The sequence below is a fragment of the Mirounga angustirostris genome, unplaced genomic scaffold, assembly GCF_029215605.1.
Source record: "Mirounga angustirostris isolate CCGP_5_RB_7025 unplaced genomic scaffold, mMirAng1.0.hap1 SCAF_1, whole genome shotgun sequence".
Classification (NCBI taxonomy): Eukaryota; Metazoa; Chordata; class Mammalia; order Carnivora; family Phocidae; genus Mirounga; species Mirounga angustirostris.
Window position 1 is genome coordinate 181,945,454 of NW_026991709.1, and position 72,089 is coordinate 182,017,542.

The window sequence follows — 72,089 nt, forward strand, 5'->3', positions numbered from 1 at the left end:
CTTTTTATTTTGATGTAGTCCTAATAGTCTGTTTTTTATTTTGCTTCCCTTGTCTCAGGAGACATGTAGTCCTAATAGTTTATTTTTTATTTTGTTTCCCTTGTCTCAGGAGACAAACATCACTATGGCCATTGTCAAAGAAGTTACTGCCTATATTCTTTTCTAGGATTTTTATGGCCTCAGGTCTCACATTTAGGTCTTCAATCCATTTTTGAATTTATTTTTGTGTATGGTATATGGAAGCGGTCCAATTCATTCTTTTGCATGTTGCTGTCCAGTTTTCCCAGCACCATTTGTTGAAGAGACATTCTCTTTCCCATTAGATATTCTTTCCTGATTTACTGAAGATTGAATTACCATCTGTGTGTCTATTTTTGTGTCAGTACCATGCTGTCTTGATCATTACAGCTTGGTAACATAACTTGAAGTCCGGAATTGTGATGCCTCCAAATTTATGCTTTTTTTTCAAGGTTGCTTTGGCTATTCAGGTCTTTTGTGGTTCCATACAAACTTTAAGATTGCTTGTTCTAGCTCTGTGAAAAATGCTGTTGGTTTTTTTTATAAGGATTGCATTAAATGTGTAGATTTCTTGGATTCCCTGGGTGGCTCAGTCAATTGGGCATCTGACTTCATCTCAGGTTGTGATCTCAGGGTCCTGGGATCAGGCCACACATCAGGCTTACTGCTCAGTGGGGGAGCCTGCTTCTCCCTCTCTCTCTCTCTCCCAAATAAATAATATCTTTTTTTAAAAGTGTGTACATTTCTTTGTGTAATACAGACATTTTAACCATATTTCTTATTCCAATCCACGAGCATGGAATGTTTTTCCATTTCTTTGTGTTAGCTTCAGTTTCTCTCATCAGCTGTTTTATAGTTTGCAGAGTATAAGTCTTTCATCTCTTTGGTTGGGTTCATTCCTAGATATCTTATGGTTTTTGGTGCAATTGTAAATGGGATACATTCCTTGATTTCTCCTTCTTCTGCTTCATTATTGGTATGTAGAAATGCAACAGATTTCCGTATGTTGATTTTGCATCCTGTAACTTTGCTGAATTTGTGTGTCAGTTCTAGCAATTTTTTGGTGGAGGCTTTTGGGTTTTCTAAACAGAGTATCATGTCATCTGCAAATAGTGAAAGTTTGATTCCTCCTTGCTGATTTGGATGCCTTATATTTCTTTTTGTTATCTGACTACTGTGGCTAGGATTCCAATATTATGTTAATAACAATGGTGAGAGTGGACATCCCTGTCTTGTTCTAGACCATAGAGGAAAAGCTCTCAGTTTTTCCCTATTGAGGATGATGTTAGCTGTGGGTTTTTCATATATGGCCTTTCCTTTATTATGGTGAGGTATGTTACCTTTAACCCTACTTTGTTGAGGGTTTTTGTTATGAATGGATGCTGTATTTTGTCAGATACTTTTCCTGCATCTATTGAGAGGATCGTATGGTTCTTATCCTTTCTTTTATTAATGTGGTTTATCACACTAATTGATTTGCGAATACTGTCCACCTTGCAGCCCAGGAGTAAATCCCACTTGATCGTGGCGAATGATTCTTTTAATGTACTATTGGAATTGGTTTGCTAGTTTTTTGTTGAGAATTTTTACATCCATGTTCATCAGGGATATTGGCCTGTAGTTCTCTTTTTTAGTGGAGTCTTTTTCTGGTTTTGGTATCAGGGTAATGCTAGCCTCATAAAATGAATTTCAAAGTTTTCCTTCACTTTCTATTTTTTGGAATAGTTTAGGGAGAATAGGTACTAAGTTGTGTTTAAATGTTTGGTAAAATTTACCTGTGAAGCCATCTGGCCCTGGACTTTTGTTTGTTGGGAGATTTTTCATTACCGATTCAATCTCTTTGTTGGCTATCAGTCTGTTCAAGTTTTCTATTTCTTCCTGTTTCAATTTTGGTAGTTTATATGTTTTTAGGAATTTATCCATTTCTTCCAGGTTATCCAATTTGTTGGCATATAGTTTTTCATAATATTCTCTTACAGTTGCTTGTATTTCTGTGGTGTTGGTTGTTTTTTCTCCTCTCTCATTTGTGATTTTATTTATTTGGGTCCTTTTTCTTTTCTTTTTGATAAGTCTGATGAGGGGTTTATCGATTTTATTAATTTTTTCAAAGAACCAGCTCCTGGTTTCATTGATCTGTTCTATTGTTTTTATAGTTTATATATAATTTATTTCTGTTCTCACCTTTATCATTTCCCTTCTTCTGTTGGCTTTAGACTTTGTTTCTTGTTCTTTTTCTAGCTCCTTTAGGGGCAAGATTAGGTTTTTTATTTGAGACTTTTCTTGCTTCTTAATGTAGGCCTGTATTGCTATATACTTCCCTCTTAGGACCACTTTTGCTGTATCCCAAAGGTTTAGGACTGTCATGTTTTCATTTTCATTTGTTTCCATGTATTTTTTTTTAAAGATTTTATTTATTTGACAGAGAGAGCACAAGCAGAAGGAGAGAGAGGGAGAAGCAGGCTCCCTGCTGAGCAAGGAGCCTGATGTGGGACTCGATCCCAGGACCCTGGGATCATGACCCGGGCCGAAGGCAGCCGCTTAACCGACTGAGCCACCCAGGCGTCCCTCCATGTATTTTTTAAAAAAAGATTTTATTTATTCATTTGGGGGAGGGAGAGGCAGAGGAGAGTGCGAGCAGGGGAGGAGAAGAGGAAGAGGGACAAGCAGACTCTGCCCTGAGCATGGAGCCCAATGTAGGGCTCAATCCCACAATTTGGAGATCATGATCTGAGCTGAAATCAAGAATCAGATGCTCAGCCAACTGAGCCACTCAGGTGCCCCATATTTTTTTTTATTTCTTCCTTGCTTTCCTGGCTGACTCACTTATTATTTAAGATTTATTCATTTATTTATTTGACAGAGAGAGACATAGTGAGAGCAGGAACACAAGCAGGGGGAGTGGGAGAAGCAGGCTTCCTGCAGAGCAGGGAGCCTGATGTGGGGCTCGATCCCAGGACCCTGGGATCATGACCTGAGCCGAAGGCAGACGCTTAACGACTGAGCCACCCAGGCGCCCCTGACTCACTCATTATTAATAACATGTTGTTTAACCTGCCCCACTCACTGAATTGTATAATTACTTCTACTCTTTTCATTCTGATTCTAGGTTAGCAAACCAATCATTCACAGATAAATAAAATCTTGTCTGTGTTTTGCCTATAAACTGTATTATTGCTGCCTTTTCTAATTTTACACTGCTAAGGCAGGGATAAATAATAGCACCTCTTCTTCTGACTTCAGTAGGAATACCGGTATACTTACTCCAACACAAATGTTTCATGTGAGTTTCTACTAAGGTATTCTATACCAACCAAAGCAAATTTATTTCTATTCTAGCTTATTGAATATTTTTATTCACTATAGATATTGAATTTTACATATATCAGTGTGAGAGTATAGCTTTTCTCTGTGTGATTTTCAAATCTTTCCTCAGGCCCCTGGCAGCAGTCCTTTCTACTTTACATTTCTTCTGCTCTCTGCAATGATTTGACTAGCTCTCATTTCTTTTGTAAGTTCTCCTAGCATATTTTTCTTTCTTTTTTTTTTTTTCCTTCTCATCACCTCTTTGACCTCTTTTTTCTGTATAGTATATATTTTCTTCAACTGGTAGGAGAATATAGATTAGTATGTGTCTGAAATTTTCTTTTGTTTCCTGGAGTAATTCTTCTGTCATGTTTTCATTATCTCCAAATTGTTTGTTATGTTTTCTTCTTCTCCTCTTCCTCCTCCCCTCCCCCTCCTCCTCCTCCCTCCTCCTCCTCCATTGTTGTCGTCGTCGTCTTCTTCTTCTTCTTCTTCTTCTTCTTCTTCTTCTCTCCCTCTCCCTCGTTCTCTCTTTGCAGAATCAATACATAGATCCCAAGATTGTTCCTTTCTTCATGTTACTCTTCTTTGAATGTGGACAGTTTATTAATGTCCTCTATCAAGAGCAGAGTAGGGATGGTTTGAGGAAGCAGTTGTCTGCCAGTAGTTTTAATTTGGATATCTTGTTTTTAAATACTTTCTCATCAGATCAGTCAAGTCTTCTGCCCTAGTGGCAACACCATTCCCCACTTTCTAGCATTCTTCAAATTGGGGTCAGCAGGAGGTTAGGATGGCTTCCTATGCCACATATCCTGCAGTGAGTAACTCTTTCTTTCTTTCTTTCTTTCTTTCTTTCTTTCTTTCTTTCTTTCTTTCTTTCTTTCTTTCCTTCTTTCTTTCTTTCTTTCTGCAACTGACTTGGTTAGCACATGCAAAGCTGATCACTGCTTCTCTTCTCTCCCACTTACCCCTTGTGCTTTTAGGCATTTGGTTCAGAATAAGTATAGATGGCAAGGCTGTGCATTTCCTTCTCCATCCCTTCTTCCTATTCTACTCTTCAGTGAGGTCCCCATAGCTAAGTTTATAGCCTACCCATAAGAAAATCACCATTCATTTAGAGGATCTTTCAGGCTACTTTCACTTTCTTTAGGAAAACAATAAAGATATATCCAGCTAATTTTAGCATGAGGTATTACTTTGATTCCACATTTCCACATTTACCTGGGAACCCACTTGAAGCTTGCCCTTTAAGTCTGTGACAAAAGTTGGATATTAATGGTATATAGCATTTGTTCAGCCATTCAACTTCCGAGTATCCTGGGCTATGCACATCCACAGTCAGCAATTTTGGATACTCTATTTTCTCTTTCAATGTGTTGAATCCCTTCCTTTAAGGGTCAGCTCTGCTAGATTGGATACTGTTTATAAACACTGCCAGGGAGCTCCTCAAATCTGAGGTCAGCAGGCCATTTTTGTAGGAAGCTATATTAGAATGACAGCTAACAGTTTTTTGATAGATGGAATAACAACTTTATTTTATATATTTTTCCATGCACCTGTGTCCTGAAGTTAACACGCTGATAATCCCCCCTTTGGCCTCACCTTTTCTGGGAAGATGAGACCCAGAAGAACATACTCCCCAGTGCATGGTGGCAGCACATTTCTCTAGTCCTGACACTACTTCTGATTCATGCTAGAGTAATGGGGACCTGGTGTCTTCCCCATAGCCACTAGCCCCCTGGTAGCCTTTCCTGATGTTTTAAATTTCCAGAATAAAGTTAAAACCCTACCTGTGTTAGAATGAAGCAAGAACTGATTATTCACAAAGGACTAGGAATTAAACAAGCATCAGGCTTCTCCATGACACTAAATGCTAGAAGATAATGGAGAAAAACCTACAAAGTTCTAAGAGTAAAGGATTTTGAACTTTTACAATCAGGGGTTGAGGTAAAATAAAAATACAAAACATAAAAACCTTTTCTGATACACACAGATTCAAAAAGTATACTACCCATGAACCTTTATGAACATATCACTTGAAGATACTCTGATAAAACACAACATAATATAGAAAAAAGAAGAGAAAAGTACCTTTCTGATGAAAATTATGTGTAAGCCATGTGTACATTTATCCTCACCACCCTCAGCCTACACTAAATGATGGTTTAAAAAAATTGTATACATACATAATATATTATCACACACACATGCCACAAACACACAAGAACAAAGAAAATGGGACAGGGAACATAGGACATCAGACTTACCAATGATGGAACTGAATGCTAGAAAGCAATGCCTTCCATATAGTGGGGGAAATTATTCAATCTAGAATTCTGTCCTCAGAATTTATCCATCACATGTCAAGTAAAATGAGGACATCTGCTGATAAGCAAGGATTGATTTATTTTTTCAAAGATTTTTATTTATTTATTTGACAGAGAGAGTGAGTGAGTGAGAGAGAGAGCACAGCAGGGGGAGAGGGAGTGGGAGAAGCAGACTCTCCACTGAGCAGGGAGCCTGATGTGGGACTCGATCCCAGGACCCTGGGATCAGGACCTGAGCTGAAGGCAGACGTTTAACCGACTGAGCCACTCAGGCGCCCCTGATAAACAAGGATTTAATAAAATTTACCTCCAAATGTTCTTTCTTAGAAACTACTAGAAAATGGGTTTATATAATACTAAGTAGAGGTCAAGAAAGAAGAAAGAGTAAATCCAACACAGTAGAGTAGGAAAAATGTTATAAAATGACAATGTGAAGTGGGCTCTGGGGCCGAAGCGTGGAGAACGCTATGGTACTGGGTTGGGGGCTCCAGGAAAAGGGGGTGGGAGTGGGGGAAAGGTGATCTGAACGGCATTTAGGAAAAAGACAAGAATGTGTATTTGAAGTGTGGTGATATTCTTCCTTTTGTCATTCAAGAGTGTTTTCCTGGCCCCTAGGGGTTAACTATCTCCTACATGTGGTTGGGATTTTTTTAGTGAAAGATGACAGAGACAAAGACTAAAGCAATGTTGAGCATATGGCATGCAAAATAGGATTATGAGGCAAGAAAATAATCTTGTAAACCCAGCTTCTCCTTTGAGGCAGAGTCCCCCATTCCTGTACCATTCACTCTCACATTACCAAGTGCCGGGCTTATTCACTGGCATACGGGGGTTTCTGTAAGATGGGAGTCTAGGGGCAGAGAGAGAGCTGTGAGGAGTGCACAGAGGGACCAGAGCTGAATGGTCAGGATGACTACTGTGTCGTTGCTGCCCTCACATAGAGAAGAGAGGATGAGACAGATGTGGTAGCAACAGCAGGGGCAGAGCTCCTGCCTCATCTTAATTGAGAAATCTGGACAAGAGCATCCCCTGAGCTGCCCCCACACCCGGGACATGGCCATATTGATTTGGTATGACTGCCTGGTCAGGTGGGGGTAAAACTGGGTGTGTTTATCTGAAATACTGAGGACTCCTGTAAGGGAGTTATTAAGCTTACTGGATCTCACTTAGCTGTAAATAAAAGTGGACATTTTATTAATTTCCTCCCACTCCCCAGTGAGTAGGGAACCAGAAAGATGGCCTGCTTGGGGATATCCAAAATAGTGAAATTATTATTCCCCACATATCTGAGTTACAATATGTTTTTATTTATTTATTTGAGAGAGAGAGAGTGAGCGAGCGAGCGAGCGAGAGAGAGAGAGAACACAAGCAGGGGGAGGGGCAGAGGGAGAAGCAGGCTCGCCACTGAGCCAGGAGCACCATGTAGGACTCGATCCCAGGACCCTGGGATCATGACCTGAGCAGAAGGCAGACACTTAACCGACTGAGCCACCCAGGCACCCTCTGAGTTACAATATTAAAGTTTTGCAGTCTGCTTCATGATGCTCACAGATCCTTTAGTTTCCAAGATGGGCTCCCACATGTGATTAAAAAAATAGTAGTCCCCTTCTCCTTTTGCATCTCTGTTAATTTTAGTTTTTCTTCACCCTCCTTCACCACATACAGTGGTATAAAATAGATGGACTCGGTGCGATTGTCCATAGTTTGAACAAAAAGGAAATCTAAATTCTCCAAAGAGATTTGGTAAGCATTTGGGAAAAGCCTATGAAAACTCGACACCAATAAACATTCCACACCCAGCTCTCTTTTCAGTCAGGAGACAGTATTTCCACGAGAGCGCTCATGCTCCAAAACAAAAGACAATACTCTCCCTAAAATCTGGTAAAATAGAGTTCAAGTGTAGCACAACAAGCAATGATCTCATTATGTATATTGCACATGTGTAAGAAAAAGCACCAGATATTTCCATCTGTCCATCTTTATCTGCAGAAAATTGATTTCACAACTTCTCCGGATGTTTAAATGCCAAGCCCCATATAAAAATGTTTGCCAATCACCCCTAAGCCTGAAAAATGTATCTTTCCAAACAGTGGGGACATGTGGAGTCAGAGAGTCCCAGAGAGGAGAAATAAACCCGTGGTGGCGAGAAGAGGGACGGTCACCTGCATTGGCCACATAGGTGAGGGACTCCCCGCTGCAGGCTCCTCGCTCTGTGCTCAGTGAACACGGCGAGATTAAACGCACCCTGTCCGGCCCGCAGGAGTTGCAGATCCAGGCGGGAACCCAGGAGGACCAGAGCACCGAGGAAAGGCGCAGGGGTGTAAGAGGCCAGTGGGGCAGTCATTTAAAAAACGGAGCCAGGGGAGCCTGGGTGGCTCAGTTGGTTAAGCGACTGCCTTCGGCTCAGGTCATGATCCTGGAGTCCCTGGATCGAGTCCCACATCAGGCTCCCTGCTCGGCAGGGAGCCTGCTTCTCCCTCTGACCCTCCCCCCTCTCATGTGCTCTCTCTCATTCTCTCTCTCTCAAATAAATAAAATCTTTAAAAAAAAAAAAAAAAAAAACGGAGCCAAATTCCTCTGAGCCATACTGGTTAGGGAATGAGGTGTTCAGATCCATTCAAATGTCTGGTTATTCCATATGAATAAACAAGTTTTCCGAGTCCCCCTTGAAAACTTAACACCTAACCAGGCGCTCAGGAACAAGAGTTTTTGCCTGGTTTCATTTCAGGCGTCTTTGTGCTTCTAAACACCGGGCTCTCACTCCACCACGCGGCCCCTTTCCTTTCTCAGGGCTGCGTTCCTGGGTTTCTGGGGACCTCTCTGTACTTGGCTCCTTAGAAAGTCTCTCTTCCCTCTCCCGTGCCTCACGTGGGGCCTCCGAGGCTTGGCTTTTCCCCCAGCGCCCCTCTCTCAATCCAGGCTCCGTCCAGGAGCCCGAGCCCATCAGGGTTTGGACGGCTGCCAAATCCACATCTTCCCTTGACCTCTCACCTTCATCCCTTTTCCTGCCTCCACGCCCCTCCTGGCTGCTCGTCTGCACAGCGATCTATACATAGTTATCCCATGGCCACTTGCACCGCGGCTCATCCAAAAGTGAGCTCACCCTCCTCACATCCCACGCCCGCTTCCTTTCCAACTGTCTGCAGTCCTAACACCTCCAACATTCTGGTTGTGAATATAACCCTGTGGGCCATCTTCCTGGGTCCCCATTCCCTGGGGACTGGGAAGAACTTGACGTGTCCACTTTCACGTACAGCTACATTGGATCCCACAAATTTAACAATTTCCTTTCAGTTTGTTTCTTCAGCAGTAAAAACAGAGGCAGTGACAGATGGCTGCAGTACTGGGAGGGGGATCCAAAAAGATAACATATAAAAGCATTTGGAAAAATAGAAAGTGTTGTGCAGGAATAAGATGTTAGCTGGTGGCTCATAAACATTAAAATATTTTCCACATGGGAGGCTATTGTCATATACAAGTATGATAAATAGGATACGTGGGCTTAAAATATAGAGTTTGTCATGCTGAACGGCAAATCAAACTTGTACAGCTCAGGACCCAATAAAATGTGGGTAGTTTTTTATTTTTGAAACGGTGAGATGTAGGTTTAAGAGAAAATCATATCTCTTAGAAAACTTTGAGAAAGACATACACATATAGATGTACATATTTTGCTGTATATCACATTTATATATGACCATAAAAGTATATATTCACGTGCCAAATTGCCTTCCTCTTTTCCCCCGGCTATATAGTGTGGCTTTATAAACTGTGGACTACAGTTGTCCCAGGACTAAAGCCCCAGGCACATGCTGTACAGCCTGGTGTTGAGATCCAGAAACCATGAATGCAACCCATGAATCCGTGCGGGACTGGGGGCCGGGTCTACATGACGTACACCATCTCCCCAACCTCTCTGCTAAGACACTACTCCAAGAAAGGACTCAGGTCCTCCCCACCTTCACGTTATGACGTACTCTGATTAACTCATCCATTCTGCATCCAGTGACTCCTGCCATCACCACACCCACTGCATACTTTAGAAAACGCAGGATTGTCGAATACTTATCACAAACCAGATGTTCTGGTCAGAAGTGGGACCAGATTTGGCTCTCAGTTAAATTTCATCCCACCCGTGGGGCAAAGTAGCAAGAAGTTGCAAAAACTTCGTTTCACATTATGCTCTTGCGTAAATGTGAGAGGCCACAAAAAGTGTATCATTTTCTCTTTGTTGCCTTTCACTCTGCTTCTGTTTCTAGGGATTTGTTTTTTCATCATTCCAGACCCTACCTGTAGGTTTCTGCATGTCCCTTACCTCTGTAACTTGCATTACTTTAGGGAGAATGGGGATACTGCAGAACTCTCAACTGGGCACAGTCTAGAAATGGGATAGGTTATGACTTTTTGCACAGGTATTTCTCATATCCTATTTTTATTGGAAAGGTACTGAGTGCTCTGATTTTTTTTTTTTTTAACTTGGTGGCTCCAAGACCTGCCCATCTCAGAATCTCCCTGCCTCCAGGCTTTCTGGGCAGAGTGCCCGCGCCCTTGCCCACTCACACGCACTCGCACCTTCAGCTCGCACCTCAGTGCACAGCAGTGTGATTTCTCTCCCCAGCACCCTGCTGAGTCTGATCTGTCATTTTTCAGGCTTTAAACTGCCAGATCCAGAAGCCCCTTTTCAGCCTGCATTTCCCTTACTCTCCATGGATCTCATTCTTTGCCCAAGTTGACCTAACTCCTGAGCTTAGACCAATTGTCAGAGAGCATCCGGGGATTTCTCACCATCTCAGATGCTCCCTGATTACAAGGAAATTCTGTCCTGTGTTTGTACAAATTCCTCCCGGTGTGTGATTTTTAAAACTTCACTTTGGCCGCCTGACTTATGGATAGGTAGGTATCAAACATCCTAATCTAAGTGTTGGTTTGAGGTATTTTGACCTTATCTCTTTATCCTTAAAGGATCTTTGGAATCACAGGTTTCAAACACTGAACTATGTGACCTGAACGCTATTAGATCCTTATCTCTAAGTGACAACAGAGGATAAGATAAACCTGAGGGACAGGTCTTAAAAACAAACAACAAAAAACCCCTATTTTTATTTTGCAGACAGAGGTTACAAGCTTGCTTTAAATATCATTTAAGTTCAATCCTTCAGAAATGCACAGTGCAGAAAGGAAAGTGAGAACTGTGTGACCAGAAAACTGTGACAATTGCTTTCACATGGGGATTATGGGCACAATGTCATTAACAAGAGTGCAAATGGCTTCCCTTCTCTTTAGCATATATGTCCAATAAGCTGTTAAGAAAATCTTATTCTAAAAAAAAAAAAAGAAAGAAAATCTTGTTCTACTGAGGCTATGTTTTAAGTATATCCAAAAGACTAGAGTTATTAATAATACTAACAACAGTGAACATTATTTATACAGTGTTCATTATGTGCCAGGCACTGTGATAAGAGTTTGTCATGTTTATTTGAACCTCACAAAAGGTCTACAAGGTGGATTATATTATTAACCCTAGTTTATATACAAGAAAACTGAAACTCTGAGAGGTTAAGAAATCTGCTCATATTCACCAAAAATACTATAACTCCTGTTCATAAGAACAATAAAAAACACTTAGGAAATATATCAACATTTTCTATTTGTTAACATTTATTTGTAGTTTTTTTCCCACCAAATCATACAATTGTGCATATTTTTGTGGAAAAGGAAAGAAAGGAAGAAAAGGACCTGTTAAATCCCATTTATTTCTAACAAACTAATCAATAGAAAATGTTCTGTATATACATGATAAGGATAATTTAAAATAATTACATTGTAACATTCAATTAGTTTTCATAGTATGATAAAAAATCTCAAAATAAATTGATGATTTTAATTAAATTATATCACATAATTTTAATTTGGTCCTAGAAAACTGGGTTATTAGGTACTCGAGAGTCACCATTCACTGAACTATGTTAAATAATTCCATGATCATGTAAATTACAAACAAAAGATACCTAAATATGATTAAGTGTATGAGCATGTTTTACAAAGTAAGACTAACTTTTTTACTTATTTTTTATTGTGAAATATACATATAAAATATATACATACATATCACACACATAAATAATTTATGTAGGAAGTAAAGAATAACTCATTCAGTCAACAGATATACATTAGAAGTTTATTATAGGGACTTCCAGATTCAGCACTGGAATGTGCAGAGCTTGGAAGTTGTCATTTACAACCTTACAAGATAAAGCTGTTCAAGCTGAGAACCGGTGACTTTTCTTGGACCCAGCAGAGGAATTGTTTGCAGGGCAAATAGTCACCCTGAAATCTGGAGTACAGCTGAATCCAGACAGTTGTAGTCAACATTTGCTTACCTGGCCCAAAAGTCCCAAGAGCCATAAATTGTTAAGAACACTTAAATGGTAATTCAGATGAATTAGTGAAGGCTGAGCATGGACTAGCATGAAAGTGAAGAAGTCCTGAGAACTATAGTCTCAGAGGGGCCCCTACACTTTTGTGGGCTTTACCTATAATCACCCCACCAAAGTCTCATGGCAAGGATCTGAGAAATATCCCCTAGTGCTCCAGCAAGAGGGAAGGGATAATAATTGTGAAATATACCCAGAGCCTTTTCCATCGCAAAGGCCTCTCCAGGGAGAAATACTTTGACAGAGCTTGATAAAAGCTGGAGGAAGAGTGGGCATTCCTGTCTCACCTAAGGGAGAAAGGAATCTACACAGTCAGTAGGGGCCAGGGCTTTAAGGAAACAGATGGGGAATGCTACAGTGGGGATGGGTGGATGGTGCAAGGCCAAATAAAAAGCTAGACCACAGGAGAAACACCTGTGAAGGTCGCATCACTGTGACACAAGGCCACTCAAAGACTCAGATTTAATTGGAAGATTTTATACTGTTCTTTTTCTCCCATACCATACAACCACACCAACAAGCTTCCATGTAATAAGAGTGGATTCACGGGCGCCTGGGTGGCTCAGTCGGTTGAGCGGCTGCCTTCGGCTCAGGTCATGATCCTGGAGTCCCGGGATCGAGTCCCGCATCGGGCTCCCTGCTCGGCGGGGAGTCTGCTTCTCCCTCTGACCCTCCTCCCTCTCATGCTCTCATGCTCATTCTCTCTCTCTCAAATAAATAAATAAAATCTTTAAAAAAAAAAGAAAAAGAGTGGATTCATTATAGCTGAGAGAGCTGCAAGACACAGACTCTCCAAGTAGAAGTACTTAGAGAAGACCAAAGGTAAGCGGGGAGAGAAACAAGGGTGCTAGAGCACTTTGATGCCTCTAACCCCTACAAGTACAGCAATCATTCACAAAGCCCAGCTCCTAGCCACATGAACAAAAATCCTCACACTAAGGTTCTTTTTATCTTTGTTCTTATTCCCTGATTCATCATGTCTGACTTTCAGTTAATAATTATGACATGCTAAAATGCAAGAAAAAAATTCTGAGGAGAAAAATCATGCATCAGAACAGATCTTAGATATGTCAGAGATTTTGGAATTGTCTGAGTGGGAATTTAAAATAACTCTAATAGGTAAAAGCTCTACAGCTATTAAAGAAATTGAGTTAGTAATATATAACTTTTACAAAAATAAAGCATCAAGTCCAGATGGTTTTACCTGTAAATTCTACCATACATTTAAGGTAGAAATTATACCAAATTACCATGATCTCTTCCAGAAAATGGAATAAAAGGAAAAACTTCCTAATTCTTACTAAGACACCAGCATTACCCTAATCTCAAACCAACATTACAAGAAAGGAAAACTACTGACTGATATTTCTCATTAGCATAGACTCAAAAATTCTCAACAAATATAAGCAAAGCAAATCCAACAACGTATAAAAAAATGCTTCATAATCAAGTGGGATTTATTCGAGGTATACAAGGCTAGTTCAACATTTGAAAATCAATGAATATAATCCACCATTTCACAGGCTAAAGAAGAAAAATATTATCATATAAATTATTAAAAATGTATAAAGCAACCTCACTAAAGTAGATGGAAGGAAGAGGTACTGACCTGAATAGCTTGGGAAATGAGTGGAGTCTGTAAGTGTAAAGGCAAAGGGATTGTACATAAGCACTGTATTCTAACTGATAGAGTGGCTCCCCACAGGAGTGCAGGTTAACAATTCTGACAGCACTCTATGTGTATACTAAAATTTAACAATTAAGTAAGTGGATGATGGATGGTGGCAGCCAGGTTAAAGTACATACAAATACTTTCTTATCTGGTCAGCTGAGAGGGTCTAGAAACAATGACATCCCAGTACCAATAAGCACACCTAATGCCCAGATATCCAATAAAAACAACTAGAGGGGCGCCTGGGTGGCTCAGTCGTTAAGCGTCTGCCTTCGGCCCGGGTCATGATCCCAGGGTCCTGGGATCGAGTCCCACATCGGGCTCCCTGCTCAGCGGGAAGCCTGCTTCTCCCTCTCCCACTCCCCCTGCTTGTGTTCCTGTTCTCGCGGTCTCCCTCTGTCATATAAATAAATAAAATCTTTAAAAAAAAAAAAACAACAACTAGAGATCCTTGGGAAAATGGCTGATTCTAGGGCTGGAGAAGGAAATATACAAAGTGAGCCTGGAGCATCTTTTAGGGTCAGAAATGAAAACTGCCCATAAAAACTTTTGGGGCGCCTGGGTGGCTCAGTCATTAAGCATCTGCCTTCGGCTCAGGTCATGATCCCAGGGTCCTGGGATGGAGCCCCGCATCGGGCTCCCTGCTCGGTGGGAAGCCTGCTTCTCCCTCTCCCACTCCCCCTGCTTGTGTTCCTGCTCTTGCTATGTCTCTCTGTCAAATAAATAAATAAAATCTTAAAAAAAAAAAAAAAAGAAAGAAAGCTAATGCACAAACTGTATTTCCCTTTCTGTTTAATAAATAAATAAATAAGCCAACCCAAACCATTCACATTGATGGGAGTATGTCAGAGGTGCACAGGCACCAGCTGAGGAGCTCCCAGTGGCCAAAGCTGTAACAATTTGAGTCACAAAATAAAGTAGTAGTGGATTATAATCCAAAGCATAAAATAAATATTCATGAGTTCATACTGAGAGAAGTGGTTGGATAAAAAAATAGATTAGGGAGAAGAGACAAATCTGTGCAGAAAAATCCCAAATAATTTATGTAGATGCCCCACCCTCAGGTGATAGTTAACTCTTCACTCCTTACGTGTGGGCTACCCATCATGACTTCCTTCTAAAGGGTACAGTGTGGAATGGGAGGATAACTTCACAGTGGAGAAACCTGACAAACACTATCCCAGCCAGGAGATCAAGGTTAACATCAACAGCACTAAGTCATATGGAGAGTACATACCCTTGAGATGATGTGATAGAATGGTAATTTTCCTCTGTGGAAAATTCCTCCCCAAAATACATAACTCCAGTCTAAAAATAAGAAAAACATCAGACAAATGCCAATTGAGGGACATTCTACAAAACATCTGACTCAATAAGCACTCATCAAAACCGTCAAAGTCATCAAAAACAAGGAAGGTCTGAGAAACTGTCTCAGCCAAGAGGAGCCTATGGAGGATGACAACTAAATGCATCCTGGATGGGATCCTGAAACGTAAATAGGACATTACATAAAAACTAAAGATTTATGAAAGTATTCGGTTAATAATAATCAACACTGGCTCATTAATAGAAGATGTGAATAATAGGGTGTGTGTGAGGAATAGGGGAAGTCATTGCACTATCTCTGCAACTTTTCTATAAATTAAAACTATTTTGAAATTAAAAATTTATTTTTTTAAAAAGTCTGTTATGTGCTAGGCATGTTTCCAGGTACTGGGGACCCACTGCATAACAAATAGACCTGGCCCCTGCCCTCATGGAACTGACTATTTAGTGAGGACACAGAAACAAGAAGTTAAGGGAAGGAAACCACTTTGGCTGGTGTGAGCAAGCATGATCAGCCATTTATTTTAGCTAGGATTATCAGGGAAGATTTCTTTGAGAGCTGAAAAATGAGAATGAAATGGTCATGCAAAGAACAGATGAAGAGAAGAAATTTCCAAGTACAGGAAACAGCATGAACAAAGTTAATAATGTAGGGAGGAGCCTTGAGGAATTGAAAAAGTGGCCAGTGTCTCAGGTTGGGCTTTTGCAGAAACCATTCCTGAGCAAGGATCTGAGTGCCAGAAGTTCATTGAGGGGAGGCGGGATGTCCCAAGAGGCATTGGGAGGAGAGTAGGAGAGTGAATCAGGGAAGGTGTGGTTATCAAGCAGGTTACTATTACGGGCTACAAGGATTCATTTACACTGAGGAACTCTAAGAGATGGTGTAAGAACATGCCTCACGTATACCACCTTAGAAAGAAGCTAGGGTTTTATCAACTGAGTCCCATCAGGAATTGGCTGAAGTCTAGTCCTCAGGGGTGTTAATTCTCTGGCACTTCCAGCCTGCCTGACAGTGGACCAAGCAAGGTCCAGGAGCCAACAAGAATTGCAAGTAGTTGCAATTGGAAGCCATAAAGGTCAATATGCTTGGGAAGAGTGAGTGCCAGGGGTATATGGGAGGAACCCCCACAATGTCTGCCACAGGCAGTGTATCTACAGAATGGGTAGCAAGGGTGGAAAATGATACTGGGTAATGTTGGAGAAGTAAGCAAGGGGCCATTTATGTAGCACCTGATGGAAAGCAATTGCTATGTTCTACACTTGGCAGAAACTTATTACCATTTGTTAAGATCACTGTGACTCTTGTACTAGGGATGTATTACTGAGAATGTGGATATAAGTTGAAGTAGGAATTGTTATGGTGCTGTTGCTACAGTGGAAGACTGGCTTGTAGTGAAAATGGAGAGGAGTGGACAGATATAAATTGCATTTTGTGGGTAGAACTTTCCGGACCTGTTCAATGGCTTGAGTAGATGCAGGGAATGATGGAAATGGAGAATTCAAAGATGTTAAATTTGAGACTCTACCAACCCAAACAGGAGCTATCTAGTAGGCAGCTGGATATGAGTATGGAGCCAAGAATAGAAGTAGGTTTGAAAATACAAATTTGGAAGTCATCAGTATGCAAATGGCATTTAATACCATAGAAATACATGATGTCAGAAGGGAAGAGAAAATTCAGGTAGATGGCAGGGAGATGGGGGAACGCCTATATAGTGACTTCTGTCTTCTCAAAATATCACCGTTGCACTGTTGGTGAGAATGCAAACTGATGCAGCCACTCTGGAGAACAGTATGGAGGTTCCTCAAAATAACATTATTCTGAATGAATCATGGAACTGACCTTGGCTAAGTTCAGGAAAGTTCCCCAGTAGGGGCCGATGGATAGTGGAAAAAGTAGGGGGGAGCATGGATTGGCATCTCAATGATCCCAAAAACCTGATAGCAGGGTTCTTGAGCATGAGAGTTTGAATAATAAAGTGGGTGAGAAGTTTATTGCACATTTTGTACCATTTTAATCTTTTAAAATACAAGATTATGGGACACCTGGGTGGCTCAGTCAGTTGAAGGTCTGACTCTTGGTTTCAGCTCAGGTCATGATCTCAGGGTCATGGGATCGAGCCCTGCCATCAGGCTCCACACTCAGCATGGAGTCTGCTTATCCCTCTCCCTTCGCTCCTCCCCACCGCCCTTCCCCGCCCCCTGCTCTCACTCTCTCCCTCAAAAGTAAATAAAATCTTAAAAAAAAAAAAAAATACACGATTGAAAAGAAGTGGAAGTAAATATTGTGTCATGGTTACCTAGTCATACTGGACTGTGCCCCCCTCGGCAGTCATAATAGACTTCACACTTTCATGGATTAAATTTTGCCTTTATGGCATAGCAATTTAAATCTCTAAATGTTTACTTTGTGACTGTACTTTTCCCTTTCTCTGAAATGGCAGCCATATTAATTCACCTGTCCAAATGTGTAGAGTAGCTTCCTTATGTATTCAGTGTCTGGGCTAAAGCTGGTTACCAAAAGAGAAAGGAAAACCAGCAGACCCATGAGCCAGGTACCCAACTTTCTAGGTTCTGGAATCTTCTACCAGAGAGATACAGGTAGTCAAAATGAAGTGTGGAGAACAAGAATTAAGGACTCATCAACTTGATACTTACTAGAACTGGTAGTAGTTAATGCCACCTCTTCATGTTTACTATTGAAAAACACTTGAACTCTGTCTACCAAAGTTCCAAGTCAAGAAGTTTTAGTATATCTTAGAAGCATAAAATGAAAGGAAAATGTTCTTTTCCCCCCCACTTACATCCATTATATAAAATGCCAAATATCACTTTAAAAAGACAAGCAGATGTTATTTACAGCATTGCTCTGTAGAGTTAGAGATACTAGACCCCTTTTAGTTTTTGTATTTGCAAATAATTTGCAAATAAAAAACACAGGCATACAACCAAGATTTTAAAATGGCAAGTCATTTTAAGAACCAAAATAACAGTACTCTAAATCAGTATTTCCCAAGCCTTTTCTTCTTGTTTTTCTTCACCTTATTTGAGGGACAGAACTCATAACAGTAGTATACTAGCAGAATGATATAAAGATGGGGCATCCAGGTGGGGTGACAAAGAGAAGGTATTTTCCTACCTCATCTATTCCGTCACTGAGAATCAATCACAGTAAAAATTCCAGTAGATATTTTAAATAATAGTACTGGGGAGTAATCGTGTTGCCTTAGGAAAGCATCTACCTTTTTCTATCAGTTTTGTTTGGAACTAATGGAGCATATAGGAACTAGGCTAAGGTGAAAGTGGAAATCTTTGTTATAATCCCAGATGAGCCCCTTATTAGTGAGATGACCTTCAGCAATTGACTTCGTCTTTGTTTCCTGTCAGATAAAACAGTTGATTCTATGGGTTCTACCACGTCTCAGGGTTTTCTAAGATTTAACAGAAAATTCATTTCTTTTTACAAACATTTATTGAGTGCCTAGTATATGCTAGGCTCAGATCTGAACAGAACAAATCCCTTGCTTTCATGGAGCTTACATTTCAATAGGGGTAGATATGTGAAAAATAAAGCAGGAAAGGACAGGTGGTGGGTATACGAGCGGAGTTGGGAGTGTTCAGTTTTCCATAGGTGATTAGGGAAGTCCTGTCTGGAATTTTAATAGTGGCTCGAGTAAAGTGAGTTGTTAGGGCTTCCTTGGCAAAAGACACAGCAAAGACAAAGGCAGTGATGTTGGAAGGGCTTGGCGTGCTTCAGGAACAGCAGTCCGTGAGGCTGGAATAGAGTGAGCTGGGGGAATGGTAGATGAAGTGCAAGAGGTGGGGTTGTGAGGTGTAGATCATTTAAGGAAGGAGTCTGGCTCTCACACCAGAGGAGATGGGAAGCCATCTCCTTCTGCTCTGGTTTGAGCAGAAGAGGGATGTCATCTGACTTGTGTTTGAACAGGATCACTCTGGCTACTGTGTGGAGAACAGAATAGGTTACAACCAGTCAAGGGTGAAGAAGGCAGACAAGATAGGCTAGTTTAGACTCCGGTGGCAGTGGTGCACAGTGGTATGTGGTCGGAGTCTAGGTATATTTTGAAGAAGGGACAGGATTTTCTGACGGATTGGATGTGAAGTATGAGAGAGGAGTAGAATAACAAAAGTTTAGGCCAAAGCAAAGCAAACAAAGGAATTACTGCTATAAGCAAGCTTGCTTTGGAATTTAAAGAGCATTATGTTAGGTGATATTAACCAGTTCATTTTGTACCAGAGGCCAAATACTTGATAGATTAAAAATCTTATTCCATTCTACTATGACAGAAGGTATTTCATGTTTTTCACCAACTTTTAATTCTGTGGAACTCACTAGTCAGAGGTCAAGTTACAACAGTGGAAGTTTTTAGTGAGAAAAGATTTTATTATAAGAAACAATGCCATCAGGTAAAAATGCAAAAAATTGTGCAATTATGGCAAAATGTTTAAAAATATCTACACATTTGCCCCCAAAGGACTACAGTACTTACTCCATACCTGAGCACTGAACATTGAATGCCATTTGAAACTGCTTCACATAGGGAAGGAATCTGATTCCTTGCACAGCACACCCACTTCTCCTCATGCACCAGTGAAATCAGCCTGATGCCTAAGCATCAACTTTGTAGGATAACAGAAAACGAGGGTGGAAAATAAAGAATACAGTTCTACTTTCCTATAACATAGTTATACCAAGTCCAGTTTTCAATGTGTAAAAAATATATAGGAAAGTGCTAAATACATTCTTCAAATGCAAAAACAAAGTTCAAGTGGGACTGGCATATGTTAGCCTATATTTTAATTCTGTAGTCCCCATTGTGCCTTTTACTTATATTCTCATCATACTATGCAAATGTACCTTAAATATCTAAACATATATACCCACACAAATTACTAATCTTAGCTCTCTAGGATCTCTTCTGAAATCATTTTAAAAAGTGGCAAAATATCCCAGTTATATAACTTAAACAAATAGTTCTTCGTACAAAATTCAATATATATTCTACCCTCGTAGCAAATTCTAAACATTGGCTTTGACACACTATACTTAGATCACACTCCCAATGTAAATGGTTATAGCAAAGGATCAACTGTTGTGCAGATGAAGAATTAGCCACAGTATATTATACTCCTATAGATCACACGGCACATGTAAATTGTTAACTCACTGTTCTATGTCATGTTTTCAAGTAACACATTTTTCTAAATAAATACAGAAGATTGTCAAAAAGCGGCAGAAAACCTTAGATATTCAACAAAGCTTTCAAAAATAAATTACATGCACATCTCTTGCAAAAGTTAGTTTTGTTTTCTCCTCCCCTCCGCAATGCAACACTGGAAAGACGCTTCAAAACACTCACAGCAAAAGCCCCACAACAACATGTAGATAAAGAAAAACAGAAGAAAAACTAGAGAGAAAAAAACAGGTGGTTGACAAAGGTTATAAAGAGATTATAGACATATTATCAAGGCCAATAAGAAACCACATATCCAACTTCCTAAGACTAGATTTTAAAATGTTAATTCTATAAATGCTGTCCACTTTAAATTCTGCTTCAGAAAACGTTCCTTACTTGTAGAGGTCAAGGACAAGCAGTTTGGAAAGTTTCTGAAAAACGAGGTATGTGATGCAAAGAGGCAATGTTTTAAATTTGTTTCACAGTATCACATTACAACTTGTGCAAGAGTTTTTAATACAAACCATGCCAGTCTGTTTTCTTTAAGAGAATCAAAATGTTCTACTTGAGGATAGACTCTGGGCTATCCCTATATCCTTTATCAATTATTCTAGGCATAGTAAAAAAACAAGTTACTGATCCAAATATCCACCTTAGATTATTACAAATGAGTTGGTTTGTCCTTTATAGTACTATTACCTTTTTATTACTATTATTGATTGTTAGAAATTCATCCACTCAATATGAAAAGTGATTTAGTACCTACAATGCTATGGTTCTACTCACTCACCCTTTCCTTCTCAATCACCTTCAGCTAGAACAAGGTTTTCAATGTAAAAATATACATTACTATTAAGTGCAAAAATGAGAAAACAAAAAAAAAGTGAGGTTTTAATGGTCATATGTAACTTAAAAGCCATTAAATTAGACCACTGCAGGAGTTTTAAGTTTTTAGAAAACAAAATTGTAAAAGCAGGTATAAAACTTCACATTATGCTCTGTGCAGAAGAGAAATAAGTTACCTTTCACTGTACCGATAATGAGGGGATGGAGGGGGGGGGGGAAGATGGGAAAGGAGGTAGGGCAACAAAATGGCCCGTGTTAGTGCAAACTGAGTGTCATGTTCTCATTATTCTAAAACTGAGTCCAGTTAGAGATCTTGCTATCATGTAAGCAGAGAATCTTGTGAAATCACAGGAGTTCAACAGGTAAAGTACTATGCCACGAAACCAGCATACCAACTTGAAAGGTAAGCACAGGCTCAGACAATTTAAACCTATCTAGAAAGACACATGAATTCACTTATACTAGCACCAGCCACCTGTGAATGTAAGCCCTTTTCGGGATTTGTAAATAATGAGACAGTGTGAGCACTTGAAAAAGTTATCAACAACAAAAAAAAACTGCTACCCTAAAACTTTAGCTTAACTTAAAGTTACATGGGAAATATGAAACAATCAGACTAAAAGCTCTTTCTCAGACATATTTGTTTTCCTTCAACCTACGCTAAAAACACATTTAAATCTCAGTACGCTTGAAAACAGTACACAAATATATAGAGAGAATGAGGATCTAAGTTAGTGCTTCTCTGTGTTGGAGAGGTCACAGCTAAAGGCCTAGTGATATTGCCTCAAATTTTTACCCGTATTTAAAATAAAAAGTCACATCAGACTAGTTTGGATGTCTCTAACCATAATACCCTAACTGCTCTTATAAGAGTGCATAGTTGTTGATTCATCTGGTATCTCAGTGATGAATTACCACAAAATTCTAGAATGAAAATGATTACTTTTATACCAGAAAAAAAAAAAAGGCTGATAATTGCACTTTGTTACCTTTTGCTTAATGAAATGAAAACATCACAAGGATGAAAAGAAATCACTCCTTACACTGTAATCTTTAAGAGCACCCATTGCCATGTACAAACTCTCTCAGCTTCTTAAATACTGACAGCACTTCTTGGATCATGAAAGACTGAAGTTTCCCCAAGCACAAGATGCCAGTGAGCTCACTAAGGCCTGCTACTCATTAAAGTACTTTCTGAAGACACTGAGGATAGAGTTTAGCAACAGCACATTCAAAATGCCGGCCAAGGTCCCAGAGCCTGTCTGGGGTCTCGTATACTTTCATCCATTGGTCAGTGATGTCATCATATTGGTAAAGGGAATTTTTCCTGCTGGTTCTGAAGACATGTTCTTCAACGGTCACTTGAGTAGCTCGAACAAATAAGTGCAGTTTATTCTGGAAAAGTACCAGTTTAAGGTACGGATTTATGGACTCATCACATGGAAAGTCCTTCTTCCGAGTCCATTGATTTAGCTCAATATCATAGGCTTCTACAGTAAACATACGTTGATGATTTCCACAGGTTCCAGCTATGTAGTAGATAGAGTCCTTGTATACAGCTGCTAAGCCCTGGATTCTAGGCACAGTCATGGGGGTTAAAAAACCCCAGTAGTCTTTTTGAGGCTCATAGAAGAGGAAAAATTCTCCTAAAAAAAAAAAAGAAAAAAGAAAGGAAAACAAGAATATGTACATTTATATGTTTCTTTTTGGTTATATGTTGAAAAGTGTAATTTTCCAAATATTTCACTTTCTAAAATATTTCTTGTATAATCTCCAGAGATACATTATATAGTATAAAATAGCCTAAAATTTCTTAATTCCATGGCAGAACATAACATAATAGTCAACCTGAATTAGAGGGTTCGTAATAGGGAGGTATAAGGAGTTACTTTGGCTTGAAGGCAGAATAATAGTTGAGCGCTTGGCTCCATTTATTCTATACACTTGTATATTTCAGAAAAATATATTTTAAGCCAGCTCTAAAAAAGCACTATCACTAATGGTTAGCGGTAGGATCAAAGTATGCATACAGCTTCATCATGAATAGGCCACTACACATTTATGTGCTAATTATTTAGTTAGAAAATAGCACATGGAATTGTTCAGATTTATGTCTATGGGCCACTAATATGTTTACTTTAGTGCTGCTATAATGCAAAGATAAATACTTAAGAGGAGAAAGCATGGCTTTAATATGATAGAAAACACACAGTTCATGGAGTTGACTTTGGGTCACTTTCAATTCTATTTTGATGATAAAAGGGTGTGCTGAGTCAGACTGCCTATATAAAAATGTCCAAAATAATTAAATTAGTGAAGATTTACAAGAATTTCGTTAGTTGTAACATTGGTATAAAATCCTTGATTTAAAAATCTGGATCTTTTAGGAACAGATTAAATGATACTCCAATAGCCACACATAGTACAGCATAAGCCTCTAACTATTTATGTCAACTTTATTTATATAAAGAGGCTTTGTTTAGATTAGAAATACCTACTTCTAAATTGAGCTTCAAAACTGTTTTAAACTAGATTTACTCTTATCTACAAATTTAACTGCCTACTTAATAATGGTGACACTATAATTTGAATTTTTCTTAGAAGAGCTTGTTAAACCACCAGGTTTTGGTTGTGCATTACCTTCCCTCATTGACTTTTAACAGGATTCTTAAAAAGACAATAGAAAATAAAAGTTTCTAACATGTACTACCTCTCTACAAATTTCTTATAAAAAGATGACTCACAAAAAAAGCTAATTTTTAAAATCTAAAGTCCTCTTAATAACTTAAACCAGATAGGCAATTAAGAAAACTTTTAGAGCCTCAGATTCCTCTTATATAAAATATAACCTTGGATTAAGCAATGTTCATTCTAGCCCTGAAATTCTATTAATTTGTTGTTACTTTGCTTTATTATTTACATTAATACATAACCTTTACCTTCCAATTGGAAGTCTTTTAATTGATTCTCTCTATCAACTGGTTAGCCAGCAAGACCAAAATGTATGTAGCAAAGCATCATCATATTGAATGATATAACCTATCCAACCATACTGGACAGATTATACATCCAGTCTTATATTCCATTATTCAGCAAGACCAACAAACCTAATCATGCCTGTGCTTCTATTTAACTAAAATAAAGTATCACTACCTAGTGATACTCCTTTTGGAGAATTAACTTGATATTGAAGTTTAAACAAATGCGTTCAGGCATTTCTAGTCAAATAAAAGATGAGAGCAAAGAACATATTCCTCTAAATGGTATAAGAGCTAAAAAAAAAAAAAATCGTGTATTTACACAGGAATCGTCCCTTTTTTCTTGTTTTATTAAAGTAATAGTGTGAGGAAAACATATATAAGCAATTAAGAAACCCAAAAGAGGAATAAGGATGTTGGCATTATCATCACTGTTTTCAACATTCAGGCAACTAAAATGTTTAAGAAACCAAACACAGGGAAAACATTAGTTATCACTAATTAGAACCATGGATCAAGTATCTTATTTATACTTACTTGGTCCTTCTTTCTACTCCTACTACATGATCTTTGCCAGAATACTAGCCTTCAACAGTTTAAAAAACTTTTTAAAGCTAAGTATATTAGATAGTCCCTTTTATAATAGCAAATGTAAAGAAAAAGGTAACATCTCAAATCTTTTCAGTGAAAAAACTTGAAAACATATTATGGAAGGTATCATATGCTGCAGTGAAATTAAAATCTAAAGACTGTAATTTCAAACTCTTTATAATTAAGTTTCATAACCTTTGCAATCATAAGGCTTATCACAAAATTCTTTGTCCTTTTTTCTCTTTTAAACTAATCCCGTAAGTTCCATAAAAAATAGCTGCTACAACATCTCTTGATTATGTATTACTGAAGAGTAAAACAGTCTTGTATCAAGCTTAGAGTCTTAAAAATGGCTCTGAATGTCCTCCCAAAATGCTGAACTAGGATTCACTAAATTACGTTTTCAAAAATACTTATCCTCCATGATGTCAAAACACAGTAAGAACATAAAAAACTTACAGGAGCATTTTAGTAACTTAAAGATGCCTGCCTTTTTTGATTCAGAAGTTTATTGCCTTTATACATCCTTTAAAGAACAGACTGTTGCAACAAACAGTTTATGATAAGAAAGCCAGAGGAGTCTCAATTAAGAACAAACATCTGTTTTAGTATAAGTAAGGAAACCACGTTTGTCCTGCTCCCCTCTCCTGGAGAATAAACCAGTCAGGCACCTACCCTGTAAAACATAGATCTTCTCTTTGTACTCCACAGCGTTATGAAACTCCATTGCAACAGGCATTGCGCAAACGCTGGTCCAGCAATTCTCTCTGCTGTCATAGCACTCCACGGATTTCAGTGAGTTTCTCCCGTCACCTTCATAAACACGACCTCCAATTGCATACATCTTACCACAGCAATACACCAGTTTGCAGCCTATTCTGGCTCGCAGCAAGGGGGGTTTGGAAAGCCACCTATTGGTGGAATGGTCATACATCCAGAAATCATTTTCTGCCTTATGGTCGATGGAGACCTCGCTGCTGCTGGGCCGGTACCCTCCTGCAATGTAAATGTCATTATCTGGTGATACAAGGATCCCAACTTCTCTTAGATCATTTGGTGGTTTGCATAGCTTAAACACTTTTCCTGTGACGATATCTAGACAAGGCACTGTTTGCTTCTTTCCTGAGTGTTTGTGGGCAGCATCAAAACATATGATCATTTCAGATGCAGTCATTCCAAGTCTCTGTGTGCAGCCATTGGTATTGGATGGGCCCTTTTCTACACAGCTTTTGGCGACAGCCTGTGCAAACTGAGGTGGAATTTTCTCTATAAAGGCATCTTCCATCAGAGGAAAACGTATGCATTTGGCAAAAATTTCTGGAAGATGCGCTTCTCTTTCATTCTGTTCATGTTCAAACCACCTTACGATGCTTTCATAAACATGCTCTTCTCGGGCTACATTTAAATCATCACTGTCTAGGATACTTATCAGTTGATCTTTTGTCAACTGGAGAAACTCTTGTTCTTTGGTGACACACAGGAACTTTTTACGAATGTATTCTTTTGATCGATCTCCGAGTTCCTGATGACCGTAATGATCAGCAAAGATGAAGACCCCAATAGAATTCTGTGGGTCTAAATGACTGATCATGTACTTAGCACATTGGTCTTGGATGGAAGGAATCTGGAAGATGCTAGCTGCAGTGAACAAGGCTTGAACATTGGCCTCTGTCAGAACCACTCTGGAGGTGTAGGCATAGTTCAACACTAAATCCATTGATTCAGCTTCAACACCAACTATTCGAACTTCTTTTTGAGTACTTTCTGTAAGGCCGCTAGTGAACATGGATCTAGGAAGGAAAGAGTGGTTAATAGTGTATGTGCACTCCAAATAAAAATTATTGTGACAAGTTTTTTAAAGTATACAGTTACCACAAAGATAACCTTGGAGACTGAAAAATCCTTCCTAATGTGTTTCCTGATATTCTGAATGGGGGTAAAAGCTGATCATCTAGCATAAGAATTCAATCTAGCTAATCTCAAAAATTCTATTCTCAGGGCCAGTCCGCTTTTTTTCTTTTTCATTTTTTTTAAATTTAAATTCAATTAGCCAACATATAGTATATCATTAGTTTCAGACATAGAGTTCAATAATTCAACAGTTGCATATAACCCCCAGTGCTCATCATATCACATCCGCTTTATGCCAACACTGAAAAAAAGAGAGTATACCTAATTAAAGCACACTGAAAGATGGCATGGAATATTCCAGGACACCTTATTTTCCTTAGAGCCCCTATCCAGGCTTCTGGTCAAGTTGCCTTATGGACTTGAGATCTTAACTCACCAGAATAATCAGAAAATTTAATACCTATAGGTGTCAGTGTGACACATTAGCATATATAGACTGTCTGATTAAACTTTTCATGTCCCAGTGGAAATGTACAAGGCAACTTGTCCCTGAAATATATCTTTAAAAATTTGATCTCAGAAAGACAAGATGTTCTTCAGAAGTTCATATTCTCTACCTACTTCCTTTTAAAACTATGATCTTTTGAATGCTTCCTTAATCATTATAAGGAATATAAAGAACATCACTTCAGGGGTGCCTGGGTGGCTCAGTTGTTAAGTGTCTGCCCTCGGCTTGGGTCATGATCCTGGGGTCCTGAGATTGAGCCCCGTGTCAAGGGTTCCCTGCTCTGCAGGAAGCCTGCTTCTCCCTCCCACTCCCCCTGCTTGTGTTCCCTCTCTCACTCTCTCTCTCTCTCAAATAAAATCTTTAAAAAAAAAAAAGAGCCACTCACTTTCTCTTGGACATTTTGAAAACCTTTACGTAAAGAAATATACTCAATTTTCTCAAAGCTACCATATTTTACCTATGTATATCTGAATATAAATAAAGATTATAGTAGGGTTAATAGAATGCATACTTCTAAAGAGAGTTTAAGAATTAATTGATGCTTTGGAGATAATGGTTTTGAAAATCCCAAGCTTTTGCCTTTGAAAGCAAATTTATTTATTTATACACTTACTTAATTCTAATTTAAAATATCTGTGCATTTATGGGACTTTCTTGGGCAAAACATTAAGTAGCCAAAAGCCTGGCTCTGTATTTTACTATTAGTCCTTTATATATATCATTTGCCTTCCCCCCCCCCCTTAAGGTTTCTTTCTAGGCTGTTCTTAAAATTAAATATAAAAATCAAATCAAAGTTCTTTTAAAAAGCCTTTTGGGAAAAGGGTTGTGTGCCCTAGGGTGCTTACTAAATGTCTGTTGAAGAAACTGACCTGACATTGGTGATAAAGTTCTTTATACAGATCCAGACCCCTCTCATTTTGAAGTGCTAGGTTATAAAAAAAAATATATCCTTAAACAGTTAATTTTAAAATACAATGAGAAACATGGGGATATACATGGGTACAAGGATCCAGCTTGCTACCTGGATGAACCATCTCTGAGTCCTACTTTGACTTCTACAACATAAATTTTAAGCTTAATATCACACAGGCTTTTTTTCATGATTGAAAACTAGATCTCCCAATGTATGAGCTGGTTTTGCATTTCAGGTGCTGAAAAACACAGCTATACATACATCTACCAATTAAAAAGAAAAATAAAGCCCTTCATTAGGCAAAGATTAACTCCCAAAGGAGAACATTACCACATACCCCTTTATCATGGGAACTCTACTGACTTGAATAGGCTGGCCTCACACACAGGAGCAGTGTGACACTTTATGAGCTCTCCTCTGTTCTAACAGGATCCTTCTGTAAATGCCACATAAAGATGGATCATTTCCTCGCACAAAATCCTGAGCAGTAGAAAGTTTCCAATAATCATGCAAATTTTAATTCTGACAAGTCACTGGGATCATGAAACAGCCATGCCAGATTTCAAGCTATTTTTATTTTTTTCCACCAGTGATGCAAGACTTAGAAACTATTAAGTACGTCTTCCTAGATCTCACATAAGGAGCAGCATCAGTGCCAAGAAACTTCTGTACAAAAACGTCTAGCAAGAGATAAGAACCTAATCCTTGAGTTTTTTAGCCAAATACCTTCATCTGAATTCATGTGTCTTATGCTTAGGAAGTTTTCTAACCATTTCCTTAATTTCTTGTAATTAAGAAAATCTACTGTAGCATACTTCTTTTAAAGTGATTTGTCTAAGTCTTCAAACTAATTTTAATTACAAGCCAGAGTATAAAATTTCAGTAAAATACAGGCATTTTTCTTTCAAGTTTCAATTTTTTTTAAACTATTCAAATCTAATATACAATAGAAACTTCTCAAAGGCAACTTTAAAGGGACCTACTCTTGTTCATTAAAAGTCCTAACAGTGACTAAGAAGCCTGACTTGGAATCAAATCCAGCCTCTGCCACTTAGTAGTTAGATGATTTAGGTAGGTCATTTAACTTGCCCAAACCTCAGTTTTTCACATGTAAAATGGGAATAACTGTGCAGAGACAGAATGGTAAAGATATATAAAGCAATATATGTAAAGTAAGCTTAGCCCAGAACTTGGTAAGTAGTAATTATGACATATATTTAAATGCACAGATGAACTAACCATATCTAACGAATAGTCTGGATAAGCGAATCCCACCAGTAGTTTCCATTACCAGGCCAAACTTCATACCTTCTGTGTATATGAGTTTCTTCTTTTTTTCCTTCCAGCTCACTCCCTTGTGATGGTTAATACTTAACAGTCCAATGACCTATCCCTAGGCAAGTCTAAATGGTTACATCATAAGCATCAGACTGAAGTGACTATATTTAACCCAGTATTCTGAGAAAGAGGAACCAGAAACTACTGTCTGGAACATTATACTGCTATATGCCCTATAAAGGTAAGCACCTTCAAAAGAAAAAACAAAAACAAAAAAACACCTTTAGAGTGTAGTTGAGATGATCTCACTGTCATTCAGGCACCATTTTTGAACACCGAAAGCCTTAAAAAAGTGAGCACTTGAAACAAAGGAAGTCAAATTCAAGCAGGAAATTGTCTTTATCAGTGATCTCTTCTCAAAGTATGAAATTCTTTGTTAAACCCCAGTTTTGAAATTTTACCGTTCCAACGTTTTGATACACAAAGAAGAATTTAATGAAAATGAAAGCTTAAAAACACTTCTGGAAATCATGGAAATAATCATTAATCTGAAGCCCAAGATACATTCATTCATTTTTATTTCATTGCTTTAACCCCCATGGCATTAAAACAATCTACTGAATGGTAATTTGTTTTCAAAAGAATGCACTACTATGTTTTAAATTCTAAGAGTTACAGTCACCAGAGAACTACGCCTCATGGATAAATTTTTGGAACAAATTCGATATCAGCACCGTCCACTAAAACTTTCAGTGATGGAAATGCTCTATAACTGGGCTGTACAACGGGCAGCTACTACCTCCATGTGGCTACTGGGCACTTTAAATGTGGTTAGTTTGCCTGAGGAACTGAATTTTTTTTTTTAAGATTTTATTTATTTATTTATTTGAGAGAGAGAGAATGAGAGACAGAGAGCATGAGAGGGGGGAGGGTCAGAGGGAGAAGCAGACTCCCTGCCGAGCAGGGAGCCCGATGCGGGGACTCGATCCCGGGACTCCAGGGTCACGACCTGAGCTGGAGGCAGTCGCTTAACCGACTGAGCCACCCAGGCGCCCAGGAACTGAATTTTTAATTTTATTTAATTTAAAACAATGACTGAGCAGCACGAGTCTAGACTTTGTAGTTATATACCTGAAACAAACAAAAATATACTACTTAAAAATCAACGACCTGAATCCTATAAGAATCTGTCAAGTCAAAAGCCAGGGCTCAATAAATAGGGCCTGTTATTCATTCTCAGGAAACAAACTCACTGGTTTCATTTAATGGTCTCATTTCCGTTTTATAATCAAGTGGGCAACCCTGAGGGGTAAAGAAAGGGAACTCGATGAAGATACCAACAGAGTTTCTACCATCGTCATACCTGAAGTAAGGGCTGATTGCAGCAAGAACGTTTCTATGACAGGAAAATGTTTTCCCGTGATCCACTTCCACTACAATGTCTGTCAACTGTCCTTCATCGTACATTGTTTTGAGTTGCTTAAGAATACTGCACGCATGCAAGGGGTCCATGGCATCGTTGGCTGTGTCTGAAGATGGAATCCCATTCGGTGTTGGGGAAGACTTACTTAAATCTAGGAGAAAAATCGTACAACCACAAGAAGTTCGGAGCCAGTTACGGCGTTCACGCTTCCCCCTACCCGCCGTACTCCCCGCCTACAAAAATACATACATGTATATATACACCACCAAATGGGGCCGCGGGGTGAGAGCTGGGAGAGAGAGAGAGCTGCGATGCAAGTTCAAACCCCAGCTTGCTCCTCCGGAGCCCGGCGAGCCCGATGCCCCGTGCTCGCGGAGGGACGCTGCAGGCAGAACAGGCGCGGTGTCTGCGGCGACTCCGCCGAGAGCCAGAACGTCCCAGCCAAGAGCGGAGGGCAGAAGCCTCACGAGGGAAGTTCGATGGATGGCGGCCGCCAGTGCCCTCCTCAACCGCCTGCTGAACTGGTCAAAGTGGCGGCGGGTACCCGGCCTCCCCATCGCTGCCCGGCCGGACCGCCCACCGCCCTCCACGCCATCCATCCTCCCTCCCCTCATCCCTCTCCACCTCCCCATCCTTCTCTCCGGCTCTTCATCGCCACCTCCTCAGCTCGCAACCTGAGCCTGGACCCCGGCCCACCTCCCCCGCAACACACCTCCCTAGCCACCACTAGACCCACCTGCCGACGCGGCCATTTCTCCACGGGGCCCCGGCTCCAGCTATTTAAAGAGGAAATGTCATTTCGCTTCTCTCGCTCCCGGGTTCCGGCTCTTCTAAGCTTCACCTGGCCAATGGGGTGGCCTATGCATCCGGCTCCGCCCCTAGCCTCCGAGTTCCGTGTTCCTATTGGCCACGGTGTGCGCAAGGCCTTTCGGGAAGTGTAGTTTTATTGCCCCCGCTCCCGCGTGGTCCGAGTAGGGCGGAGGCCTACGCAGGTGATTCTTATTGGCTGGTCGTGGCGGAGGTGGAGAGCTGGGAACTCGCCAGCCTGTGTCTGTGGGGCGCGCAGTGCCTGCCGGGAGAGGTAGTCTTCTGGCTGAGGAGAGCTGTCATTCTGAGGGGCTAGGGTAGGGAAAGCTCTTGAAGTGCAAATTTCCCCATTTTCGGCCTCTCTCCAGGGCCCCGGCTCTTTATTTATTTTTTTTTTTTTACCTTGTTCTTCATTCTCTAAACCTCTCGCCGGTGACTAGTTTCTGGTATGAAAACGGACTCTGCGTGAGGGCTGTGAAACCAGAAAAATTTGGAAATGGACAAGAGGGCTGTTGTCCAAAAATGCGAAGGAAATCTGACACTCCACCCTGAAGTAAAATATCAGGAGGCCCAAAAGCAAGCCATCTCTGATGAGTCACCTGTGACACCCAATTGAAATAGCATCGCCTTGGCCGAGAGCTCTGGTTTCTCCAGATTAATTGGGTCTGGTTACAACGGCTGCTCAGGATCTTTAACTCCCACTCATGCCTTGCTTTTCTCCAACACCCAGAGAACACCTGTTCCACTTTTAAGAGCGCGTGAACAGTATAGAAGGATTCAAGATGCTTTCCTTTTTTGCTCCTGGGAACTGGATACTAAATAGTCTGAGATTTCCTTTGAAGAAATATTGGAGGGTGCCCTGAGCCTGAACCAGGCACCCTTACTGAAGCCCTGGTTCTTTCCTTACTAAATATGTGAACTTAGATAAGACCTTTTAATTCTTGAGCACTTAGGTCCTTCACCTGTACCATGTGGATAATGATTACTATTCCATCTGCCTCACAGGCTGCAAGCTTTTTGAAAGAAAGCAGAAATTTTACTGTTGGCATGTTTTGATTTACTTGTGTTGTATTTCCAGCATGTAACAGGGTGCCTGGCACATTATAGATACTTAATATTTTATAATAAATGTAAGGCACAGATGAGCTAACATTGGAAATGCTGTTTGTAGACCACTGAAATGTAAGTATCAGTGAATTGGAAGGAATTTTTAGTAAAGATATAGTTAGTCTGTGTGCATAGCTTTTCTAACTCTGAAAAGATCAAACAGTTGAGCTTCTTGATAAAGGATTTGGAATTTAAGTTGTGATTGAAAAAGACAGAATGATGAAAAACAATCCAGCTCTCCTAGCTCCGCTGAAAACTTTAGCACTCAGAATACTGTAATTCCGGTCAAGTTAACAAGAATTGGTGTTTCCTTGGGGCTGGGATATACGAACACCGATATACACTGTGTCTACACCCGGACTGTACCCTGTAAACCCTGTCTGCACAGCTCTGCATGGATAAAATTGATTTAACTTCTGTTACTCAGAACTTTAAATTTCCATTTTTTTATGATCTCAATGCTATTGCTTTCTAAGTTATGAAAATGGTGGAGGTTTCTTCACTCACCATGTTGAAGATATTAAGACAAAAAGGGCATCAATCCTTAGAGATTTAGCAAATAAAAATACAGGACATGCAATATTTAGGACATAACTGAAGTAAAATATTTGTTATCCAAAATTCAAATTCACTTGGGTGTTCTGTATTTTATCTGGCAACCTTTTCAAACCTGTTAAAATATAGATTTTGTTTGCGATTTGTTTTTGTCCTCATCATGTATCTAAGCCTTAAGAAATTTGGCCAGTTTTCTTTTTCATTTAATTCTCATCTAATGAACAAACAGACTTGACAATATTGCTTAATTGATTAAAAGGAAGTTTTCTGATTCTTTGACCCACAAAAATTTCTGAATTTGGGGGTGGCAGAATACAAAGAACAAAGGCCAATCTAAATATAAATAGGGGAAAAAGTGAACATTTATAATTACAAGGTTGCCATTTATATGACACTGTAAATAGACTCCATTCTACTGGGCAGATGGCATTACATAGTAAAGATTTCATCATCATTAGAAATGCATTAAAAAAAAGGATAAGGAGGAGGATGTAAAAATTGAGCCAATAGTCCCACACTATTCATTCTCAATGATCTTTAAGAATACAAAGGAGATTTTGTTTCAGGGTTGATACTAAATAACCAAAGGCCACAGCTTTGTTTTCAAATAGCTCTAATTTGTAATTTTATAAGAACCTACTGCCAATCTAGAAAGGCAGCCGCAAAAGTACACCAGTTTTCTTAATGCATTAAGTACTATATTGTCCTATGGAGCAATTTCTCATATATTTACAATTTAAAGTAAAATTTAGTAAGGATGAAAATTGAAAAAGCAAACCAGATATTTGAATGACCTGTATTTAGTTCAAATTAGATACTTAGAGCTTTATTATTTTAATATTTATTACCTAGGAACTAAAAGGAAAGATGTTTGTTATACTCATAGTTGAAAGTAGGAAAGTCTTTACATTAAAATTCTAGCAGAAATGAAGGATTGTGAAAACAGCAAATTTGGAAAATGAGAAAATCGCATAGTCACCTTGCTTCATTTTGGGTTTTTTTAATGCTTCTACTTTAAGAGAATGACTTTTAGCAATTATCAGCTATGCCTAGGCTACTGTTGATATTAATACCACACAACACAAAAACGATAGCAACCCTGATGAAGAAGGTATAAAGGAAAGAGGACATCACTCTGCAAATCGATTCTGCCGTTTTCCAATTTCCCTGTTGAGTACCGGCTGAGGTTGTGAAATTGACCAGAGCAATATAAAATGAAAGTAAAGAGAAAATACCTGTGACTGTTACCTTTTAACAAATGACATCCTTCTATATATATCTTTCTCAGGCTATAGCTACAGCGAAATGTGATGTTTTTCCCTGCTAAAGACTTTCATGTTGGCTGACTTAATGTTTTAAATGAAGCAACAGAAGTTATTATTTGATTATAAATTTCATATAATATCACATACTGAAAAAGTGGGTTTTTTGTAATGTCTAGAACCTTATATATTTCATAAGATTTTGTTTCTTTTAAATACAAAACTCTAAATAGATAGTAACATCAGGTTTCTTGATTGTACATTACTGGCCTCTGCTTTATTTTAATTTTTGAAAATTTATTTTTAAGTAATCTCTACACCCAATGTGGGGCTCAGACTTATGACTCCAAGATCAAAAAGATCAAAAGTCACATGCTCTTCCACCTGAGACAGCCAGGTGCCCCTGTATGTTAATTTTAATTCCCTTGAGGTGATGTGAGGCTTCAACATGGTAGGAACTAGAAGACTGCCTTTTATGAGTCACTGAATTTGATACTACTGAGGGTTAATAAAACACATTAATTTGCTTCTTAAGTGTTTGAAATTTAGCATATATATGAAAAACAAGAGACTGTCAAACTAGTGGCAGGGATATTCAATTCTTCAAAAATATTTATTATCACCTCCTAGTCTGCATTCTGGGCAGGCAGTGTATAAACTAATGTTCCTGAAATCAAAAACAATAGTTACCAATTATATAGAGAGATAGAGATAGGATAAAGACTGAATGTTTATGTTCCTTCAAAATTCATGTTGAACCCTGATCCCCAGTGGGATGGTATTTGATGGGAGAGCCCTTGGGAGGTGATTAGGTTATGAGGGTGGAGCCTTTATGAATGGGATTAGTGCCCTTATAAAAGACACCCAGAGAGTTTCCACCATATGAGGACACAGAGAGAAGACAGCCATTCGTGAAACAGGATAGGAACCTCACTAGAAACAAAATCGGCCAGAGCCTTGATCTTAGATTTCCCAGACTCCAGAACTGTGAGAAATTTCTATTGCTTGTAAACCAACTAATCTATGGATTCTATATAGCAGCCTGACTAGACTAAGGTGTGTGTGTATGATATAAGGTATATAGGAATCATATGTGTGTGATTCCTAACCTCAAAGACCTTATGATTTATCCACTGAGATAAAACATGAAAATTCACATTTTCACGTGAAAATCAATATTCACATGAAAAATCAACTAAAAAGTGAGGACAGAGGGTATCCCGTAGTTAGAATAAAGTAAGTATTTCACAAAATTAAAATCAAGGATTTCAGAAGAGATATGAGAATTTGTCCAGCTGGTGTGGGATTTCAGCTGGGCATCAATGGAGGATATACCACAGAAATATTCACAAAAGGAATAGTGTATGTTCTTACCCATTTGCTGTATCTTGGCTTGACCTACAAGATAAAACATTAATTCGTTCCTACTTTAAGACTGATAGGACTTAATTCAGGGCTTGAACAAAGAAAAGGTAACACTTGGCTATGGCTATGTGTTACCTAGTTATTTCACTTAATATCATGTTTTAATTAAATTTTATAAGAACAGTGTTAGAAATGAAGAGACTTAATCCTAAAGAATTTAAATAATGTGTCCACAGTCATATAGAGATCTTTGGCTCCAAAGGCAACTCTCTGTTGATTACAGTATATAAAGGTCCCTAGATATAAGAGCATTGAAAATAAGATGTTGTAGAATTTTTTTCTCCATTAAACAATCTAGTTCTGTATCAAACTATGGTCAATTAGTATTAGTTTGAGATACTTTTATGCCCCAAGAAATGGGAAAACAAAATCTAAGTCAGAGGGGAAATAGTTACACTGTTAAAGTAATTTGACTTTGTCAGACTAAACTGATAGATTTGGAGGTATAGTAATGTAGTATTTTTATCTTTCCACTACATAATTAAATAAAGTGTTTAAATATGCATATATATGATTAATCATTAATATTTATTAAGCTGACTATGCTTCCCTATTTTACTGCAAGACTGAATTATTGTACAAGACTAGAGACTGAATGGAATTACCCTATTGGGCCCTTAAGTTATTTGACTATTTAAGCTTACAATCACTGTGAGAGCCAAGGCCACTGTCAAATGTGAGACATCAACACCCTTCCCTGTTTGAAGATTAGTTTATAATCCAAATGGAATGAAATGCATTAAACAATGATTGTTGATTCTTTCTAACCTCAATCATGATCTGAATTTTTTTTTTAAGCTCATGAAATCACTAAAAAACCAAATGGGAAAGAATATCAGTGGGCAGCAGTCTTCAGCGTATAGACACAGGAAATGAAATTCTTGTGGAATAGGCATCAGAATAGGAAAGGAGTACATTAAACACAGCAGAGAAAACACAGAGGATAAGGAGTTAATTGTACTTTAATCCCTCAAATAATCAAATATTTATAAAGCAAATTTGTTGGTGTACCACAATAATTGCAGGGTATTTAATTTTTATTTCTGGTTGTTTTACCATAGGGCTTCTGAATCTCAGCACTACTGACAATTGCTGCCAGATTACTCTTTGTGCTGGGGGGCGGGGGGGGGGAGTGGCTGTCCTGTACATTATTAGGTACTTAGCAGCATCCCTGGTCTCTACCCACCAGATGCCAGTAGCACCTCCCACAAAGATGTGACAACCAAAAACGTCCCCAAAGATCCCCTATGGGGAAAATTGTCCCAAGTTGAGAACCACTAAATCATTAAATAAAATGGTTAAATATATATATATATATATATATATATATATATATTTAATGATTGCAAATAATAACTGCAATTAATTTTTTTTAATTTTTCATGGCATATTAACCTATTTGCAGCTTATTCATAGTTAAACCTGAGCAGGAACGTGTGATACAGCTATTTTCCCACTTCAATACTGTGGCATAGACTCATCATCAGTGATCTCTAGCCTTGCTAACAGTAAGAGAAGAGGAATCAAACCACCCTCATAGGTGTTGTGAATGCAAATGTCTGTGACATTAAAACCCTCATGTATATGTAAGGACAGACTAAAGTATGGGATTGATAACGAACAACCCCATACTTCTAGTAGCTTAAATCACCAAAATTTCATTTTTCACTCTTGCTAATGCTCAACATAGGCAAGCGGGGATTCTGTTCACTGCACTCACTCAGAGACCCAGACTGATGGAGCAGCCACCATGCAAATGTTCTTGGTCACTACACCAGAAAGAAAATGAAGGTGCCAAGAGCAGGCTGCCCCAAGATGGGCCACTCTCGTATGGACGTTATTTTGAGTTAAAAGAAATCAAAACCCAGCAGATTCAGGAAAAGCTCTTTACCTCCCATTCAATTGCCTGCTATTGACAAAGAACTTTTAACAAAGATTCCTCTTTACCGAAGAAATTTAGCTACATAACAGGGAAAACTTTGTTTTCTGAACATCTCCTCCCACCTTCCTGCTAATGGTCTTTGTCTCTTTTGTATTCTCAAACATCTACCCCTCTCTTAGCTCATATAAGTATCCTGTTGCCTCACTGTCTTTGGAATTTCATATTTGTGTGGATTCTCCATACTTTTGCTATTAAATTTGATGTTCTCCTGTTTATCTATTTCACATCAATTTGATTCCTACTCCAGCTGAAAGGACATTGAAGGGCAGAGGAAATTCTCCCTCTTTAACAAGAGCCTATGGTAAACCGTGCCCTGGGTTTTAAAGTTTTCATCTGAAAAGACATGCATCATTTCCCTTCCCATTTCATTTGCCAAGAAAGTCATGTGGCCACACTTAACTGCTCCTACAAATAGGATAGGAAGTCTAATTCTACCGTTCCCAGAAGGAGGAAAGCCAGAAACCAGCATCAATGAGGAACATACCATGCAAGGACTGTGCTAGATACTTTTAGTGACACAAGAATAGATAATGCCTAGTACCCACTCTCAGGAACCTGGCAGTTAAGAAGGGAATCTGTAGCGTACACACATAGGACTTTAAAGCAAGCCAGCAGTGGCTAAGATCACTTTCCCCCATCACATGGAACCAAAGCCATCTATCACAGGGGTTCTCCACCAGGGTGAATTTGCCCCCAGAGGATATTTTTGGTTGGCACATTTTGGAGTGTTGCATGGGAGCCAGGGAGTTTGCTAAATATCCTACAATTCACAGCACAACTCCCCCCAAAAAGAATTATCTGGTCCCAAATATCTATAGTGCTGATGTTGAAAAACTCTGGGTTACGGTAATTTCCAAACTTTCTCACACACACTCCTAAATCCACTGAAATGAAAATCATGCCTTTCAAATGTCTGTAGTTGAGATTATATACACCAGTGCCCAGAAGCCCAAGTGTCCTCTACCATCATACATTTCATGTTCAAGCATGGTACTTTTATTCAGAAGTGCCCATCTTGTACATCTGTTTTGAGATCCACATGAGAGAGTTGACTGTATTTTCAATTCTTTTTTCAAAAAGGCTTTGAAATTCAAATTTAAAGCATTGCTTTTCAAAACAGCACCATAAATATATCTGCCAACTTAATGAAGCAAGGTTTAGTCCCAATGGAAAAAAAAAAAAGTGGCATGAGATAATTAGATGCTGACCATGGATAATAAGCTTTATATCAGGGCTATGGCAAGACCTTGACAGGGTCACCTTTTTCTAAGAACAGTCCACCATGATAGGAGTAGTCAGGAAATGATGGACCACCAGTGACCAAGGAAAGGGGGTGTCTTGAAGCTCTGGGATACTAAAGGAGTTTGTCAGACAACTTTTTACAGACACAAATGAATGCAGAAGCAAGAGAGGCATGTGAAATGAATTCTTTATACTTGAAGATTGAAAGCTGTAAGTAAACTACACTGAGGGAATTTTGACCTTCCAACCTCAACTTGTGTTTGAATTTGGGTTTAAAGTTAGTTCCCAGACAGCAAGTTTTGTTTCCTGGTCTGAGCCGGAGGCTTGCAAAATGACTGACTCCAGAAGGATGATGTGATGCCTGGCAAAAGGATATTTGTGAGTTGTTAATCTGTGAATCAAAAGGCAAACCCTGGCCCAGCAGTATGTTAATCCTGATGGCTGAGAGGAAGCCAGTACAATCATTTACAAGAATGTACCCAGTTTGGGGTCTCCAAACTATGTTTGGAATGTACCAAATCAATAAATTGCTAATTTTTCCACCTGTGTTAGCTCACTGGCTCCTCAGGGGGTTGAAGCTTGTAGTGTAAATACAATCCAAACAGTTTCTTAATTACTCAGACTACAACAGGTCAGAGGAGCATGCCTAAACCCAGTTTGGAATTCTTTTATTTACTAGGTTCCTGCAGTCACAAGGGAAATTTAATTGCTATGCAAATTCTTCATTAAAAAAATGGCCCCTTTCACACCTGTCCTTCGTGAATACCAACGATTTTTTTTTTCTTTTATTCTCTGGGTTCTGTTTACTAAGTAATTATCTTTGTTCAAAGAGAATGTAGGTTCAAGTCTTTAGGAGTGATGGGTCATAATTCCTGCAACTTATTTTCAGAGTTTGGCACAGATAATAAGTATAAAAGTATACACAGACACAAGAATATAGCAAAAGTGGCAAAATGTTATCCTTTAGGTTTAAAATTTCCAAATAAAAAAAGTAAAAATAAATGACCAAACAACCCAGATTCGTGAGGTAGTAGAAAGAAGGAAGTTCTATGATCTAAGCTTGAAATCTTAAAATGAGACGGTATTAAAATTGTCTTAGTTTTTTTTTTTCCTTAGAGAAAATGTGGTAGAAATAAAAGAGCATTTGGATATGATGGAACACAGAATTCAAATCTTTGTTAAATGATACTGAGGATGCCTCTCTTCCCAGGGTGTGTTTTCAGCAGTGATAGGGGATGATTCCAGACTTAGCCACACAATGTCAACTGGTTCCTTTCCTTACCAACAAAAAGGCATATTCAAAAGGATAAAAATAAAGGTATGCTTTTTTTTTTTTTTTTTTTTTTTAAGGATGACTCAGTCTGAGTTCACTTCGATTCACAGCACTGGGCTCTGAGCTGCTTGGCTAACTAGCCACAGATTGTGTTGAGAGAAAAAGTGCTTAATTAGCACTCAGTGCTTGCAAGACCTAACAATTTATTGTAGTGGTTTGTACCCCATCAACCTCCTTGTTGAATGATGCTGTGGACCGAATTGTGTCCCTCCAAAATTCATATGTTAAAGTCCTAACCCCTGTTAAATAACAAAAATTCAACTGAGTAAATTTTAAATCTAATTGGCTTTAATGAATGATTCATGTAATCAGCATCCCATCTAGCAAAAAGAAAGGAGCTCCAAAGAGCTACAGAAGAGAGACGGTTTTTAAAGGCAAAAAGTGTTTAAGACAAGGAACTCATAGGGGCACCTGGGTGGCTCAGTCGGTTAAGCATCTGGTCATGATCCCAGGGTCCTGGGTTCGAGCCCCGCGTCAGGCTCCCTGCTCGGCAGAGAGCTTGCTTTTCCCTCTCCCTCTGCCTGCCACTCTGCCACTTGTGCTCTCTCTCTCTGTCAAATAAATAAATAAATAAAATCTTAAAAAAAAAAAAGACAAGGAACTCATAAACAACAACAAAAAGATTATGTCGGGCAAGCTCTCCTTTCTTTTCCTCTGGGGGACAAAAGGAGTCTATCAGAAGATGACTTCCCTCATGCTAACCAGGAAATTCCAGACTGACCAGCTAAGATTATATTCCTGGATAAGGTTGAAAGTGCAATCTGGTTAGGTATAGTTTCAGTCTGCAGACATGGGCATGGCATAAGTGATTCCATTTTGGTCCTGTCATCTCTTTTTTTTTTTAAGTAAACTCTACCCCCAGCGTGAGGCTCAAACTCCTGACGCAGAGATCAAGAGTCACATGCTCTATTGACTGAGCCATTTGGGTGCCACCCTGTTGTCTGTCTCTGTCTCTCTTTTTTTTAAGATTTAATTAATCAATTAATTTATTTTTTTTACAGAGAGAGAGTGTGAGCAAGGAGACAGACACAGCAGGAGGGAGAAAGACAAGCAGACTCCACGCTGAGTGCGGAGCCTGACATAGGGCTCCATCACATGACCCGAGCTGAAATCAATAGTCAGATACTCAATGGACAGAGCCACCCAGGTGCCCCCTCTCTCCTTTTTAACACCCCCAACTGTGAAGGTATTTGGAGACAGGGCTTTTGGAAGATAATTAGTTTTAGGTGAGGTCATGAGTGGGTGGGGCCGTGATGGGCTTGAAACCCTCTAAGCAGAGACACAGAGAGTTTGTGCTCTCTCTCTCCCTGCCATGGGAAGACACAGTGAGAAACCGAATAAATTTTTTTTTTTTAAGATTTTTTTTATTTTATTTATTTGACAGAGAGAGAGATAGCCAGAGAGGGAACACAAGCAGGGGGGGTGGGAGAGCAGGGAGCCCGATGCGGGGCTCGATCCCAGGACCCTGGGATCATGACCTGAGCCGAAGGCAGACGCTTAACGACTGAGCCACCCAGGCGCCCCTGAAATATATATTTTTATTTTTTTTTTAATTTTATTTATTTGACAGAAACACAGTGAGAGAGGGAACACAAGCAGGGGGAGTGGGAGAGCGAGAAGCAGGCTTCCTGCCGAGCAGGGGAGCCCAATGCGGGACTCGATCCCAGGACCCCAGGATCATGACCTGAGCTGAAGGCAGACGCTTAACGACTGAGCCACCCAGGCGCCCCCCGAATAAATTTTTGTTAAAGTATAAGGGATAACATAAAGCTATAATTATTCAAAACATAACATGTTGTCAATGTGAATTAATGTTCCACAGGCTTCAATAATTAAAACTATCATATTAATTGGAGTGAGGTACTTGCATTGACTATTACACATATACACACGTTTGTACATTACTACAAGGTGAAACAGCTTTAGTTTTTAAATCTTTTGCTATATTACTGAGATGACTGGTGATTGATGAAATTACAATATAAACTAACATCAAACCATAGTATGTTTTAACATTTTTACTCTAGAAAAACAACAGTCTAATCATATAGAAAGAATAATATTATATGCCAATCTCATAATCTCAGTATCTTCAGGTTATTTTAAGAGTTGCCAAGTCTAGGGCGCCTGGGTGGCTCGGTTGGTTGGGCGACTGCCTTTGGCTCGGGTGGTGATCCTGGAGTCCCGGGATGGAGTCCTGCATCGGGCTCCCTGCTCAGCGGGAGTCTGCTTCTCCCTCTGACCCTCCTCCCTCTCATGCTCTCTATCATTCTCTCTCTCTCAATAAATAAATAAAAATTTAAAAAAAAAGAGTTGCCAAGTCTATGCCTATTTCTTATTCTGAGGCAAAAATCTTAAAGCTCCTATTTTGGCATACTTTGTCACCAAATAGTCTCCATGTTTTGCCCTGTAGAAATATATACATTAGTTATATGGAGAAATGGTGGGCATATATTATGTATATGAAAGCTTGAATAGATTTATGACTTAAATACATTTAAATAAATTTGATATGTCTTTTGGCTATATTTTGGGGTACATACTAATTAAGAATTATTTTCTCTTTCTAGAAAATTCAACCTTTTTCATTACAAAGTGACACTCCTAATTTAAGTAATGCCTTTCATCTTAAAGTCTATTTTTTCTGATATTAATACAGCCACACAGTTTTTTTTAATTGGTATATACATGGTCTAACTTTTTTCTCCTTTTACTTTCAACCTTACTGTATCCTTGCATTGAAGTTGGCATGTACTTTTAATATGAATAGCACATATTTTATAGTCAAATCTGAAAATTTTGAAATAGAACGGTTAGTTCTAGATTCAGTGTAATTGCTGTGTATTTAATTTAAATATTAACATCACTATATGTGCATCAGATTTTTTCCCACCCTATTTGTTCTGTTCCTTTTTTTAATTGATAAAGTATTTTTTTATTCCATTTTCTTTCCTTTGTTAGGAAGTTATAAGCACTTTTCCTTTAGTAAATAATCTTAGTCATTATAATGCATATAAGATACATTGTTGATTTATAAAGGTCTACTGTTAATCTCTACTTGTTTCCTTTTTCCAGAAAATGTAAGGTCCTTAAAAACATTTTAATTCCATGTATCTCCCTATTGATATAAATGGCATGATTGCAGGAATTTTATCTGGCATAATTTAAACCCTACGTTACCATTATTGCTTTATATGATCAATGTTTGCTTACATTTCTACATATTTATCATATTCTTTGATGCTTTTTTCCTTCATACAGCTGTTTTCCCATTCTGGATTTTTTCCTTATGTCTGAGACAGGAAGAAAGCTCTCACACACACACACACAAAAAAATCCATACTTTCCTCTTGGTCTTGGACTTACCAGCCTCCAGAACTGAGAGAAAATAAATTTCTGTTGTTCAAGCCACCTAGTTCATGGCCTCTTACTATGGCAGTCCATGCTGACAATTGCAAATATTTTGTTATGAAAGCTGATAGGAATTTCAGAAAAGAGAGGATGCTGTAAGCTATATAGTTAGTACTTTGTAAACACTAAAGCTAGTCTGTGTAAGCTTTTCACATGGTGAATGGCTCTATTTTAACTTAAGGTATATTATACTAGGTAGACACATTCATGTGAATGATGACTAGATTGTTTTTTTAAATGTTCTTTAGCCTATTCTTATTCCTGGCCCATGTTCATTTATATTAAATAAACTATACTAACTGTTCTTTTTGTACACCCTTGTATAGCAAACATTTAGAGATTCTAATATTTCTGCATGTAGAACATTGCCACAATTGTATTATCATAAATTCCTGGGAAAGCTGATATCTAAGCCAAGACCCAGAACAGAGGATTCAGTATTGTGGTACTGTCCTATTTCTTTTAAGGCTTTCCTGACATCTCCTCTCAGTTGGTTTTCACACAAAGAGAGTTAAAATAGAAGCCTTCTTACTTGAATAAAAAGTCTATTAAAAGAGAGTCATACCAACATGATACAGAGTTTAAACTTCTAATTTGAATTCAAAGCATAAACATTCTTTTCACCAGTCTTTTAGTGTAAAACCAGAGTCTCATCTTGGACTAACTCTGTCATTTGGAGTCTGCGCTATTTTTCTTCCTTACACAGTATCTGTATTGCAAAGTCTATGGTTTCCATTTTCAGTTTCTTTAAAGTAGAATGAGAATTTAAAGAGATTTGAAACAACTACATGCAGAATCATTCTAGGCTTTTATGGTCCCCTGTAATATTTTACACTTGTTTTAGCCATACCTAATTTGACAGGATTTTTTTTTTTAAGTGTCTTTATAGAAAGAAGTATTGCACCATTATGTCCTAAGGCAGGGGTTGACAAATTACTGCCCGTAAGCCAAATCCAGCTCCTGGTTTGTTTTGTATTGTCTATAAGCTAAGAACAGTTTCTACATTTTTAAAGGATTGGGTTTTGTTTTGTTTTTGTTTTTGTTTTTAGAAAAAGAAAAAAATATATGAATCTGAAAATGTTTACAATCTGGCCTTTTACAGAAAAAGTTTGCCAGCCTCCACCTTAGGACATCAGAGACCTCTTCTGGATTCTTTGCAGGTACAACAAGTGAGAGCAAGGGGAGTTTTAAGTGCCAGACAAAGAAATGGTGTTCATGTTTTTTGCCAACATTCTACTTACCCAAACTTAATCATATTGATTCCCCCTAACTGTGGGGGAGGCTGGGAATTGTTGCTTTTTTGTTTATCCTGGAGACAAGAGATGTGGTAAAGAAATATCATTTGTTTCTGTCATATGGAGACTTTTCTAATCATCATCTTAGAATAGAAATAAAAGTTCTCTTATTTTGCTCTCATATCTCATTGAATTATGTGTTATTTATGTGACATACAAATCACAAGAGTGCAGCCGACATAAAATATTTGAAATATATAAATGACACTTGATAAGTCTACAGCTCAACTAATGGGATAAGGAGGACATGGGCATCTTGGAGGGGAATCTTCTAACCTGGAGGTTTCCGCGGGCCCAGATTATCAAGCATTCTGTGTAGTTGATGGTTTAGAGCAGTGCTTCTTCACAAGAGGTGATTTTGCCCTTCAGGAGACATTTGGCAATGTCGGGAAATATGTTTGGCTATCCCAACGAAGAGAGTGGTACTAGCATCTAATTGGTGGAGGCCAGGAATGCTGTTTAACAACCTGCCATGCTCAGGACAGCCTTTTGCAACAAAGAGTTATCTGGCTCCAAATGTTAGTAGTACTGAGGTTGAGCAACCCTGGATTACAGAGCATTAGTTGACCTGGCAAGCTCCTAAGTGGAGGTTCGTTAAGAGAGCCTCTATTATATGTATGTAAGAATTAAGTTGGTCAAAATATATAGGAAGTAAATATTTGGAAATTGTTAAAGTTCCTAAGGAAGCCAGTTAATTCATACCTTTACCTCCCTCTGGATCCTAAACACATTGAGATTTGGTATAGAAAGCTCAGGGATAAGTGTACTAGCTTTCTATCTGGCCAAGCCTGAGCGGAGAACATAATATGGACAAATGGCAAAAGGAGAATTCTGAATGCTTCCCTTCAAATCTGAAGGAAGAGAGATCTGTATCTTATCAGCACAGGGAGTCCAGGGAGATGGAGAGAGTGAAACCACAGAAACAGAACAATGTTGAACTCATCAGTGTCTCTTAGCAGAAAAATACAGACCATGGATGGCGGAGTTTTCATCATCTCATTAATTCATTTCTCTTTTCATGAGGTGTTGAAAAGGTGATAGTTTCAACCTTTCCAATTTTGTGGAATTTCTATTTTATTGTCTAGAAAGGACTGTAGAAAGAGGAAAAGGTTGGTTCCCCTCAATTATGGTGGAGAAAGCCCCTTACCTGTAGGGAGCCCACTTTTTTCCTCTCTCTTCTACCTTGACTGAATATAGGATCTTGAGCAAGTCACAACCTTCCAGACCTCAGTTTCCTCTTGTGGGTAATAATCCAGATTCGTTGGCAGAATGAGGGCTGGCTTAGATAATCCATAGAGATCTCTTAAAATTGTAAGAACATCCCGAAGGACACACGGATGATTTCAAGACAGCACAAAGCGTATGCAATTATGAAATCTTGGCTGTAGATCAAGAGTATAATCTCAGTCTTCTAAATGATTAGAAATTGGGCATGGGGAGAAACTGTTTGAATGGAAAAGGTATAGGCATTGTAAGGCATGATCGTTCTGAGCACAGTGTCTTCTTGGGCCTCAGTGATAGCTACCCCTGTGAATTGGAAGTTGGTTATTCTGTTCCCCCAGTTCTCTGTTACCTTGGGCTCTGTGAATGTTCTGACCCCAAATTCAATTATTTCTTTGCATCTTCCATCAATTGTAATTCTCATGTTCTGAGGTTTTCTTTAAAACAGCTCCAGGATTTTTAAAAGTCACCTAATACATTTCTATGATTGGTACTTTGTGGTGATGGGGGCAATATACATACAGGATTGAGACTCAGAGGCAGGAATTTTAGTCATGATTCAGCCTTTTCCCGGCCTAGTGATTGAAGGAAAGTCACTGATGCTTTCGAGGCTTCACTGTTTCATCTGTAGAATGGGGAGAATAAAAGCACTAAACTCTCAAGGCTCTTGTGAAGGTTAAGTGTGTGAAAACACTTGTAAAACTATGAAGCATGCACGAATGTTAGAAGTGTTATACATTCTTCATCTACTTGTAGTCACCCTCTGGGACATCATAAAGTCTTCTTTGCCTTGAGGAATAAACATGAGGGAAAGAAAGTGCCTATTTACTCAATCATTAGGTGTGTAGTTGAAGAATAGTTGGGGGTCCCTTTCTACTGATTCAGACATCTAGATGTGTTTCTAAGGGTCCTACCTCAGGCTGACCACTTGAGGGCAAAGAACAAACTCTCTGTCTCACCACTATATGCACTTAATGGTAAACAGAGGCCCCTGAGGACCCTACCTGACTAGGGGCCTCTGCCTAAGCCACAGTGGCTCCCGAACATGTGATTGAATGGGTTCAGAAATGTTCAGAGCCATAATACTCCATCTCTTTAAATCTCAGCTTTGGAACCTGCTTAACCTCATTAGAAGGAATGACATGAAAATGTGTTATCTAAAAAGCCTTTTTTTCTTGTTTGCTTATTAGATAATTGTCACAGATTAAAAACAGGACTAAGAAAAGTCAATACTGCAATATAGTTCAGCTAGAATTTCAAATGCAGATTTCTAAGAAATAACTATCTCACCCACCACAGTTCTGATGAGTCTCCATAGGCTGGCTGAAAAGGTGGACCTTGCTCAAAACAACCCTCTCTGTTCACACTATTGGATTCAATTGGTTGCCTGGCAACACTGATCACAGGAAACCCCCATTGCTGCCCCCTTACCTAACTTAATTAAACTCAGAATTACATCCCTTCACCCAGGAATTTGGCAATATGTGCTTTAACAGCCATAAAAATGTCCATTCTCTTTGACTCAGTAATTCTACTTTGGGAACTTTCCTAAGGAAACAATCCAAAACATGGAAAAAGCTATGTGACCCAAAATACTCATCCCTACTTGATTTATAATATCAAATGATTAGAGAAAGCATTTAGGTCCACCTTTAGGGAAACAGTTAAATCAGTTGTGAAGAGGCCAAGGGCAGGTTGCCCCCAAGATGAGCCACTTTGGCATGAACATTATTTTGAAAGGAAAGCAATCAAAACCCAGCAGATTTAGGAAAAGCTCTTCACCTCCCACTTAACTGCCAGCTTGTACCAAGAAGAGAGCTATTAAGAGATTCTTCTTTACCTAATAAACTTATCTGTGTAAGAGGGCAACCTTTGTTTTACAAACACCTCCTCTCACCTTCCTGCTAATGTTCTTTCTCTCTTTTGCATCTCTGACTCATAACCTTTTCTTAGCTCATACAAGCCTTATGTTGCCTTACTGTTTAGAATTTCCTTGTCGGTGTGTATTTCCCATACATACACTATTAAATTTTATTTTCTCCTGTTAATCTTTCTCATGTGAATGTGATTCTAAGTCCAGCTAGAAGGACCTTGAGGGATAAAGGAAATTCTTCCTCCCCAACAATTGTGATGTATGCATTCAAGGGAACATTGTACAATCAATGAAAATTGTAGTCATGAAGGTTATATTAAAATATGGAAATACCAATGATATAATGTTGAGTGAAAAAGTAGAATTTACAGTTATCAGCACACTCTGATTATGTGAAAATATGGCTAAGAAATTCACCAGAATGCTATTATCATTTTTGTTAGAGTTGTGAGATCATGGATGATTTTTGAAAAATATTTTTCTCTTTTGATGACTATATAGTTATTTATAATACATTTGTTAAAGATTTACACCTCTGAAACCTGCTTCCATCCTCATTTCTGACCTATTCTGAATTTGTGGAATTAGATAAAAAGAACCTCAGAGTTATGGGGATTGATTAAAGAAGGCATTTGACACTTCCTACAAATAAAAGGAAATTTCACAAAGATATGAAAGAAAAAAAGTGTGAGGGTACCTAGGACATGTTAATATTACTTGATGGGCTGTAAATGAGGAAAGCATGCTCTGTTTTATTTCTAGCTTTGGAGAAGAAAATATCTCAAGAAATGAATGCCTGGATAGGAATGGCTGCCAAGCAATGATCTGAGCAGATTTACAAGGGTTTTTAGAGCACAGAAGGCCGAAAGTGTTTTGTGGTGGTAAGAACCTTGCTTGGGGGTTGCTGAGCCCTAGGTCCTTGCTCTAACTCAGACAGCCTCTGTCTATCTGAACATTATTCTAAAATGAGGACTGTATTATTTCTAATGTCATTTCCAACTCTGAAATTCATTCATTCATTCAACAATTTTTTTTAAGTAGGCTTTACACCCAACATGGGGCCTGAACTCAGGACCCTGAGATCAAGAGTCACATGTTCCATTGACTGAGCCGGCCAGGTGTCTGTCATTCAACAAATTTTTATTGAGCACCCACTGTATTCCACTAGGTATTTGTGGGGCTAAAAACAAAACAACAAAACAAGATAAAATGAGAATAGTACATGATTCCTAATCCCCAAATAAGCATTTGAATCTTATTTTAGGGACAGGGAAAGGAGCAGTTCAACAGTAGGAAGACTTTGTTTTGAATCTATCTTTATAAATAGGTACATGAATTACACTTTATTTTTTAATTTTTTTTAAGATTTTATTTATTCATTTGAGACACAGAGATATATATAGAGAGAGAGAGCATGAGCGGGGGAGAGGCAGAGGGAGAGGGAGAAGCAGACTCCCTGCTGAGCCAGGAGCCCAATGTGGGGCTCGATCCCAGGACCCCGGGATCATGACCTGAGCCGAAGGCAGATGCTTAACCATCTGAGCCACCCAGGCACCCCAAATTACACTTTAAAAAAATTACCATTCCCCTTACTAAGACAGTCAAAAGGAACATTCTCATCTGTCCATTAGTGTTGATACTATGTTCAGTAAGTTAAAAAGCAATTACAGAAATTTAATCTCTGCCTAAGAGAACTCATGTTCTAAGGATTCAAGCAAGATTATAAATACTAAAAAATAGCTTGGTATGACAACCTAGTTGGGAGATACATACCCTATATTTTGAACTTAGATCCTTTATTGTATCTTGGTTCTATCCCTCTCTTGTCATCATTGTTTACATGTTCATTTCCCAAATGGACAGAGTGTAATTCTAACATTCTCAAATTACCTTCTCATAAGAAGGACAGAAGAACGTTAACAGTCTAGCTGAGACTTCCCACTAGGTGCCAAAACCCAAACCTTTATTTAATGTTGACATAAAACTAGACTGAGACACCCACTAGTCAAATACCATAATGTAAACTTTGCCAGTGACAGACTCAGTGCTTTAAGTCAGTCTGTAAGTTTTAGAATTCTGACATAGTTTCCTTTTTTTCACTTATTACTGAGTCCTTCTGTATTCCTAGACCTTCTCTTAATAAAAACAGCTAACACATACCAGACATTTGCTGTGTGCCAGGAAGTTTGCAGAGTACCTTACATACACTATATGATTTTTAATCTTTACCAAAATGCTATAAGATAGGTACCATTAAGTAGATGAGCAATTAAGCGTTAGCTAAAGGTGACAAAATGGTAGTAATAGGGAACCTACACAGTAAGGTTAATGATGTCTATAATTTTGAAACTGTCACTTAAAAATATAAACTTTCACTTTATGTACAACGTCTGCAATCTTGACAATCCCTCATGTAGTGAATGGGGTGCTACACTGCTGAGATCCCCCCTATCTGGGAGTTATTCACCCATTTGCCAGCCCTGAAATGGGCTGATAGGCCTCAGGTCAGTGTCTCAGGAGATTGCCTCATCTGAAGAGAGCTGCCTTTGCTCAAGGCCAGAGGACTTTCCCTCCAAGGACTGGTTAAAACAGGGATAGGAAAGCCCTAACATTGGATATCCTAAAATAGCATCCTGTGGGATTGACTGGGGCCTGTGCTAGGCCTGCTCCTTTCCCCTCTCCCGTACGTACTGATCTCAATATCATTCCTTAATAAACTTCTCTACTCAGAGTCTGCCTCCCAGGAACCCAACCCAACACAGGAACCCCAAATTTGTCAAGAATCACACAATTTGGGGTGTCTGGGTGGCTGAGTTGGTTGGACGTCTGCCTTCGGCTCAGGTCATGATCCCAGAGTCTTAGGATCAAGCCCCACGTTGAGCTCCCCCTGCTCAGTGGGGAGCCTGCTTCTCCCTCTCCCACCCCTGGCCCCTGCTTGTGCTCTCTCTCGCTTGCTCTCTCAAATGGATAAGTAAAATCTTTAAAAAAAAAAAAAAAGAATCACATAATGTCAAAGCTTGGTCAGCAAATGATTATAAACTGTGTGATTGAATAAATGAATAAATGAATGAATGAACTGGTTACAAAGAAGTCCCTGTTTATCTAGTAAACATACTCCATCGTTTGCCTGGCTCAGTCTTACATTATTTGAGAGTTTCAGGAACATATTCCTTGCATAAAATGTGTTCATGATGCTAAGTGCCTCACACACATTATCTCGTTTATTCTTATAACAATCCTGTGAGATAGATACTGTTTTATTCCCATTTTGACTATAAAGAAACTGAGGACAAGAGTGGTTAATATTTTGTCCAGGTAAGTAAGTGAGATGCACAGCTGAGATTTGAACCCATGTCTTTCTGACCCTAGAATCCCCACCATGCTATATTTTCACACTGGCTAATATCTTGGTTTTCTCCAAAGTCACTTATGTATAGAAATAAATAAATGCTTTTTACTTGATTTGTTGATTTGATAGTACTTAAAACATACCTTTTGATGGGGATAGTTAAGCATTTGAAAATGACCTTGATCTAACTTGAAATTTGCATGGAAACTCTACCCTGGTGCTCTGCCTTACAGGAATTTGGCCACCAAATAAGTTGAAGGACTTTAGTTTTTTTACCTGTGTCTTGGGTTCCAGGACAGGAACAAACACATTGTACTATTAAAGCTACATTTGGTGGTTGAGGGAATGAATGAATGAATGAATGAATAAGAAAAATGTCTTCAATTTAAAATTTTACCGGGGGGGTGGGGTGGGGAGAATACTCCCTTACATGTTACAGAAAATTATTTTGTGTGTATATTTACCAAACAGTATTTTAATAGATTGACTTTTTGTGTCCCCTGAAGAATAATGACTAGGCGACAGAAAACTGATGTTTGAGTTTGAACTGAGATGAACAGTAAGAATCAATTAATATTGTATTGCAAAGAATCATAGGTTTTAATCAACTTAATTAGATACTGATTGAACTTATATTATGTGTAAGATAACATGAAGAGAAAATAGTAAAGACCCAATCCTGATAGCAAAGAAGTTACAGTGTAAGATTATGAGGACACACACAAATCTGTAACACAGATACCATGTGATAAATACCAGAGGACAGACCAATAAAGGCCTGTGAGAAGAGTAGGAAGGAGCAAACTGATTTGGCGGGAAAGAGAGGTAAAATCTTCCTTCTGTAGACTCCTGAAATAGACTTCTTTTTTTAATTATTTTTTTTAAAGATTTTTATTTATTTATTAGAGAGAGAGAATGAGAGAGAGCACATGAGAGTGGGGAAGGTCAGAGGGAGAAGCAGACTCCCCGCCGAGCAGGGAGCCCGATGCGGGACTCGATCCAGGGACTCCAGGATCATGACCTGAGCCGAAGGCAGTCGCCCAACCAACTGAGCCACCCAGGCGCTCCTTCTTTTTTTTATTATTATTATGTTGTGTTAATCACCATACATTACATCATTAGTTTTTGATGTAGTGTTCCATGATTCATTGTTTGTGCATAACACCCAGTGCTCCGTGCAGAACGTGCCCTCTTTAATACCCATCACCAAGCTAACCCATCCTCCCACCCCCTCCCCTCTAGAACCCTCAGTTTGTTTTTCAGAGTCCATATTCTCTCATGGTTTGTCTCCCCCTCCGATTTCCCCCCCTTCATTATTCCCCTCCTGCTATCTTCTTCTGCTTCTTCTTCTTCTTCTTCTTCTTCTTCTTCTTCTTCTCTAACATATAATGTATTATTTGTTTCAGGGGTACTGATCTGAGATTCAACAGTCTTACACAATTCACAGTGCTCACCATAGCACATACCCTGCCCAATGTCTATCCCCCAGCCACTCCATCCCTCCCACCCCCCACCACTCCAGCAACCCTCAGTTTGTTTCCTGAGATTAAAAATTCCTGTATCAGTGAGGTCATATGATACCTGTCTTTCTCTGATTGACTTACTGAAATAGACTTCTGATCAGTTACTCCCTTACTCAAGAACTTTCAAGAGCTCCCTATTTCTTACAAACACAGCCTAACCCCCTTAAAATGGCCTTCAAGACCCATGTTTGCTGGGCTACAGTCCTCTAAGTGTAGGGTGATAAACTCACCCTGATTTTCCCAGAACTTACCCAGTTTTAGTACTGAAAGTACTGCTTTCCTGGAGAGCCCATCAGCCCCAGGCAAACCAGGACAGATGGTTACCCTAAGCACACATTTAGTGCTTCATGAGGCCAAACTGAACCACTCTCTGGTTCTTCCAACCTTCCCCTTCTTCCTCAGTTCTGACTTTTTTTTCTTGCCTCAGCGCCTTTTCCCCAACCTTATACTCAAACCCTACTCTGAATTCAAGAACTACATTTAGTATCCCCATCACCAAGGCTTGATGATGGTGTTACCTATGTTGTTACCAGGAGTGCTAATATGAACTAACCTTTATTGAAACTTCTAACATTTTAAGTGGATTTCCATGTATAACCTTCATTTACCCTCGATTATATAGATTCTACAATTATCCACATTTTACAGAAGAATAAACTGAGACTCAGTGACAATATTATAACTTATCCAAAGTTACCTAGCTAACAAACGGCAAAGCTGAGACTGAACTCCAGATCACTGTCACACAAAACTCCAGGTTTCTAATCATGGCGGTACACTTAGTCTCATGTGGATGAATGGAGGAGATTTTAAAACCGAGCAGTAAAGAAACTAAGTTTTAGATGGGGAGACTATGCCAAGCCAAGTGAATAGTAATACTAATACTACTAAAAGGAGCTAACATCTGGTGAATACTCACTCTTTACCAGACAGCATGGCGTCTCATTCTCATAGATAACCTATGGAGGAAAGTCCTATTACTATCCTTGTTTTTCTGGTGGGGAAACAGACTCCGGAAGATGAGACCCGTTGCCCAAAGTTACATGGCTGGTTAATGGCAGAGGCAGATTTCAGACTCACCTTCATATAATTCCAGAGCAAAGGCTGTGAAGATTATGTTCTAGATACCAGAGAGGAGAGAAATTATGGGGTGTCCCTGCAGTAATACCAAGTCACCTGGTTTGGATGAAGCATAGAGGGCATAAGGAGAGCTGTAACGATGATGATGATGATGATGATGATGATGATGGCTGTTCTTGGACTAAACCCTTCCCATTGCCTGTCTTGTTTGATGGTGGTAACACAGATAGGCAACATTTACTGAGGACTTTATTGACTAAGCACTATACACAGCACTTTTCATGGACACCTATCTCATTGACTCCTCTCAACAACCCTTAAATAGGTACTGTTATTATCCTCCTTTTGAAACAAAGAGAAGGATGGTTGGGTAGTTACCAACTCATGATTCCTAGAAGAACCTCTTTTTCCAGTTTCGTGAATACCATCAAAAGATGCTCAGAGCAACTGCGTGCAAACACACACCTGTTCTGCCTGCAACCCCTCCTCCCCCCACGTGGACCTTCCAATCAAGCCGGTTTCCAATCAAGGCGGTTTCAGCCGAAACTAATTTCAGTCCACAGCACGCCACAAAGCAGGCACCATCTCAGAACTTGCTCCCCACAGTCAAGATTCGGCATATGAAAGTAATTCAGCTTTTTTTTTTTCTCCTGCGGGGCAGAGGGGTCCCCAACAGCTCCCCACCCCCGACCCCCCCGTGGTGTTTCTCTTATTGATGTGGGACTGCATCGTGACGCGTCATCTGCTAGCCTGGAGAACACGGCTGTCCAGGTAGGTCCCTTCAATGTGGGCTTCATCCCACCAGTCACATAAGCTGCAGTGAACGTTCCAAAGAGTTGTATTTAGCTCACAGCAGTTTTCCCGTAACGAAGAAGCCGCTGTTGGAAGTCGCGTTGGCCAAAAGGCTTCTCTTTGAAGGCAGAGAAGGCGAGGGTGAGAGCAGCACCAGCTAGAGCTGCCTGGAGAGCCTGGACGCCTAGCCGACTCTCTTCTGCCACCTAGCGCTGCTCGGAATTAAAGGTCACGCTCTGTTGGAAGGTTGCTGACCGTCTCTTCTGCCCACTAGGAATCTAGTTGTCTCTTGCAAGGTGTGTTCTTTGTGTGAGAGTAAACGTTCGTCATCTCTAGGCATTTTTCACGACTTTTGAAATGTGGCCACGTCTTGATCTTTCGGAAAATGGGTTTTGATACTCCAGTGCATCGAGAAATAAAGCTAAACCGAGGTGGATTTCAGATGTATTTGATGAATATGAGCTTCTTGGAATCCATTTCAGTTTCGGAGTCAGGCGTTGGACAATAATACAATGCAGGCTCCTTTAGTAGAATTTTACCTGTGGTTTCTGTCATCTGGCTTTTCAGAAATCGGTCCTTTTATACAATATGAGGTTGGACAAAAATGAAGTCAGAAAGCTCCAGGGCAGTTTTTGAACTTCGGCCTTCAGTCTTAGATACCCAATTTTAGGGAGCATTTTGAGGGAAAAGATGATATTCTGTACTTCAGTACTTCCTTGGGGGAAATAATGAGAATACAGCCTTTGTTCCCTTTTAGAGATACAGAAAAGCCCCTAGATTTTCCACTTACTGGAGTCTCCTGGTCTCCTGAGGGTGTGTACACGTGTGAGAGAGAAAGAGAGATTCAAGTCTCTGGAGGTTTGTTTGCTTGACCTCTGAGCTTTGCAAAGGAAAGGGTTTATGTCTATATAATTGCTGTGATGATTATTGTTATATATTTAGATTTAGGAAGGTGCCTTAAAAACCACAATATAAATCCTTATCTTTTGAATGCATTTTTTCGATCATTTTTAAGTGGCACAATTAACTGTTATAATTAACCATTCTACACACAAGCTTACATTTATAATAGATTTTTTTAAAAGTCATCTTTGGAACATTCAACTCATTTTCCTATGTTGACTTCATGTAAACTCCTTGAGATACTGTAGTGCCTGTTCTGATTACCCCACAGCACAATGGACTTGGCCTGGCTATAACTAGCTGGTCGAAACGGAAAACTCTCATGGGGTTATGGAGCTTCTCATGTTAACAAATGTTACTTCTTACAAATGAGAAAATTTTTATTGAACAACTTTGTTGAAACAGGTGGTTTTCTGTAGTTTGGTGGAGGAAGAAAGGCTTCCCAAATTATTAAGATTTGATATTGAAGAAAATTTAAAAATCATGTGCAAATGTCTCCAGAAAAGATCTAAAAATGATAGCCCTTAGAGATTCCAATAGGACCGGCACCAGTTGCAGGTTCTAGAATTCAGCCAGGTGATGCTTACTGCTACATAAATGACAACAGCTGGAAATCTTCTAAGTCAGGGTGGATCTCATCCTATAATTTTTCTTCCTGTAGGTATATTGTCATTTTATCTTAGGTGCATATTGTATAATTATAAAAACAATAGTTTTCCACTTTTAAGTACATTGAAAAGATTAAATTGTTTTATAAAACCATTCAATACACTTGTATTGAATAACAAAGAGATCCATGAATTTATTTAGGATTTTTGTTTTGTTTTGTTTTTCACATAGAATGGGTTCATCTGTTTGCTATGTGGGGTTATATAGCATTGATTCAATTCAGTATGGCTCGAAAGAAGCAGTCTCAAAATGATGATGATGGTAATAATAGAGGTTTATTGGATGTACGGCACTGTTCACAATATATGTGTGCATTATCTTATTTAATTGGCATTCAATCCCATGAGGTAGGATTGTTACTCTCTGCTTGACATATGCAGATTGAATTCCCCGACTTAAGTACTGCAAATAGTCAAGCGACTCCTAGATGATGAAGCTGTATTCAGGCCTAAAACTTTCTGGCTCCTAATGCTCTGCTATTCTATTCCTCTGTCATTTGACTTGCCTTTTTCACCTTGGGGTTAGGAACTGAGTTAATTAGAGCAGGTGATAATGAAGCCAGTCAACTGGTTGAATCCTCAATTTTTCCTATTTTCTTATTTCATAAAGATAAAGAGTGCTTTCATTTACTTGAAAGGACTAAGGTGTGTCAATATTGGCTGTTTATTTTCTCAGATACCACTGAGCTAACTGAATTAGATGGGGCTGCACGCTCCAGTTCCTCATTGTCCTCACTGGCTGCAGGTCCTCACATGACCTCCTTGCTCCTTGATGTCCTTTACTTTGTGATCCCGGCTTTGGTCTCAGGCCTGCAGAAAAGCGAGTTAATTTGGCAGCAAAGAGTTATGTATTAGAGATTTCTAATGTGTCAAAATTTGGTTGAGTTTTGAGTGAGTTGTTCATGGGATTTGTTCCTTTAATTATTGTTTTAAAATAGTTGTAAAAAGTGGCGATAGAATGTGGGCAGCACGTGTGTGAACCCTAAAACTTGGATTCAAAACTATTTCGAGATCGATAGTAAAATTCTTTCTCTCACATTTCAATAAAGCAGACGTTTTGAAGTGCTTAGTCTGCACTCAGGACACAGAAGAAATAGGTAAACACAAGACTGTACACTCACAGGTGTGGTCCCTCGGAGCCACCCCCGCATCTGAACCATAGAGGGGGCTCCGGTCTTGGCTCAGATACTGCTTGAAACAGGACCTTAAGCCTCCCGAGTTTTCTCAGGTGAATATAATAAGGTAATTGGTCTAAGTTATTGCTTTAAAGTCCCCCTCCTACATCAGGGTGCTATGATTGTGGAGTTATGACATCTGTTTTCTTTCATTATGTCTCAAGAAGAAAAGGCAGCGGGATTCTTTTCATCAGAATTTTAGATGATAAGCAAAAATGCTAAACCTTCTTCCAAGGAAGGTCATATTAAAATGAACTGTAATGAATTCGGATGCTCGGAGTTAAGTCTAAAGGGGTTAGGAAAGCACCATCAGTACCTGAAGGGGTGTAAGAATGAGTGTGGTTGTCATTCTTCATAATTGCACATGCAAGATTAAGTCTTCTACTTCATGTCTTAAAAATAGGATTAAAATACAACCCTAGAGAAATTTTAATATGCACGAAAACTTCCAATGAAGATTAATATTTTATTTTACCCACACAAATTTAATTTTATTTTACTGGTAAGCAGAAAAATTTTGTTATTCTTATAAACTACTGATAATTGCCTTAACTGCATTAGCTTTGTTCAAATTTATATTGATTGCAGAGACCTAGATAATTTTAATTCCATAAGCTTGGTTTTCTTATACCAAGAGGAAATAGCAGAGTGTATGTACTTTATTCTTTGCTTTCTGTGAGCTTTGTTGTTTTGAATATAAAAATCTAGTTTTCCCTAAGGCAATGAAAATGTTTTTGGGTGTGTGTGTGTGTGTGTGTGTGTGTATGTGCTTTCATTTGTAAGGAAATTGGATGAAACCTGAAAATAGGCTAGGAACTTGATAACAAATGTGAGTATACACTTATTCTCAATATCGGTAACTTTTTCATTAACCAGGAAAATTAATTTAGCCTTTGTTTTGAAGTGAATATTTTTATTAAATTCTTAAATATGATGGAGGAAAAGTGCTTTTCACTGTCAAATTTTTGTTACCAGTATTAAGTGAATGGAAAATTAAGGGGAATGCAAATAAGGGAGGAAAGAGGAATGATTTGAATACCTACTAATGGTCAGGCCTTTCCCAGACATTATCCCAGTTAGTCTTAGGAAGAATTCTCTATGGTAGATGTCACAATCCCGATTTTGCTAAAAATGAGGCTAAAATATGGTCACAAGCTCACCACTAGCAGGATCTGATTTCAGGTGGCTTGAGAGCTTTCCATTTCACCATCCTGAATGGAAGAAGTCAGTTTTTGTGCAAATACTATTTCTTATCTGTCTTCGCTATTAGACTATAAGTTGTTTGAGACCAGAGATGGAATTTGCTTTCTTCTGTTCTCCATCCCAGCACACTTCCTAAATCCTGAGGAAGTGCTCGGAAGAGCACTGTGAACACAAGAGCACTAAGAGAAATAGGAATTGAGTGAACAAACCGGTGAAACAATGAACTTCACTTTCTATCTTTCAAAACGATGATTTTTTAGGCTACTGATTTCTCCTTACTAAAGAGGATGGCTGTAGAAGTTTAGGGTTAAGTCCATGACTCATTTTAGTGACTATATGGAAAGGAATATGTGAGTAGCATTTAAAATAATTATCTTCCTTTTGGATCTTGGATTTTAGGGCCCAAATAGCTAAATGTGTTACAACGTCATTTATTAAAAAGGTTTAGAAATAAGACCTGTTGAACCACAGTCTGTTCTGATTGAATCTCATCAAGTTCATTCCTAATAACCTCATGTGCAACAAAATGTCTTCCCAAATGGAGCATTAAGTATGTGGTACCAGTTTCCCAGCATCACCTCTAAAACCAAGTGTCTTGTGTAGTCTTAGTGAGCAAAATTGGTAACCAGAGAAGGTTACTCACCATCCTGAATGTACTTATTTTATAATCATTGCGCATATGGCCAGTGCCTTGGAGTCAGAAGCTGTGTTCCTAATACAGAGGTTCTTGAACTATCTTTGGATAAAACATTTTCACATCTTTCATATATTCCAAGCTCACTCATTTTATGGTAAGTAGCTCAGGGACTTGGTGTCTCAGTAAAAAAATATGCCTGTTTCGTACTTGGTTACTTTTAAGAAGAAGATTCTTGAAATTAATTGATGACATATATACAGGATTAAAATAATCCTCCTGGCTTCTCTTACTCTTAAATTCAGTGCAAAATAACTTTACAAATTATCATCTTAAACGGACCTTGTGTTGTGGTCAACAGCATTCCCTTTTTCTAACTACTGGGGCCACTGTTCATAAGCTTTAAAACTGACAAGTGTGCTTTTTCTGAGAATTGTTTCTATTCGGTGCTTAATGCAATCAGTGGAAAGGCAGAGTACTGAATTGTGAATATTATAGCCTTACAATGATTACCATTTTAGTGTTTTGGCTTGACATTAATTAGCTTCTCAGTGCTGCGATATTTCATACAAATGTACACAGACAAAACTGAAGGAATTTTGTTAAAACCATGACTCATGTGTGTTGAGGTGTTCTCCACACCCGAGAAAGAAATCATCTTATTCCACATCTCTTTTGTGAGAATTTACTAATACTGTACACTTTGTATTTCTAATACATAGGTGTTTAAGTATTTTGTTGCATTTTTCCTTCTAATTCTATATTAGAACACTGAACATAACAATTTTAGACCCTAATTGTGTTAAATTCTGCTAATTGTTATTAATCCATCACAGTAAAGATAATATAGAACCACCATAATCACTTTTTTAAATCCTATTTGAACTTTAGAGTCTTAGAGAAGTCACCTTTGATCTTAAGTGGTTAATCTTTTCCTCTTCTGTTTGACAAGTTGGTGTCTTTAATCATTTCCCTTATGTAAAAATAATTCATCTTTGCTGTTAAGCCTTTTTTACCTTATATCAGGGAACTCTATGTTCTGGGTCAATTTTGGAAAATTGAGTTTATATCTCAGAACCATTTGGCATGATGTACTTTTTGTTACTGTTTTTAGTAGTATTTTCATTAAGTGTTATTTTTCATGGACATTTTAGCACAACGTTTATTCCTAGTATCATGTACATGTGGCACATCTCATTACTCAGCATGATTAAACAACATGGTTAGAAACTTTCCTGCTAGGCAAAGTATGTTTCTCCATTCCATGCATATCCACGGATGGTGGTGGGACACCACCTTCTTCTTTCCTTTCTTCCTTTATCAAATATCGATAAAGCATCTTATACTTATCAAGTCCTGTGTAAGAGCTGAGGAGCATAGATGAATAACATACCAGCAGCCCTGGTTCCCCAAATCTCCCCAAATAGTAATTTCAGATTGAGATAAATGCAGGTAGCATGGATGGCATGAGATAAGAACAGTGATAGGGAGGTGATGAATGTACTCTAGAGTCTGAGGGAGAGAAGGGACCAACCTTGTTTACTGTAGCCATGGAAGAATTCAGAGCAGATGAAAACTGAGGCTTGACTTGAAAGAAGCAGAGGGTTCTACCAGGTGGAGAGGGTGAGAAAGAACATTCCAGTCAGGAGAACTTTGCCAGTGGTAGCTCTGAACATTAGAGGTCACACCATGTCAGAAAGTCTGGAGTCCAACAAACAACCTCTTCAGCACTTACTGGCTCTCAACCCTTGGGTAAGCTATTTAATATACTTGAGCTTAAGTCTCTTCGTTGGTTGTGGGATTAAATCAGATACATACCAAACTGTCCACACAGTGGGTGACACATAATAGACGCTCATTAAATTTACTTTATTCTGTTACCTAGGTGTTCAGGGATGATCAGTTGGAATATCGTCAGATTATTGATAAGGGCAGTGAGTGACCAAAGATAGAATGGAAAAGAGAGGCTGGATGCAGGATTGTGAAGAGTCTTCTATCTCATACTTCTGTTTTATCTTGAAGTCAGTGAAAGTTGATGAAGTACCAGAGGATGCTGTGATCAGATCTATTGTTAGAATTGTATTTCTTGGGGCAATCTGGAAGACGGACTGGAGGAAGATAAAGCATGTTCTTCCCATCCATCAGGAATCCACTGAGCATCCATTCTGGTTGTCTTGGCCAGAGATAGTGAGAAGTGGATTTCAGCTACCAGGAAGGCGGGGGGGAAGGCTTTGGGGTCTGCATGTGCTGGTGCTTGAGACATGGTGATTCCTGGGGGCGCAGGGCTCAGGAAGAGTAACTGTGGGGTAGTTTCTGAGGCCTTGGGAGCCTCATCAAAATTTCCCATTGGTTGAGCTAAAACAGTAGAGTGCTTACCTCCAAAGGAGCTATATAATGCTCTAGAGAGGGAACACCTGCCTTAGTAATGTCCAGGAACAGAAACTCAGGGTTTACCCTCCTCTTTTGGACCTTTCAAGCCTTTCAGGCTAGAGAGCCAGTCTTACTCTTGACAAGTAATGCTAGAGCCACATGTCCTGGTAGGAATTTTTTAAAATACAGTTTTATCTTCTCACCCTCTGCCTCTCCAGCAACCCTCAGTTTGTTTCCCATGGTTAAGAGTCTATTTTGGTTTGTTTTCTTCCCTGATGTAATGAGCACTGGGTGTTATATACAACTGATGAATCCCTGAACTCTAGCTCTGAAACTAATAATACACTATACATTAATTCATTGAATGTAACTAAAATAACAAAAACTTTTTTAAAAACTACAATGAGATACCACCTCACACCAGTCAGAATGACTAAAATTAACAACTCTGGAAACAACAGGTGTTGGCAAGGACTTGGAGAAAGGGGAACCCTTTGCACCGTTGGTGGGAATGCAAACTGGTGCAGCCATTCCAGAAAACAGTATGGAGGTTCCTAAAAAAGTTAAAAATAGAACTACCTTATGCCCCAGCAACTGCACTACTAGGTATTTATCCAAAGGATACAAAAAGTTGATTCGAATGGGCACATGCACCCCAACATTTATAGCAGCACTAGCAACAATAGCCAGGTTATGGAAAGACCCCAGATGTCCATGGACTGATATATGGAAAAAGAAGATGTGGCATATGAGGGTTGCTGGAGGGGAGGTGTGTGGGTGGGTGAGGTAATTAGGTGATGGGCATTAAGAACGGTATTTGAGGGCGCCTGGGTGGCTCAGTTGGTTAAGCGACTGCCTTCGGCTCAGGTCATGATCCCAGGGTCCTGGGATCGAGTCCCACATCGGGCTCCTGGCTCAGCAGGAAGCCTGCTTCACCCTCTCCTACTCCCCCTGCTTGTGTTCCTGCTCTCGCTGTCTCTGTCTCTGTCTCTGTCAAATAAATAAATAAAATCTTTAAAAAAAAAAAAAACGGTATTTGATGTAATGGGCACTGGGTGTTATATGCAACTGATGAATCATTAAATTCTACCCCTGAAATTAATAATACGCTTGTATGTTAACTAAATTGAATTTAAATAAAAAATTTTAAAAAATAAATAGTTTTACGTTTTTGTACTCTGAGTAACATGATATGATGTACACATGCTCTAACAGATTGAAAGAATGAAGAAATGACTTCACCCTGTTGCTTCCACTCCTCATACCTACCACCGCCTTTCCCTTTACAGCCAAGGTTCCTGTAAGAACATTCCACATTCACATTCTGTATCAGCAAGGGTTGCAGGAGGAAACAGATGGCACATTGGAATTGGGGTACTTGAAGGAAGGTCTAATAAAGGAATTATTTATGAATGTGTCGGCAGGGGAGAAAGAAACCACAAGGAACAGTGCAGTCCCCTGAGGTTTTTTCCACCTTAGGAATCATCAGAAACTTGAGTTGGTATATTGTGGAGTTATAAAAAAAAAAAAAATTAAAAATTCCTATAGGTTGCTTTTTCTTGACATAAAGGAAGAACTTCAGATGTGTATTAAAAACTTTTAGAAAATTGATATATCTCCTTTTTCATAAGTTGAAAGACCATGGTAATTTAATTTGCAAGTCATTGTTTTACTGCAATCAGTGTTTTTCCTTGTACGGATATACTTTGTGTTTTACTCCTGTTTTATTTCTTCTGTATTTAGTTGAGACAAGCATGTGATGACAAATAATTTAAAATAATGTTTTAATAGTTAATATTGCTAATAGTTGATAGCATGATTTACAATAATGATTAATTAATGCAATTCAAATATAGCTGCTCAGTTTGAGATTTAAGAAGATTTAGTGGGAAATAACCTGACACATAAGTAAAATATTTAAGGTCAAGGAGCAGAACAAGCCATAGCTTTTGCTTTTTCCTTTTTCCTGGTGTTTCCAAGTTTTTCTTATTCTCACTCTTAGCTGAGAAATTTATGTACCTCCATAAGCCCCCAACTTATCTGTTGTATCTTCTGTACCCTTGTGGCCTTTTCTCTCAGGTCTTAAAAGGTAATTTGCCCTTTTGAACTACTTCTACCTTGTTTTCTTTTGCTTCCCTGGGTGACTTCATCTTTAAGGTCCTGTTTTCAGTTTTATCTTTATTGATCTTCCTCTTCCTTATTGATCTTGTCTTTCATTACATGTGATGTATTTAGGTATGATAAAGATAATTAAATGTTGAAAACAGAGTCATTGATTTAATGCTGGAAGACAAATAGAACAGGAGCACAAAGTTTAACTAGATTTCAACTCCAGGGACCCACTTATGTCCAGGAGCAAACTGTACATCTGGGCATTTAAAGGGCTCCGTGAATGTAAGCAGTGCAGTACCAGCTAGAACTGCAGGTGACACTAAAAAAGATAGTGACAGTGTCACCTCCTGTGGTTTGGGATTTCCCCCTATGGTGTTTACTCTTGGGTGGAACCCTGTTTGGACTCCTCGGTGCTACTCTTAGCTTTGTCATTAAATTGCTTTGACTTTCCCCACCAAGCTTCCTTCATCTGCTCTAAAGAGGGTTTTAGGTAGAATCTTTTGTTTTTGTTTTTAAAGATTTTATTTGTTTATTTGACAGAGCATGAGCAGGAGGAGCAGCAGAGGGAGAGGGAGAAGCAGACTCCTTGTTGAGCAGGGAGCCCGATCCGGGGCTTGATTCCAGGATCCCAAGATCATGACCTGAGCCGAAGGCACACGCTTAACTGACTGAGCCACCCCAGGTGTCCCTAGAATCTAGTGTTTGGACAAAATGGTTTTAACCATTTTTTAAAACCTTTTAACCTTACATTCTATGGCACAAATACTGATTCATAGTTAAGATAGGATATAAGGACTTTTAAACAGCCTGCATTTCACGTTCTTGTTTATTCAAACTATTTGATTTTAGGACTGAACTTAAAAATTGAAAATGTGAATAGACACATACCCAAAGATATTCCCACATGGATGTACATTGCAGCATTGTTCACAAGAAGAAAAGATCATAAACAGCCTAACTTTCCATCAATAAAACACTGATATCCATTTTTACTTTTTAATATTCTTTTTTTTCAGTATTTTATGTTAGAGAAACAGTGCGCCCAAGCGGGGGGGGGGGGGCAGAGGGGGAGGGAGAGGGACAAGTGGACTCTGATGCCAGATGTGGGGCCCTGGGGCTTATCTCATGACTCTGAGCTCATGACCTGAGCCAAAATCGAGAGTCGGGCGCTTAACTGACTGAGGCACCCAGGCGCCCCTGACTGGTATCCATTCTTAATTCAAACAAAAAATGTTATGTGAGTACTAAAATAAATGTGTTATGCTGCCATATAAATATCTCCAAAATATATTCAATAGGAGAAGAAAAAAAGGTATAGCAGTTAATATAGTATAATCCCATTTGTGTGTAAAAAAGAGAAGGCTTGTGTTCACATATTTGTACAGGCATAAAAGTGGAACTGGAGGGGGAACACTGAGGCCCCCCAGAATTGCCCATATTTTCATTACTTGTATGTGTTACTTTGTTCACATACTTTGTTCACATACTTTGTTCACATACTTTGTTTACATACTTTGTTTACATACTTTGTTTACAAGTATGTAATGAAGGCTTTCTTGCTATTTCCTTGCTTATAAATGAAATTTGGATGGCATCCATAAAGTTGGAAGACCTGGCACAGGGTATGAAGCCCAAGTGGAGTGAGAAGAGACCCTTGCAAAGAATCAGTCTGGTGTCAGAACCAATATAGAAGAGATGATGGCTCCCAATGGGGACCAAGCACCTATGTGGGGTGAGGAAGGTATCCACATGTGTGTGGTCTGGCATGGGGTACTAGAGCCCAAGCTGGGTGGAAAGGGCTTCCTGGAAAGAGGGTGGCCCAACAAAGAGTCAGAGCCCAAGTGGTTTGAGGAGGGCATCAGCGTAGGGTTGGGAAGTGATGGTGATGGGAAACTGGTTACACAGAGGGAGATTGACCAAATGTGTGTTATGGGAGCCTGGTTTTTCACTCTCTCACAAGGAAAACACAAATATGGAAAGGGAGAAGACTAGATGTTGGAATGAAATTAAATGTCTTGGTTGAATTCATAGATTTTAATATATACATAGGTAGAAAAATCGAAATATAGATCCATCTATATAGATGTAAATATACATATTTTTATAGAATGATGGATGTAAATATGTGCATATATATTATATGTATACACACACTTATATTGACACATATGAACTTGAGTGTGTATAGGTGTGTATGTGCGTTTGTGCTCCCTAGCTCTGTCCACTGGGAATTCTGACAAGTGACAACACCCCAATAGCAGTGAGGACAGCTGGCCCCCAAATCTTGGCTTCTAAATATCATCCTCCACTAAAAAGAATCAGGGCTGCTTGTAGAGATGGCTGATTCCAAGCCTCAGGCAGACAAAGTAGATTACCTGGTATATCTGATTGTGCCAGAAAGCAAGAAAGTGTTAAAAGAATGATGGGGGCATGTCAGCTCAAAGGTATTCTTATTGGCCAAATTGGGGACAAAGTGAATGTCAAAAACAGATTATAACCCACTGAGTAAAACAGGAAACCTAACATCAAACTGATAAAAGTAAATGAATGGATAAATTGAAACTGTGATGAAGAATCACGTATCTGTATGGTTTAAAGTACCTCTGCTAAATACTTATAAATTACCAAGAAAAAAAAAAGCAACTTGACTGTGGAGAAATCTGGTAGAGACCACCGTATCCAAGTGACCAAAGTGAATATCCTCAGTAATGGGACAAATGGAATTCATGTGACATCTGAAGGGATGCAGTGGAATCAACATAATCTCCATCTTGCCAAAGAAGCATCACCTGAGTCTAAGCTTGAGGGAACATGAGATGAACACAAACTGAGGGAAGGTCACCAAGAGAATTGCTCTGTAATCTTTAAAAATGTCCAAAGAAGACATACAAATGGCCACCAGACACGTGGAAAAAATGCTCAACATCACTTATCATCAGGGAAATACAAATCAAAACCACAATGAGATACCAACCCACACTAGTAAGAATGGCTAAAATTAACAAGTCAGGAAATGACAGATGTCAGTGAGGATGCAGAGAAAAGGGAAAAAGTGAGCCCTCTTACAGTGAATGCAAGCTGGTGCAGCCACTCTGGAAAACAGTATGGAGGTTCCTCAGAAAGTTAAAAATAGAGCTACCCTATGACCCAGCAACTGCACTACTAGGTATTTACCCCCAAAGGATACAAACATAGTGATCTGAAGGGGCACCTGCACCCAAATGTTTATAGCAGCAATTTCAACAATAGCCAAACTGTGGAAAGAGCCCAGATGTCCATCAACAGGTGAATGGATAAAGAAGATGTGGTATATATATATAATGGAATATTACTCAGCCATCAAAAGAAATGAAATCTTACCATTCACAATAACATGGATGGAACCAGAGGGTATTATACTAAGCAAAATGGGTCAATCAGAGAAAGACAGTTATCAAATGATTTCACTCACATGTGGAATTTAAGAAACAAAACTGAGGATCATAGGGGAAGGGAGGGAAGATAAAGTAAGATGAAATCAGAGAGGGAGACAAAGACTCTTGACTATAGGGAACAAATGGAGTGTTGCTGGAGGGGAGTGTGGTGGGGGATGGGGTAACTGGGTGATGGACATTAAGGAGGGCACACGATGTAATGAGCACTGGGTGTTATATGCAACTGATGAATCACTAAACTCTACCTCTGAAACTAATAATATGCAATGTTAATTGAATTTAAGGAAAAAAAGTGTCAAAGTCAAGAAAGTATTAAAAAATGCAGAGGAAGTGTTCTAGACTAAAAGAAATCAAAGAAATACTATGACTAGATGCAACATTTCATTCTTCCTGGATTGCTTTTACTAGGATGGACAATACTGGGATAACTGGAGGAACTTGAATAGGGTTTGAAGATTAGATGATAGTAATAATATGAATTCCCCAATTTTGTGTATGTATTATCATATAGGAGAATGTCCTTGTTTGTGGGAAATACACTCTGGTGCTTAGGGTATCAAGCCGGCAATTTATTCTCAAATGGCTCAAGAAAAAACAAAACCTCCTAATGCTATACTTGGAACTTTTGTACATTTGAGATAGTTTCAAGATAAAAATTAAAAACAAGTCTGATGTATAATATGGATCAAAATGGATTTGTTAAACAAATGCTGTATTGTAACACTGATATGTGAAATCTAAAAAAGCCAAATTCATAGAAACAGAGACCAAAATGGTGATTACCAGGGGTTGGGGTGGAGAAAGGGGGAAGATGTTGCTCAGACCATACCAACTTCCATTATAAGATGAGTAAGTTCTAGGGATCTAATGTACAGCATAGTGATTATGATTAATAATATGTAGGATATACTTGAAAGTTGCTCAGAGAGTACTTCACACATGTTCTTATCACAAACAAGAAAATGGTAGTTACCTGACATGTTAGCTAAGGCTATGTTGGTAATCATTTTGCAATATAGAAGTCTATCAAATCAGGGGCACCTGGGTGGCTCAGTCGGTTAAGCATCTGACTCAGGATCATGGGATTGAGCCCTGGGTGGGGGTCCACACTGGGTGTGGAGCCTGCTTAAGATTCTCTCTCTCCCTCTCCCGCTGCCCCTCCCTGCTTTTGTATGCCGCCCCCCCCACCCAAGTGAGCACGCGCACACTCACACTCTCTCTCTCAAAAAATAAAAGAAGTGTATCAAATCAACACATGGTACACTTTAAACTTATGCAGTATTATATGTCAACTGTATCTCAAAGTTGGAAAGAATGTGTTTCTTATTTTTGTAAGCTCTGCAGTGTTTCATTAAATTGGACCTTGTGTAAGTCTTGAGTGAAAACAAGCAAAACGAAATGCTTCTACTAATTAAGTGCCTTTTGTTTTAATTATAGTAATGAATGAAGTCTGGACAAATACATGTTAAATTTTGACTTGACATACAAAAATGGCCAAAAATAATTAGTATTAAAACAAGACTGTAATACATACTTAGTCATTTTGGAAAAGTGCTCTTGATAATATAGTTTACCTTTATGCACAGTACTGCATTCTTTTATAGCAAATTTTTTTTTAAAGATTTTATTTTTATTTATTTGACAGAGAGACAGCAAGAGAGGGAACACAAGCAGGGGGAATGGGAGAGGGAGAAGTAGGCTTCCCACCGAGCAGGGGGCTCAATCCCAGGACCCTGGGATCATGACCTAAGCCGAAGGCAGACGCTTAACGACTGAGCCACCCAGGTGCCTTATAAAGCAAGTTCTTATATAACTAAACCATCTTGGGCTCAAATACATCTCCAGACATGAGGTTTGAATTTTGATAAAATTTCAAAATAGCTTCTTTCTTGATTCCATCTGCCAACACTCCTGCTTAGTTTTTCCTCCTTTCTGCCTAATTTGCTCTACCTTGTGCCCCAGTCCCCAGTCAGATTAAGTAGAGATCAGATGAATGATGACAGAGCCGTCTCTGCCACATGTGAGAACAAGCAGAATATTTTCCTTGTATTGAACTTAACTACATTATTGAGTAGCTTGAGAATAAAAATAAATAGGACACAATCTCTGCTTTAAAAGTGTGACTAGTCTTTGCCAACAATGTCAGCTAGAGGTTTGCCTTGATTAGGCAGTAAATAAAAATATCTTCCATTACCCAGAGTCAAATGAAGGCCATCTGAAATCTTCAGGTGCTGAACCCTGTATTCAATCTAGGGGTCTTTTTAAATTAACAAGTAATTATCCCAGAGTGGAAACTGAAGTAGAAGAACAATGCATTCCATTGCAGAATGTTTTTCCTGGCTTGCCTCTGAACAATTTTTAATTCCTATTCACATTTTACGGGGCCTTTTATCAGTGCAGTTTTTGATGTAACCAAAGGCAAAGTTTGTGGAAATCCTCTGTATAAAATCACCAGTTAATTACTTCTAGCCTTATCATTTTAGCTAGTAATTTCACAGGTATCTGAGTGAAATTGAGAGGTAAATCAGAAGAAAGAAAAATGAATCACTGTATTGATCTCGCTGAACTCTTTAAAAAAAAATCTTATCCGATAATATTCTTAAATTTTTGCATTATAGAAATTAGGCCCTCAACACAAAACATCCTCTAGACCAAGAGAGGGCTGTAGAATTCGCTCCACTCCTGAGATCAGTGCAGAGCCCACCTTACATGGTATGCTACATTGCAACCCTTTAACCAAAGGGTCTGAACCCCAAGTGTGGAACAGGGCAGGGAGAGCAGAGCGTGGGATAGCCTTAGTGCTAGTTTCAGCTGCAGGTCAAGGCAGAGCCCAGGTTCACATGAGGCTGTCTGCGCTCATGAAAATTATCTGCAGCATCAGTAAGGAGGATCTTTATTTTAAGTACATGGAAGAATGCAAATCACATGGAGAATATACAGCTCAAATATTTAAATGTACATTTCATACCTTTTGTTTAAATTTAAATGGAAAGCAAAATTTTACTTCGAGCGTGTGCATCTGTCTGTGTCTATTTACAAAATACACAATTAGAGGATGGTCTCATACATACGCATCTATCAAAATGATGCACGGGATCTCATCATTATTCTCTGTTGTTTTCAATGTTTTTAACAGCTTGACGCCCTACACAGATTTTTAGAACTTGAAATAGTTATTTAAGATCCTTACTTTAGACATCACATCTATCATTATGCATTTCTATACCTTAACATTTTATTTTTTTTAATGTGGTAGCTTTATTTTTTAATTAACTTTATTAATCTTTGCTTCTATTAGGGAGAAGAAATGTGATGACACAGGAATGTGCCTTTTTTGTGTGGCAATCTTTAAAATGATTATTTCCTGTCAGCAGTAGGAATTGGAGATTCTCTTTGGCAAATACACGTCTGCAGGCTCTCCCTTCAGCAATGTTTATCAGCTGCATGATAATGAGTCAATTTCTATGTAAATATAATCAGTATTTGATGGTGGTGAGGAAACCTTCTAGATTAAATGATTTTTGTGGTTCCTTGATTAACATACTTTATGAAACCATTACCATATACACTATCATTGCACATTTGGAAATAGCTCAGCTTCATCTTAGGTCTTTCTAAAGATACGTGACCCTCTTTGTAGAGGAAAAATATGCATGTGCTCTTATGCCAAGAAACTCAAGACAGCACACTTTGACGCACATGTATTTGTCCATTTAACATTGAACAATTCTTATCTACTCCATGCCAAGCATTGGTCTAGGCATGTATATGCCACCCCATCAGTCATCCAGAAAGAAAAGGTCCCCTGATCTCATGGAATATCTATCCTAATGGGGAGAGAGAGAGAGCTGTGAAAACAAATGCTCTTGTTTTCTATAGTGATAGGAGAGGGAAAAAGGTATGGAGCTTCTTTCCCTTGGGTGATCTGGAAGGTCTTTCTGAACGAACTAACATGTGCTGAAACCTGGTTGATCAGGAGTCTGTGAACATAAGAAGGTAAGCGATACAGGAAGGTCACAGGGCAGATGCAGGGTCCAGAGGAAGGAGTGAGTGCAGATGTTCAAGGCATACAAGGACCAGTGTGGCTGGGGCACAGAGGAGAAGGAGCAGTGACAACAGAGTAGTAGAAAGGGGCATAACCCTCAGGGCCCCTGCTTGGGCCCAATAGGGGTGTCAGTTTTATCAAATAAAAATAGAAGAAACTGTTAAACTTGAATTTCAGATAAAGGATGAAAAAATTTTAGTGTAAGTATGTCTCATGCAATATTTGGTATTTTTATATTTAATCTGGCAGCAGCCTTATCCTTATTCTTCCTGTCCATACAAGAACACTTTTGACTGAAGGGGTTGTTGTTGACAGCTGATGCGAGACAACAGGCTAAAACCCAGTCTGACCCAAGCAAACCACAGTGTGTGGTCATTGTACTTACAGAGTTTGGATTTTTTTCTTTTCTTTGAATTTCTGTAGGAAGCCATTGGAGAGTTTTAATTGGGGATACATCTGATTTAATCTGCTGTGGCTTTGTGGGGAGAGTAGATTCTACTCGAAACAAAGTATAACCAACACCATTAGGTGGGAGATGGGGTGAGTGGATGGCAGCGGGATGAAGGCAACACAGGACTCTTCTTTTGTCGTTGATAAATGTTTGACTGGTTGGGATTGGCGCATAAATATTATTAACAAAAAACCCAGTTTCCTTACTTCTAGAG

At 38.9% G+C, this 72,089-nt stretch overlaps 1 protein-coding gene and 1 long non-coding RNA gene across 2 annotated transcripts; one reads left to right on the forward strand and one right to left on the reverse strand.

Annotated features, from left to right (window-relative positions):
- Window positions 1–20,461: 20,461 nt before the first annotated feature.
- Window positions 20,462–31,504, reverse strand: KBTBD8 (kelch repeat and BTB domain containing 8). Its single transcript, XM_045862001.3, has 4 exons — window positions 31,400–31,504; window positions 30,604–30,814; window positions 25,366–26,480; window positions 20,462–22,767 (listed from the first exon to the last, which is right to left on the reverse strand). Exons 1-4 carry the CDS (start codon window positions 31,413–31,415, stop codon window positions 22,304–22,306), a joined length of 1,806 nt encoding a protein of 601 aa, XP_045717957.1. The 5' UTR covers window positions 31,416–31,504; the 3' UTR covers window positions 20,462–22,303.
- A 13,277-nt stretch (window positions 31,505–44,781) lies between these two features.
- LOC135362307 (uncharacterized) lies at window positions 44,782–54,765 on the forward strand. The gene is made up of 3 exons (XR_010406855.1): window positions 44,782–44,907; window positions 48,899–49,017; window positions 54,750–54,765. It is a non-coding gene; the product is annotated as an uncharacterized LOC135362307 (long non-coding RNA).
- Window positions 54,766–72,089: the final 17,324 nt, after the last annotated feature.

Excerpts from the sequence above, each read along its gene's own strand:
- KBTBD8 (XM_045862001.3), bottom strand. Across the intron at positions 26,481-30,603 it reads GCAATCAGCCCTTACTTCAG|ATCCATGTTCACTAGCGGCC; the intron begins GTATGACGATGG and ends TTTCCTTCCTAG. Across the intron at positions 22,768-25,365 it reads GAAGATCTATGTTTTACAGG|GAGAATTTTTCCTCTTCTAT; the intron begins GTAGGTGCCTGA and ends TTTTTTTTTTAG.